The 69,865-nt window shown below is 34.6% G+C and overlaps 8 protein-coding genes across 13 annotated transcripts; 3 read left to right on the plus strand and 5 right to left on the minus strand.

Moving 5' to 3' along the window:
- The first annotated feature begins 3,614 nt into the window (after positions 1–3,614).
- LOC143468803 (ATP-dependent 6-phosphofructokinase, muscle type-like) lies at positions 3,615–12,321 on the plus strand. 3 transcript variants are annotated; one of them, XM_076966205.1, is made up of 20 exons: positions 3,615–3,843; positions 3,963–4,036; positions 4,162–4,239; positions 5,517–5,628; positions 5,878–6,011; positions 6,107–6,370; positions 6,568–6,709; positions 7,161–7,333; positions 7,434–7,498; positions 7,883–7,970; positions 8,153–8,188; positions 9,395–9,541; positions 9,782–9,852; positions 9,942–10,032; positions 10,234–10,386; positions 11,033–11,197; positions 11,361–11,534; positions 11,625–11,724; positions 11,878–11,983; positions 12,064–12,321. In XM_076966205.1, the coding sequence occupies exons 1-20, from the start codon at positions 3,744–3,746 to the stop codon at positions 12,170–12,172; spliced, it is 2,382 nt and encodes a 793-aa protein (XP_076822320.1). In that variant the 5' UTR covers positions 3,615–3,743; the 3' UTR covers positions 12,173–12,321. The 3 variants fall into 3 exon arrangements, with proteins under 3 accessions (XP_076822320.1, XP_076822319.1, XP_076822321.1); XM_076966204.1 differs by lacking the exon at positions 10,234–10,386 and adding an exon at positions 10,634–10,786; XM_076966206.1 differs by lacking the exons at positions 8,153–8,188; positions 10,234–10,386 and adding an exon at positions 10,634–10,786.
- Positions 12,322–12,355: 34 nt separating this feature from the next.
- On the minus strand, positions 12,356–13,539 carry LOC143468805 (uncharacterized). Its single transcript, XM_076966207.1, has 4 exons — positions 13,382–13,539; positions 13,154–13,301; positions 12,816–13,000; positions 12,356–12,675 (listed from the first exon to the last, which is right to left on the minus strand). Exons 1-4 carry the CDS (start codon positions 13,486–13,488, stop codon positions 12,459–12,461), a joined length of 657 nt encoding a protein of 218 aa, XP_076822322.1. The 5' UTR covers positions 13,489–13,539; the 3' UTR covers positions 12,356–12,458.
- Positions 13,540–16,650: 3,111 nt separating this feature from the next.
- Positions 16,651–20,705, minus strand: LOC143468913 (organic cation transporter protein-like). Of its 2 annotated transcripts, XM_076966395.1 has the most exons (14): positions 20,334–20,694; positions 19,988–20,104; positions 19,616–19,742; positions 19,439–19,542; positions 19,073–19,227; positions 18,851–18,975; positions 18,590–18,775; positions 18,393–18,496; positions 18,214–18,296; positions 17,879–18,028; positions 17,688–17,796; positions 17,485–17,603; positions 17,099–17,213; positions 16,651–16,920 (listed from the first exon to the last, which is right to left on the minus strand). In XM_076966395.1, exons 1-14 carry the CDS (start codon positions 20,477–20,479, stop codon positions 16,857–16,859), a joined length of 1,704 nt encoding a protein of 567 aa, XP_076822510.1. In that variant the 5' UTR covers positions 20,480–20,694; the 3' UTR covers positions 16,651–16,856. The 2 variants fall into 2 exon arrangements, with proteins under 2 accessions (XP_076822510.1, XP_076822511.1); XM_076966396.1 differs by lacking the exons at positions 18,851–18,975; positions 19,073–19,227; positions 19,439–19,542 and having other exon boundaries at positions 20,334–20,705.
- A 3,296-nt stretch (positions 20,706–24,001) lies between these two features.
- On the minus strand, positions 24,002–28,023 carry LOC143469045 (organic cation transporter protein-like). Its single transcript, XM_076966587.1, has 15 exons — positions 27,918–28,023; positions 27,629–27,826; positions 27,324–27,440; positions 26,961–27,087; positions 26,785–26,888; positions 26,407–26,558; positions 26,147–26,271; positions 25,887–26,072; positions 25,681–25,784; positions 25,505–25,587; positions 25,170–25,319; positions 24,979–25,087; positions 24,770–24,888; positions 24,427–24,541; positions 24,002–24,278 (listed from the first exon to the last, which is right to left on the minus strand). Exons 2-15 carry the CDS (start codon positions 27,772–27,774, stop codon positions 24,200–24,202), a joined length of 1,716 nt encoding a protein of 571 aa, XP_076822702.1. The 5' UTR covers positions 27,775–27,826; positions 27,918–28,023; the 3' UTR covers positions 24,002–24,199.
- Positions 28,024–31,973: 3,950 nt separating this feature from the next.
- Positions 31,974–41,000, plus strand: LOC143468716 (surfeit locus protein 4-like). Of its 2 annotated transcripts, XM_076966068.1 has the most exons (7): positions 31,975–32,184; positions 32,317–32,438; positions 33,184–33,280; positions 34,034–34,122; positions 34,214–34,400; positions 40,079–40,252; positions 40,368–41,000. In XM_076966068.1, exons 1-7 carry the CDS (start codon positions 32,134–32,136, stop codon positions 40,452–40,454), a joined length of 807 nt encoding a protein of 268 aa, XP_076822183.1. In that variant the 5' UTR covers positions 31,975–32,133; the 3' UTR covers positions 40,455–41,000. The 2 variants fall into 2 exon arrangements, with proteins under 2 accessions (XP_076822182.1, XP_076822183.1); XM_076966067.1 differs by lacking the exons at positions 40,079–40,252; positions 40,368–41,000 and adding an exon at positions 38,466–39,757 and having other exon boundaries at positions 31,974–32,184.
- Positions 41,001–50,340: 9,340 nt separating this feature from the next.
- LOC143469635 (syntaxin-binding protein 1-like) lies at positions 50,341–63,399 on the plus strand. 2 transcript variants are annotated; one of them, XM_076967393.1, is made up of 17 exons: positions 50,344–50,788; positions 50,980–51,029; positions 51,836–51,917; positions 52,892–53,041; positions 53,383–53,486; positions 53,604–53,752; positions 55,580–55,640; positions 56,185–56,339; positions 56,666–56,773; positions 57,230–57,353; positions 57,444–57,663; positions 57,780–57,892; positions 58,062–58,249; positions 58,476–58,639; positions 61,099–61,262; positions 61,485–61,690; positions 62,330–63,399. In XM_076967393.1, exons 1-15 carry the CDS (start codon positions 50,761–50,763, stop codon positions 61,179–61,181), a joined length of 1,779 nt encoding a protein of 592 aa, XP_076823508.1. In that variant the 5' UTR covers positions 50,344–50,760; the 3' UTR covers positions 61,182–61,262; positions 61,485–61,690; positions 62,330–63,399. The 2 variants fall into 2 exon arrangements, with proteins under 2 accessions (XP_076823509.1, XP_076823508.1); XM_076967394.1 differs by lacking the exons at positions 61,099–61,262; positions 61,485–61,690; positions 62,330–63,399 and adding an exon at positions 59,496–61,098 and having other exon boundaries at positions 50,341–50,788.
- A 632-nt stretch (positions 63,400–64,031) lies between these two features.
- LOC143469637 (NTF2-related export protein-like) lies at positions 64,032–66,535 on the minus strand. The gene is made up of 4 exons (XM_076967396.1): positions 66,405–66,535; positions 64,820–64,912; positions 64,573–64,662; positions 64,032–64,407 (listed from the first exon to the last, which is right to left on the minus strand). Exons 1-4 carry the CDS (start codon positions 66,420–66,422, stop codon positions 64,192–64,194), a joined length of 417 nt encoding a protein of 138 aa, XP_076823511.1. The 5' UTR covers positions 66,423–66,535; the 3' UTR covers positions 64,032–64,191.
- LOC143469636 (ras-related GTP-binding protein A-like) lies at positions 66,495–68,598 on the minus strand. Its single transcript, XM_076967395.1, has one exon. The coding sequence runs from the start codon at positions 68,462–68,464 to the stop codon at positions 67,529–67,531; it is 936 nt and encodes a 311-aa protein (XP_076823510.1). The 5' UTR covers positions 68,465–68,598; the 3' UTR covers positions 66,495–67,528.
- Positions 68,599–69,865: the final 1,267 nt, after the last annotated feature.

The following is a 69,865-nucleotide window of genomic DNA, read 5'->3' on the forward strand; positions in this document are numbered from 1 at the left end:
GACATCAACGAAGTTTCAATGCTTGATCACTTATATTTCAACAAAAATATCTACACAAAATTCAAAGTATTCTAATAAACAAAGTTTATATTGCGTAGCAATGGTACAGCGGTATGCTCACTTTGAATATTGTGATAGAATTCCTTTTAACGTCTATTTTGGACAACATTGATAACCTTATTTTGCTTTTACAATTCGATCAAACAGTGAACAACACCGTATCAGCAACTGTAGCGCTCGATTTGCTTTGTTGGAAATAGGCCTTTCGCTCGATTTGCTTTGTTGGAAATAGGCCTTTTTTACAAACTTTCTTTCGATGCTTGATAACCATAACGACAAGCAACCTGCCTTGTTTCACGATCAGCCAATTATGTTCTTAACTTAGGTAATTTTTTATTACAATGCTGTCCGAAACATTCATAGCATTGTATTTACTATAAAGTATATTGCAGTGGTTATTATAAGTTACAGTAGCAACATAGCCGATGAGGAACCGCAAGGGAAAAACAATGAACAAAACAAATGAAGACATAGAAACACCCAATAAATGGCTCCCCAAAATGGGTTTGTTATAGGGGCGCTATGCCCCTATGGGGATGATGGTGGTATGTTAGGAATTACTTTTAGGCTGGCCCAAGGCCAAGCCAAGTCTTTCTGTTTGACTCCGAGATAATTGTCTTTGACTCTGTTGCGTTTACTGTCTCAATAATGTTTCTTCAAATTAACACCAACTTCATAAAGTCTAATTGTTATATTGTCCGAATAAGTTGTCACAATGAAACCAATTAATCACCATTCCACATTTTGAATAGAACTATCACTTGAATTCAATACTGAATAAGCCAAAACGTAAAACAGATCCAAAACTAAAAACCGAGAGAAGTACTAGCAAGTCCTGAAGGGACAAGCCCTTGCAGAGACTAGCCAGCCTGCCAGAGCAGCCCGGACGATTTGAACCAAGCTTAACCTTTTATATCATACACGTCAGCCAATCAGCTAACGCCATGTTATTTTTATCATTGCTACGTATATATGCGTAATATCTATTATTCTACGAATCTACGTCATCCAAACATTTCATCAAGTACACTTCAAACTTTACGCCGTGAAAACAATGCTACTTGAAATACTTCAATCTGCGTCAAATATGTCGGTTTAGAATTCCTTGTTTGAATAACTGCTTAACGACGATAAATACGTCTGTTTAAACATTTAATTAATTCCAGCTGGAGAAACACACAAAAACCGCTTTTAAAGTGCCAATTTATCTAATTGTTATAATATTTTATCACGGTCGCCACACCCCAATGGCTTCCTCCCTAAATACGCTAATGTTAGCAAGCCTTTTATGAGTCGTCGATCGTGTGCAGCTGGTGTTAAATTAGTTTTAGTTAAATTAGTAAAAAATAACATTTTTCAGTGCAGTTTGAAACTATTAAAACGAAATAAACACGCAATGCAATTTAGAATTGGGAAGTTTAAAGGTTAAATTAATGAAAAACTTTAAATTTGGTGAATATTTTTGCGTTATACATTGGTGTAGTTTTGCTTATTTGTGGCGCAATGTATAGCTGGCCAAAATATTTGTGGGACGCCTGGGTCCCTTCGGCCCTCGCCTAAATCCGGCCCTGAGTCCCTTAACGCAATTCTAAGTACGCCCCTGGACACAAAGTTGATATATAGAACACAATACAATTGTATCAGCACTGGCATAAAGCAATTTAATTCGTACCATTTGAAAATATTCTTAGAACGCCCCTGAGTGTATCCGGTATTTGTATAGCAAAGAGTAAAACCGCTGGATAGAGCTCATCAAAAATGGTTAAATTGCTGAAAGTTACAAGCTGTGCAGCTTGTTGAAGTGAATGGTGTTTGATAACAACCGCGCTAAGCCGCAAGTATATGCTGATGAGCTGACTACAACTATTTGCACTTGTATTAAATATAGGTATAATTGAATGCTTTCTTTCGGTGAAAACAGCGACGTCAAATTCTCTGTTTGGGTTATTCTTTGATTGTAACATGTGAATACGATACAGCAATCAAGGTGGTGATTTTGCCGCAAGGAAGCTGAGCTGCAATCATAATGCAAGGCGGCTGTATATATACAACATTGCGCTGCAATTTATTGATTTCCCAGGTTTGGATTGCTGGCAGATGGTGTTGAACGGCTGATATGAACGACCTTCATGCTTGACCAATGACGTTCACTTCTCCAAGCCAGGGTTAAAAGAAAGTGGTTCACCGAATTTCGAAGATATTAACCAACACGCGCTAGCAGTCACGTACGCGTAGTCTGAAACAAATACCATGTAGTAGGAACAGGAAATGTCTACTCTATTTTTAAAAGCGTTCGCTGGTGAGCTACCTCAGTTTTCTTCTCCGGATTTTAAATTTTGCTTTTAATTCACATAATTAATAAATACGTTAGGGAGGGAAGGAATTATGAGGTAGATAATACAGAAAAAGTTATGGAGAAATAAACACTTCAATGACGATTAATTAATAATCGATTTTGATATGAGAGTGATAAAATAAAAGAAACCTTTGAAAGGCGAAAATACGCTTTTAATGTATAGGTAAGGAACCTTACAGCTCCATTTATACAATGACGCCTAGTATGATTCTTGAGTTTACACTTGACCGTATAATAAATGTTTGCATTGGGCCTGTAGCATAGGAAATGCTACTCATGGGCAAATGTTTTATGTGTTGAAGTGAGTGGTCTGATATTAGCTTACTACAGCAGGTAGGCCTACAGTATATGCATTCTTACACTAATTACTATATGTTCAAGTGCAGGTTTGTGAAGGCTATAGTTATAGTGGGCGGGCTTAATATTTCTGAAATTTGCAAAACGCTAGAGAAAAAAAAGGCTGTTATTATTTTACTAGATAAAGTGCTGTTTGTCGTGTTTGAAGGTATTTCTTCCAGCTGCCTGTTTAAAAACTTATTAAAATGGTAAAACATGCAGTATTTGCTGTCCTCCTGTTTGCTATAAATCTTACCGGTACAATACTTCAACTTAACCCTAAATAACCAAACTCAGCTTTTTACGTATTACTGTCTAATAGACTAAGCGCCTGGCTAGGTCTTCAATAAGAAGCGGCTTGACTTATTGCAACTTCCGGTGTAAACAGTCACTTCCTGTTTGTGAAAACAGAAAGCTACTAAAGAGCCCTAGTACTGGAAAGTTTGTAAAGCAAGCTGGATTTGTTCGGGACAGTAAGTTAGCAAATAACTAAAACAAACCAATTTATTGGCGCAAAATTGTAATGCCACATTGGCAGATTGGATTTGGCAATTGTAATGCCACATTGGCAGTGTTTATCTAGCGTACTGAAAGGAAATTTTCCAACAAGGCTTGGCTATAGAGTGGGTTTGGCGTACAAAAGTAGTGATAACATACTAAATGTATATTTTTTAGTATCATAATGTTAATCTGTAAAATATGTCAGTATGTGGACCTAAAAATTCACACTGCGTAATGTGCACAAGTGCACAACCACATTATACCACTCAGCTGGGCAATTGTTTCATAGATCCTTGTTACTGAGTTATCACAACTTATTATTACTTTGATATGGTAGTGCACTTAAAAACTGCACTAGACTTCAATATACATCTTGTTTTCTCAGCTTGTGATAATGACTTAGGACAATAAGACTGACGGATAGAAGTTTGTGAATTATCAAGTGGTGCTAATTTTTAGTACAACTGAGTGTAAAAAAATAGGTATAAAAATGGCAGCTCTTACCAGAAAGCTCAGAAAATCTACCTCAAGTCCTCTGATTGGTGTAGGAAAAACAATTGCTGTCTTCACAAGTGGCGGAGACTCCCAAGGTATATATGTATATACAAAAAAAAACAACACAGAAACGTCAGCATGTTATTTGAAATGTTCTTAATAACTTCATCGCTCATTCATCAATTGCTTGATTGCAATGCTTTCATTTTTTCAGGTATGAATGCAGCAGTTCGAGCTGTAATAAGAATGGCCATTACCTGTGGTTCAAAAGTGTATTTAATTCATGAGGTTAGTGGTCTTATTGTGGTTCAGATAATTATTACACAAGTTTTCACAAACTTGGAAGCCATAATATATATTCTGTGCTAATTTACTCATACTATGACAGAACAAAACTCATTATCACTTCACAGGGCTATCAAGGAATGGTTAACGGTGGAGAAAACATTGTTGAAGCATCATGGGATGATGTTTCTGGAATTTTACAAATGGTTAGTTATTATTTGGTCCAACACATTCACTATGTACTTACAGCTGCTAATTTTTTGTGATCATGACTGTATTGGTGTCCTGAACTATGTCATTACATAGCTACTACATGTATCATCTGTGTGGCAATATTGTACTTTCCAGTTACATATTATAGAACTGTTAGTTGTTTTGACTGTTTTACTTTCCACGTTTGAATTTTCCAATAATTTTCTAACTAGCTTTTTGTTTGTTGATGACTAGAGAGATTGCTTCCTGAGTTAGCAAACTATTCACCGATCTTACTTCCTTTGTTTGTTTGGTTGCGGTAAAAGTGCATTCTACATCAAATTGGTCCGGATGTTGTTTTCTCTAGTGAAAATAAATTTACTGTATATATCTAAAAAAGTGTAACCATGTGTTATGTCAGTGTAATACCTTTGGTATGAGTTATTCATGAGTTATTCGTTAGTGTTTTGTATATGCAACGTGGGTCTATAGTAAGGCAATTTGACTTCGGCTTAACATTGCAATTTGTACCTTTAAAGTATTCCGTTACACTCTCACGATACAGCTCATACAAATCATTTCAAATGACGAATGGTATTAAGTCAACCTTAGGTCTCAGTACTAGGTATCAAATTCTTTAATGAAGAGGAAGTGTATAAAGTTTTAACAACTGTTTTTCATGTTGTGGTTTGTTATACTTATGCCTTGAATTCGAACATTTGGTATTGATTTTGTTGAAACTGAAGCTGTCATGTGGCATTTAACTGTTATTATTGCTACTTTCTCCTCTTTTTAAGAGTTTTGTTTCTGCAAGGTTGCCCATTCATTTGTGCATCTTTGCAGTGGACACCTTTACTTATTCTAAGTTTAGTGATGTGCTGCCATCTGGAGGCTTTTGTCATTTCAGTCCAATATTTTTCTATACTTTTGCCGTATTGTATAGATTCCTCATATGACGAAAACTAGTATAATTCTTGTCTCATGTTGGTGATACCTACTTATGGTGAAATATATTATTTTTTCATAACAATCATTACTGTGCAGTTGTATATTATATATATACTATCGTTATTGGTAGGTATGATTAATAACTTTCATTTTCTTTCCTTTTTTTCTGATAAATATTGTGTTTCATGATGACCAATGACCAATGATCAATTCATGGAAATTGTAAAAAGAGTAAAAAACAACCCTTGTGACAATAAATCTGAATTCTGACTTTTAAGTTTTCCAAATATGATGACCAACGGGTGAAACTAAATTCTTATCAATCGGCATAATTTTGATAAAGGGTGGAACTGTAATTGGAAGTGCCCGATGTAAGGACTTTCGGGAAAGAGCTGGCCGATTGAAGGCTGCATACAATCTTGTCATGAGGGGAATTACTAATATCTGTGCCATAGGTATGTTGTTATGGGCTATATTTATTTTACTTGCTGTATTTTCTTACTATCACCTACCCAGTACCTACATTTTTTCACAAAAAAGTCCAAGGTAACATGTTTAGACTGCCTACATAGTATATGTACGATGCAAAATTGTGTCTTATTTAAATCTAACACATTAGATGCAAGTTACAATGTACTACTTTCTTTCACATAATGTTTTCCCTTAAACGGTTTCAGTCTTAAATTTTGTGTTTGCTTATGTAGGTGGAGATGGAAGCTTAACTGGTGCCAACTTGTTCCGTGAGGAATGGTCTGGTCTTCTTCAAGAGTTGTTTGAGCAAAATAAGATAACACAAGAACAAGTTGCAAAGTACAGCTATTTGAACATTGTGGGACTGGTATGCGAACCTTTATAATGCTATGCATGTGGAAACAAAAAAGTTCGTTTGGTTTAGTTTTCTAACTCTTCCTAAATTTCTTAATCATCCTTCAGGTCGGATCAATAGACAACGATTTCTGCGGAACTGACATGACAATCGGTGCAGACAGTGCTCTTCATAGAATTATTGAATGTGTAGATGCAATTACAACCACTGCCGTCAGTCATCAAAGAGCATTCGTGTTGGAGGTCATGGGAAGACACTGCGGTTATCTTGCCTTAGTTACAGGTCTCGCCTGCGGAGCTGACTGGATTTTTATTCCCGAACATCCTCCAGGAGATGGATGGGAGGAGAAAATGTGCTCTAAACTGAACAACGTAAGTAGGAAGAGCATACTTTTAGCAACAGGTTAAGTTACAGTTGCAAGTGTTACATCTGGTTAAATGTACTCACTAGCCTTCCATGCCATCTGTCATAAAATATCAATCATTAACTCGACAATTTTGTTTGAGTTTTGGTTGACCTGGCAAATTATTTTTGTTACCGGTTATGCCATATCACTTCACCTTTACAGGCACGACTCTGGGGTAACAGGTTGAATGTTGTCATTGTATCAGAGGGTGCTGTTGACTGTCACGGAACTCCAATTACATCCCAGCAAGTTAAAGAAGTGATTTGCAGAAACCTGGATTTAGATACAAGAATTACTGTGTTAGGTAAGTTTTTAAACAACTATTCCCGTAAAACACATACATTCACCTATACCAGAATAATCCCATTAAACAAGAAATAGCAACGCTGATATCTAATACTGTAATTACAATATTTTGGGAAATTTGGATTTGTTTTGAATGTAAATTCTGAATATGTGGTTTAGATTATGTCAGTGTGGATATTCACGTGACTCAATTGCAACACTTTGTATCTGGCATGTTTAACAAATAGTATTCACCATATTTAAATATAAATACAGTACAAGTCTTCAGCCAAAGGTTTTTCTTTTAACAGGGTGCACAGTTTACACAAATGCATGCTATACTTTATGCTTAAAACAAAGCGTTAATGCATAAGTTTTGCTATCCAGATTTCCAAATTGCAATCATATTTGTAATTGTATCATAATTGATAATCATATCATATTGTAACAAAATTTTTATTTTATGAAAGGTCACGTTCAACGTGGCGGATCTCCGAGTGCTTTTGATAGAATACTCGGAACAAGAATGGGGGCCGAGGCGGTGCTAACTCTGTTGGAAGCCACCCCTGACACACCAGCGTATGTTGTTTCACTTGACGGCAACCAGGCCGTGAGGGTTCCTTTGATGGAATGCGTAGAAAAGGTAATTTAGTTAATCTATAATTTATTATTAAATCTGCCTCATTTGCCATTGAGTATTAGATGAGGTCAATGCAGCCTTTTTAACTATTTACTTTTAACAGACCCAAGAAGTCCAAAAAGCGTTGGATATGCTTGAATTCGAAAAAGCAGCCAGTTTAAGAGGAAGGTAACTTATTTGGGTGTGTGACACATACGCAAACTATTTGCCCTTTTGGTTCTGTAATAATCATTGGCTAGCATAGCTTATGTATCAAGTTGACGTATGTCCAGACATCTTGTGCAATATGACTGAGACACCATTTGGTCGGTTACTGGAGTAAGCAATCAGTCTTATCTCTTGAGACTTGACAGATACTTGCTCTTTTAAGATATCACATAACACATGTAATGTAACTTTGCCACATAATTACGTAACTGAAATATTACATGACTGTAATATGACATATTACCATTGCACCTGTTGCTATGGTTCCTGTAAATAATTTCAAAACAGCTTTTAATATTAACATATTGGCATACTATATTAGCATGTATTTTTTGTTATTTGCAGAACATTTCAAGGAAACTTGGATATTTACAAGAAACTCGGTGCTATGTCTAAAGCAAAATCTCTCTTAAGTTCAGCTGTTTTAGTTGAGGTAAGTGTGCAACTATTCTTCAGTTTTACCACCAAAAAGTTAGCCACGTCAGATTAATGTTAAATTAACATTAAGTAAAAACGAAACAACGAACAAGAAAGAAATTCCATAAAAAAGTGAAAGCATTGCGCACCTGTTGTTATGAAAATGTGTTTAATCAGTCAAGGCATTCATACTTTCAGCTAACCCATGACGGAAATGAAGAAGTGTGTGCTGCAGTAAGTAGCGTGCTATATGTTGCTTTTGCAATAAACGCATGTCGCTTAATTTCCAGTGCACACATTTGTCCAATTGTTTACGTGTCAATTAGGTCAAGCGCTTTTTGTACTCTTCACTCTTTATTTTTACCAACATGGATTGCTGGAACAAATGTATACCCATGGTTGGATATAAGATCACTAACTTGTGATTTATTTCACATGATTAATTTACCTGTTATTGTCATTTTTATTTTGAGTTATTTATTGCTCTGTCTTTGTCATAATCTGTGTTTTAATGCTATACGGTGTAATCAAGAAATATGACCAAACTAAAAATTATTGCCATTTAAATTTGATATAACTTGGTCGCAAAGGAATTAACAAGTAAACCTTTCTCCAGTGCAAGTTGCAATTTGATGCTATTAGTCTTGAAGTGTCTTGATATTTTATAAATAATTCAGTTGTGATTACGTGCAATGCAGGCGTATGATGCACATTTTTATATTCGTATATGAGGAACATTTTTCCATGACACTTGGTACCTCAACCAACTTGGTCTCACTTACACTTAAAGTTGTTTCCAGTTTCAACATAATTTTTTTAATTTGTGGTTTCATACACAAGTCCATTATGTTTAGCAATCCTCAATTAGAAATCTTGATCTAATTTTTCTTGTGGTTGCTGTAGTTGCTTGTAGTCACACAGGTTTTAATACCATTGGTACAATCAGAATTTGATTATTATTGTTCAAAATTTTAAATTGAAGACACAGTAATTTTTTAAATACGAGTCTTCATGGTGTATGTGGTTATGATAGAGATGAAGCAATACAACAGTGATTTTTAATCCTTAATGCAAATTCTCTTGCTAATAAGCATTAACCGTCATCGATAAATGATTATAAAATAAATCTCGGTGTCATCACAAACTTAAATTGTATAGAAATCTTGCATGTTTGGGGTAGGCAGTAATTTATCTGTCTGTATAGTATAAACACTACACTGAAATTCCTAACTTTTTCTGTTCCAAATGTTTTATTACAGTCACTATTCATATCAAAGTAGACAGGCTAAAATTTTGCTACATCATTGAAGCATAAGTTACCAAAAGAATAATATGCAATTAGTGTAAGCTTAATGGTAAGTGTGCAAAGTGCTAATTCCCAAGCAATGGAAATATTTTGTAGCACTGTAGCAGGAATTTAACTTCAAGTTGTAAATGCAGAAACCATACAACGTCGCAGTGATGAATGTTGGGGCACCAGCTGCCGGAATGAATGCTGCTGTACGTTCTGCTGTGCGTACTTGCCTCTACAATGGTTACCGCTCATTAGCAGTACATAATGGATACGAAGGACTTGCAAATGACATGGTGCGAGAATGTTTGCTTGCTTTGTGAAATGTTGCCATGGTCTTTTTAATTGCTGTAAAATGTTCACAAATAAAATGTGTTTTTGATGATATTCAAGTTACAAAAATGGAAATGTGTTATCATATTTTTTGTTAATGTTACCGTGAATACTCTTTCCAACAACATTATCAACACAGTACTGTATACATAACAATAGATTTGAGTGGTCCTGTAGTGAAATCTAACTTGACAACTTTAAAGGTGGAAGAATTTACGTGGAACAATGTGTCAAACTGGGTCTCACTTGGTGGTTCCAAACTAGGCACCAAGAGGTCAGTGAAAATTTCAATGTATTTTCGACTAAATGGTTGTTGTTTAGCTCAGAAAACGGTTTAATGATTAGTTTGAATTTTTTCAACAGAACTCTTCCATCTCAATGTGGTTTGGACAAGATTGCATCGGTCATCAAGAAATGGGATATCCATGCGATTATTTGCATTGGAGGTTTTGAGGTAGCTTTTTAATGATACAATTAAGTGCATATTAAGCATGTATCAAAATATCTTTATTTTTATATATTTAAAACTTTTCTTTGTGAAAGATCCTGATTCTACTAAGTTGGGACAAGCTAATAAGAATTTACACACAACCTAACAGGATTGTAAACCAGATTCATAAAAACTGTTTCCTATTAACAGTGGTATCATTTTCAGTCTCTTAAAGGTGCTGTAGAATTTGATAAGGAACGTTGTAGATATCCAGAATTTGAGATCCCGCTTGTGTGCATTCCATGCACAGTCTCCAATAATCTGCCCGGGTCTGACCTCACAATTGGTGCCGATACATCCCTTAATATGATAGTTGAGGTTGGAAGAACTTGGTTAGGTCTCGCATGGCAAGTTTTATAAATGCACATTTGCACCTGAATGACTAATCAAACCCCGTGATAATTTTGTGGTTGCAATGTTTCAACATTATTGGAGGGGTAGACGCATCTGCGTGGGGTATATATAGGGGAACCATCAGCAAGAAAGAATGTTTTATTCATGCACTCAAATGCTCTCGGACCTTGAATGACTATTGAAAAGTTTTGCTGGTTTTTGTTGCATTCAGGGATATCATGGTGCTATTCAAATAGAAGAAGGTCGCAGTAAATATCCTGAACTTTGTCTTCCACTGGTGCTTGTGCCCGCCACTATTTCAAACAATGTCCCTGGCACTGACATTTGCATCGGTTGTGACACTGGCTTGAATGCCGTTTGCGAGGTGATATTGATATGAGAAATGGTTATCAGTATTTGCTGCCTTGTTAAACACACAGATAAAATTATAGTGTCTTGTGCTTGTTTGCGTGAATTGTTTGAAGTGAGTTAAAACGTTGAACGTTGTTGCTTGTAAAATGCCACTTCCAAATAACTACACTAACAATCACATAAACTTGCATGAAAAGAAAACTAGTTCCCTTCATCTGTAGCAATGTTATTAGTAATACATAAGACATTTTATTTTCAGACATGTGACCGTATAAAAATGTCGGCAAGTGGCACAAAACGACGAACTTTTGTTCTTGAAACAATGGGGGGTTATTGTGGCTACTTGGCAACCATGTCGGGTATGGCAGCGGGAGCAGATGCCGCTTACATCTTTGAAGAGGACTTTAGCATCAAAGAGTTGCAAGTGAGTGTATATGCGCTGTAATATGCAATAACAATCACATAATTGCCTCATATTACAATCTTGCTACACGTACAACAAATAACGCTCCACATTTCTGAAGCATATCATTTAGCAACTTACTTGCTGTAAATGCACGTGTTGAAAGTTGTTTGTTTGACCACAGCGAAACATTTATCACTTGCGGAACAAAATGAAGGGAAAGATCCAACGTGGATTGGTGCTTCGAAACGAGAATGCTAACTGCAACTTTAGCACTGACTTTATCTATAGACTCTATGCGGAAGAGGGAAAGAACGTGTTTGATTGCCGCATGAACGTTCTTGGTCATATGCAACAGGTTAATAAAGATTAATTTCAATCAACAAACTTAGTTTAAAAGATTGAGTCCTTATTGTATTTAGGTAATCTCATTTGTTTTAATTACTAGGGTGGAGTGCCTTCTCCTTTTGACAGGAACTATGCAACGAAATGTGCTGCAAAGGCTGCTTTTTGGACCATTAGTCAAATAGAAAAAAATTTTGTTGACGGTAATTGGGTGTTTTACAGAAATCTTTTATTTTGAAAGCAGAGTAAAATTTTTTGGTTACACAGTTAAGATCCAGGTAGTTCTCGAGAAAATTTGAGCAAATTAAATGCTTTTTTGTGTTGTATTAGTCATCAGTGATATCTTTTGTCCTCAGGAAAGATGAACTGTACAGGCCATGATTCAGTTTGTCTTCTTGGCATGAGGCGTCGTCAGATGTTGTTCCAACCAGTTGAAGAACTCAAAGAGGAAACAGACTTTAAGTAAGTCATAGACTACTCTGCTCAATATTCATATATGTCGGCCCAGCCCTGCTGTATGGATGGTTATTTTACTTTTACAGGCATCGTATCCCAAAACAGCAATGGTGGATGCAGATTCGTCCCTTACTCCGCATAATGGCTCATTATTCTGATGATTCAGCAGTTTATGAAACTGATGTCTCCCAATGATGGCTTAGTGTTGCACATTATCACTGTATTCTTATAAAACAAGTTTTAATCTTCTTTGGTTTGTTTTCTGCTTGATTTGATTTACATGAAATGCTTTATAAATGACTGTCAGTGTTGTGGAAAATATATTGGAATGAGTTAGCACTAAGCACCTGAGGCATAATTAAGCACACCCTTTAGAAATACAGCAATACAATATTTAAATGTAGTTAATATTCATCATGATCACACGCATTAGCACTTATAATATAAATAATTAATTGAACCGTTAATGACTGGGGGTTTGTCACTGATTGTTGTGGTGGTAGCCAAGATTTTCAGCTAATTTATAGGAATGAAATACAACCACCATATCATTGGAACCAGAGACATCTTCATCTTCCGGTGGGCGGCATGTCATTGCGCCAACTGTCACTGATCCAGTGGTAGGCATGTGCGCAATTCGTACAAATCCATAATCAACTCCATTTTCACTTGTTTCCACCACATAACTCTGACCTTGCCTGCAGCAAACAAATCATTGGTTGTTGGCTGTTTCATAGGTCATTCTATGCATACTACTAGTACTCTATTCACTAGCTTCTGATGTTTGCATGACTTGTGAACAGGCTCAAAGTAAGTTTCGTAGTACACATGCAATTACCGATACACTCTTATGTAAACGTCTTTGCCCTCTGGCCATGGAATGGACGCTTTAGACCAGTCAGAAAAATCTCCACGTGTCACAACCACGCTTTGCCAAGTTTTGCCTTCAGCAAACTCAACTCCTGCTTTTAACCAAGTTGTCTCATCTTGACCAACAAACAAACCAGCTTGGTCAAATTTTACCTGGAAAAATTTTTAGCTTGCTAGTTAAAGATTGTATTGTTTATTTTTATGCAACTAGCTGGATTACATGTACTAAAAATGCAAGTTAACAACCTGACAACTTGTTACGTAAACAAAAATATTCTGATAGCAACACTGACAAATGGAAAATACCTTGGGATTGAATGTAAAGTGGGCTTCAGCCATGAACATTTTCTCTATAATGTCACTTCCCAACACATGTCCATTATAAGCTTGCAATACAGGATCATAATATGTGTTTTTCCAAAAGTCGGTCTGAAAATTTGGTAAAACACCAAAACTGCAACAAGAAAACAGAAATCTCTGTCAAAAACCTTGGAGTTATGTAACAAAACTATACTAAATTTCTGGTAAACGTACCCATCTCCTTGAAGGGAGTATCTTTTTGGGGGTCCTCCAACCATCCATTTTAGCTGATGTGGGATTTCATTCACTTCATGAAAATTTGCATCAATCCATGATGACATTGTTATACTTAATTTTATGCTTACTAGTGCACAATTCAAAGTAGAAAAATAAAAATAGTCATACTTTCCAGGTAATGGTGATGTACTAATAGCCAAAAAATTATTTCATGGCGACTGCACAGAAGAAATTGATGTTTCACACTCAACAAAGTCTACAGTCTACACACACCCAACGTTGGGACTCAATTAATATCTGGGCTGTTAACACTTAAAAGGTTATGTACGATTGTAACCTACAGATGTAACATGTTTAACCATTCAGGGTTTTCATGTTACAAAGCTCATTGGTTAATCAGCACCAGCACAATAACTAACATTTTAAGGTATTCCTAATGGTTCCCAAAAAATTGCACCCATGCAAAATTGTCATCCGCAATAAGCTATGCCTATGCTAACTGCTGATAATAATGCACTTTGCTTTCTTCTATAAAAGTAAAACATACAGATATCTAAACCTTTAATGATGAGCAATATTGTATAGTTTATTTTTCACTATTGATTGTGTGGAGCAAAAAATACGACGCTAACCTTGCTGTAGCATAATATAACAAGAGATAAATTAACAAAAATTAATAAACAAAAAAGGCAGCAAAACCATAGAGCTTAAAATGTGAAAGGTGCTAACAAACCAAGATAAAAAGTGCGATTCCACATTTATACCTAGCTGCTATACTGTGGTTACCATAAGTCTGTGATAAATATATCAATTAATGTTATATAAAATTGTGTACGACATAGAATTCTCATCTATCGAATCAGTGAAGCATAACACTGCGTGACGTAATCGATTGCTTCCCTGTTACTGTGCGTGCATTACGAGTTATCACTTATCAGTCGTATGTTCAACGCCGCAACATGTCTGTATGCTGTTGCTGTCACAATGTTCTATCTTGATTTATTCGTTCAATGAAGCTTCAATATAATCAGAAAATAAAGTTGTCGAGGTGTACAATTAATTCTAAGATTAAGAAAAGCATACAACGACCTGAGACTCATTTACCATCGAGGACATTAAACAATTCAACAAACAAAATTGTAATTGAAGTGGTCGCCCTTACAGGATAAGGACCGACAAACAATCATTTCATTACAAGTCCATAATAGTGACACCATAGTAAATATTATAGCAAGATAATATTTTACGTTTTCACCTACTGACTTAAATATTTCAGCACAGTATCTTGCTTACGTTATTGTTAATGTAAGAAATTATAAATTATTAATTTAACTTTACCATAATACCACAACGTTTTCAATCTACGCAGTCCCCATTTCTGTAGCCCGCATTGTGTTGTTATCAAATTTTGCAATCTGTTATTTGCAAAAATAACAAAAATCACATCTGTTTCATAGCTGGGTATTCCCCAAGACCAACACCTATTCTGCAATGATCATAATTAAAAATTAGGGCAATTGCTTTTTGACCTTTTTCATGTAAAAAGTGAAATTTTTTGACAAATTTTAACCTAAAAGTCTTTTTCTTGTCAAATTGGCAGTTACTGGTTTACCGCTACACTCTTAGGCTAGGCCTAGCGCAGGCAACCACGAAAACTCAGTTAGAGTTAACATTATTTATGACGAACATTACGGCTCTTAAAAGATTTGCCTAATTTTGCCACTTAGTTTTGGCAACAACTCCCTAAAACCATTGCATTTTTGGATGTATTCCTAACTTTAAATATTTTTGTCAAATTTGGTCCTAAACATAATTTTTGACCAAAATTAATTGCCCTAATCATAATATTGTGATGTGTCATAGTTTACACCTGTGGTTGATTGGAATCATGCCTCATGCAATTCTGCAAGTTTTTGGTTGCAAAAATCGTTAGAGCAAATCATCTCACATGCTGGTAGTGATTGGTAACATAATGCAAAATTTGACCGAATCAAGCAATTATTATTATTAGACCCACTTTTTCCTTTTCGCTTAATAAGCAAGATATTACAAAATTTAGATTTTTGAGCCGTACGCTAATTGTAAATAATAAACTCAAGGCTGAAACTTGAGCGACTTTGATTCCAGTTAGACCTACATTCCACTTAGTCTTTGATCAAACTCGTTTCAGAAAAATTTTTCCATCGTTGTTAGCCTACTTGTTTGTGCCTGGTGGAAGGTCTGAGGAAAGAGAAGGAAGAAGTAGCACGGGTAGCCTACTTCATATTATGTCATGTTATAAAAACTAATTGCATTTAACAAAAGTTATTTAATTCCAGAATTCAAAAGTTTCATTTGGTGGCATAACTTTTTGTAGACTCAATAAAGCAACACATAAGCTAATAAAGCTATAAAAAATATAATAAAGCTATAATAAAAAAGTGAGCAGAACATTTTAATCTGTAGACACAAGTTCATTCGCAAAAGTTTGGTTTAGTTTGAAACAGCAAATGTTGTTGCTAACAGTTAGGTTATCTTATAAGTTACATGTATAATACGACATCATGGCTGAATTTAAAAGGGTGAATATTTATAGCGTAGTGGGAAAAAATTAACAAATTAGGCTACATAGTCGCTTATAAGTTGTAAATTTAGATAGTATTGCAACTGTAGGTAAAGGTGGTGGCACTTTGGTCATTTTTTGAATTTATAGCCTATTATAACTTAAATGCTATAAACTTTTTAAAATATTTTCCTCAATAAAGGAAGTTTTTTTCCAAAAACATTGCAATGTTAAGACAACAGAAAGCAAAAACGTCTGCAGAGAAACATGTTAGGAGTGATCTAAGTCCGTACTCTCGCCGGAAGTTGTGTGATTTCGGACAAAGTTAGGAGTAGACCTACTTCGAACGTCATGCTGTACTTAACCGGCGATTATAACGGCTAGCCTAATAACTTGGCAACTTATTTGGTAATGGAAATAATTTATTAAACATTGAGTAAGTATAGTAATATATTTAATATAGTAAATATATAGTAAATATTAATATAGGTGCGAGTCTATTTTGTTCATATGATCGTTATGTGCTGAAATGCGGCAATTATAAAACTTTTGAAACAACCATACCGGACCGGACCTGAAAAGCCTGGTCCGAGTTACAACTCTGTAGCAGAGTGACTTGCAAGAGCACTCAACTAAAAATGTGGATATATATTTTCGATGTCTGTTGCTGGAGAACGGAGTAAGCTGCAGAATAAATTTAAGATTTCGTTTGAAATAACGCCGATCAAGATTATCACATTGTTTTATTTGGAAGAAAACAACAAAGCATGTTCTAATTTTAGTGCATATATGTATTGCCTATATATCAATGAAGTTATAATCATTAATCAATAAAAAGACATGTTTGTATGATTAAAATGAATGGGCATATTGTTCAAATAGCCTAAACACATAATGATTGTCATTAGGCCTATATTTTACTAAGCATATTCAAATCTTGGTTGACATTTCTTCACATGTTGAATTTTCATAACCGGACAGGTCCAGTTCGCTTCTGTAAGGTAAAAATGAAAAAGTCAATTTAGTTAGTTAAGTTGTCATAAAAGTCAGTTAAGTTGTCAAAGAAGTAATTACATGAGGTGATCGATAACTACTGGCCTATCTAGTCATGCGCTTAAAAAGAACTTAATTCTAAATGGTCAGAGAAAAGTGTCAAAACAGAATGTGCTTACACTTGCTTATGCTTCTTCCAGTTCTTGTAAAACTCCTCTGCTTCCTCCGGTGTTTCCATCATGGGCACACCGTTTGTTTCAGGTAAAAACAAGGACAAAATACCAGCAGCAATTCCTAAACCGAAATATTATAAATAAACTTATATTTTTCAGACTTCATGATTATAACCGCTTTGTGACAAAATCAATCTTTAGTTGCTGTTGCTAATGCATCTTATAAAGTCATTTTTATACTTGCCAAAGGTATAGTTGCTGACACCGGCAGCGATTCTTATTTTTATTACAACCGAAATGAAACGGTGAGGCCTACGCTTTGAGTTTAATAATTTTTAAACTTTTGGTTCTTCTTCCGAAAAAGATTCTCACTCTAAAGTTTTAGCACTCACCAAATACACCAAATATGGTATTGGGAAGCCAACTGACATAATCTTGGAGTGAAATTATGTAAGGTGCCACTATTCCTCCTATTCTTGCCGCAAAAGAACCTACTCCTACTGCATTGCTTCTGAACAGATAAACAACAATTTATAAAAATAATATTACTAACATAAATTACTTTAAAAATATAAGTTACATTTTATTATGTCACCTCAACACAGTTGGAAAGAGTTCTGACGTAAAATTGTAAATGATCGCAAAAGATCCCGAAATTCCGACTTTACCAATAAAGGAGAAAACGACACCGAGCGTAATTAAAGCTGCAGAGAGACCAAATCACAAAAGTTAGCCAATAACATTAATTTAAAAGGTTTAATTCAAGAGTGTTGTTATTTGTCTTACATTCATTGTCGTCAGCATATACGTTGACGATCACACTTGCTAGAAGTCCTAAACCAGCCACCAACAAACTTGCACACAAAAGAATTCTTCTCCCAATTCTGTCCATGAAAATTATGCAGATGATGTAGGATGCAATTTCCATTACACCATCTACAAACAAAAACGTTTTATCATGGTATTCAATATGAAAATGTTAACAATACCATCTTGTAGGCCACTATTTAATAATTGCATTGCGGCTACATCATTCTATTGTAAATATTAATACTAACCTATGTACTGTATATAGCAATAATTATATAAAAGTTATACTGGTTGACACGAGTAAATCTCACTTAGCGTATTGTTGACGAACAGATCTCCAGCCAAAGCTCCGGCATTCAATGACACACCATAATAAACCAAGCTATTTACAAGCCTACAAAACAAATTTATTTAAATCGGTTATAAACCATACCAAGATTCAAAAATCTGACTTACGGTATTTCAATATTGATCAACGATTTTTACTAACCAGTTAAACATGACGTTTAGGGTCACCAATGTAGTGGCTTTCGTTTTGAACAAATCCAGTGATGTATATTTGACTGAAGTTGCATTGGAAGTGTCGGTTGAAATCTGTGAAGCAGTACAGTAGATTACAACGTGGAAACGGATGTGTCTCGGGAATGACATATTTGGCTTGTCTTGATTTATTGGAATTACTTTTACCTGTTTTTCTGCTTCTTTGGCACGTTCCCAAATCTCGTCAGTTAGTTCCACTTTGTTGATGCGGGCCAGGAGCTTTGAAACCTTTATACCTTGTTTATCTTTTTTCTTGATAAAAAGCCATCTTGGCGATTCTGGGATAATCAACGCGATTAAGAGGAAGGGAAGACTCAGAAGAGTAGAGACAAACTGAAACATAAAAGAGCGAAGTTATTTCCAAAAGCATTTTTACAAAGTGGTAAAGCTTACCCATTTTTAGCCTACAGTTATTTCATGCCAATCTCTCCAGTTGTAAGCAATTCCACCCATAATCATGTATCCAAGTGCAAAGAACGTTTGATAAAACATGCCAAAAAATGTTCTCCACTTCATTCCCACTATCTCCATGACTATATTATTAAAACAAAGACATTTTGACATACACACTTACAGCTCCTGCTGACGTTGAAAGTTTTACAAAGATATAACCTCAATAAATAATCTCACTGTAGACAAATGTCCCAATAGTAGTCCCATAACCGAACGCTGCTATGGCCGTTCTCAAAACAATGTAAAGTGCGACGGATCGGCTGAAAGCGAGCCCGAACATACAGCCCAGAAAACCAACGCAAGTGAGCAAACTGCACAATTTGCGTCCGAAACTATGAAAGAAACAACAGAACAATATTTCATCAATATATGTTATGCTCATTTGTGGTACTACCGAAAATATATCTCCACACGGAGTACAAGCCTACATTCAAAATACGTTTATTTTTGTAATCAGAAAATAAAGAAAATATAAAATAAAAGCTAGCCTATGAGTTAGAAAGTCTTCAATAGTTGAGAAATAGATGTTAAAAGTGAACTTACGCATCTGCAAAATTTCCGAAAACAATTGATCCTATTAGGAAACCAACGTAGTACATTGACGTTGCAACCGTGTTTAAATATTTGTCGCCGCAAATTAAGTTAAACTGAAACACAAAGCAAGCATCCTGCATTTTTGCAACCCTAAACAAATTAACCATTAACGCGTATAAAGGTTACCTCTGTTACCACAGTTTCCGTGAAGATTGATCTATCATAGTGGTATCCATTGTCACATTTAACTGTTGAAGCTGATTGATTCACGCAACTTAGTGTCCCATCACATGTGTTAAGGTCGTAATTGTATCTTGAAACAGAAGTCAAAGTTATCTGCATACTGCATCATATTGTATAATAGTTGTAAATAAATAATGTTCGAGAACAGGATTCATCAGGAAGAATTAAAGATATTCTAAATCTTTAGATTCAACTTTAATCTCGCATATACTGATATCTCCATGCAAAAATATCCTGCGTAAAGAATAAAAGCGCTTATGTGTAAAATTTTGAGGTCGAATAACTGTATAGTTATATACCAAGTTGTATCTTCACCTGTAACATCCGTTGTATTCATCACTAGCAGAATCGTAAGGCGTAGTAAAATTCAAGATATCCACTTCTGTTAGATTTGGATACACCGTACTATTGTCCAAGGGTGGTACATTACACCTAAGAATATAGTTTTAACCTGAAAGCAGAAACACTTTTTTACGCAAGTCTCCCATGGAAAATCGGTAATAGATGTTTTGGATTTGCGATATTACATACTCGCTAAATATATGTGTGTACATAAAGCTGCAACTCATTGACTCGTATAAGCTGTTTTCATCAAATTTGTTTTAAATCTCTTAACACCAGTTATGCATATTCAAATCTAACCTCGAATGAATCAACTTACCTTACGTCGGGAGTGTATGCTATAAATACGGTTGCTAAGCTATTAAAGCCGGCAATCAAGTTGAAGTAACTCCATAGAACACAAATGAGGATTTGCACTGGTCCTATCTGTCCCAAGGCTTCTAGAATAACTTCAAACTGGACCATTTCGACAGCTAAAATATAACCATAGCAGGAAGCAATGATACAGTTGCACCTAATAATAAATGTTCAATAAAATTTTACTTAGCTATCTTTTTTGCATCTACTTATAGCGAGTGTTTTAGCTTCACAAATTTTCTGCACTGAATTGTCTTTACACGAAGCGTTAGTTTTTCTTTGACAAACTACAACTATTCTTTAAAACTGCAGTGCCCTTGATAGTTAGGACAGAGCTATATAATGCAATACAGTCTGATGGCTGTTTTGTGTTGACCCTTTCCATAAAAACACATTCATCGCTTAATTGCTACGCAAACAGCTTTGAGTTTTTCAAATGTTTGCATAAACTTTCCAACAAAAGAAACCCAACACCTATAACCTAGTTGTAAAACGATTGTAAGCAATCAACATGGAAACCAATAAATGTACCATTGTCAGTATTACAGCAGCGTTTTTCACGTTTGAAGATGATCGTGGGCAGACATTTTGGAAGAACAGTGCGGATATAGTGTGGATAAAAATTACACTAAATGTAATTTAATATCTCGTTTTTTACAGGTTTTCATACTTGTAATTTTTTGAAGTTATTATTCATTTTGGTATATTTGTAAAATCAAGGCAATTTTTTCTAAAGAGCGAAAACAATAATAATATTTTGTTTACAAATACGGACAAAATTCTTGCTTTCTGCGCTCCACAAGTTCAAATATAGGTATTATATTGAACTTAAAAGTTTTTTATATTGTTGTAGAAAGAATGTCAAACAAACTGAATTGACAAACTATACAATTGTTTAACAAAACAAGACAAAAGATTTTGAGACATCGTCTTGCAAATATTGCTATAAATACTTAAGAGACGGTGAACTAGGAAGATCTCAAGACGAATTGGATTTGCACGCTCTCAAATATTTCTTTCACCTTTTGCTGCCAAATAAAAGTGGAGCAAGATCCTGAACAATTGATGAGTGCTGACTTGTGTTATTTAACGAAGTGCTCCTTAATCTTTTTCCGTTGCGACCTAAATTCTTGGCCTAAAAAACCTTGGTAACCCACTTCATCGTAACACTTGTTGGTCATTAGCGTTTTACATTTTTAAAGTAAGTTTAATGAATCTTACCACAGAGACACAGACTGCATGAAGATAAAAACTCGTTAGAAGTCCCCAACCATCTACCAACAATTAAACTTGCAGACAGAAAAATTCTTATCCCAATTCTGTCCATGAAAATTATGCAAATGATATATGATGCAATTTCCATTTCGCTGTCTACAAACTACGTACTATGTAGGCTACAATGGACGTATTTTCATGATATCCTACAAAAACTCATGTATAACAGTTGTCACGGAGTTTGTAAATGCTATAAAGCTAACTTGTTTTTGGAATAACACATTGGTTTACATAACGTTTCACTGTATTGGAAATGTGTTCACCTGTTTGTTTTCTTCTTTGGCATTTTCGCAAATCCATCCAGTTAGTTCCATTTTATTGATACTTTGTGGAGAGCTTTTGTAACCAGACTACCTACAACTAAGGCCGCACATTGCACATGCAGATAACACTGTTTGATTAAAAACGCGTCTTATATAACTGGTCAATCATTCATCACTTGGGAAATATTTAAAAACACTGTCCAATGTGACCACTACATTCGCCGAATAGCATTGCAACAGCAATTTTCCATTGATTTAATATGCGCTTGAAGTATGCTTGAACACCAACAACCCCCCGGTAATGTGGCATCCCCGCATAGTTTTTTGAAAACGGTTTTGCCAATTATTCGTTAACGAAAAAAGACAGACAATTTTGTTTACATTTTTCGGAATCAGCATGTTTTTGCCTTTTTTTTTAGAAAATTGGTTGACAATGACTTCAGTTCCCTTTACCGTTTCGTTGAGAAAACAAACAAACTAACAACAAACATTGACAGTTCGGTTCTGGTACTGTGATGCTCAGCTAGGCTATCAGGGTTTAATGAACGCGTTTATCAATGGAGTCAGACTAACAAACAATTGATCAAGCAATAATTAACAACAATCAACCCCAACAAGTACACGTTTAGTTAACACACTCTCATTGTTACACAATTAAGTGTGTTGTTTGTGATTGTGTCACAAAAAGAGCAGCTTTTTCCAACACTGTTGAAGTTGAAGCGACACGCTGAAAACTTGGTTAATGAAATACTTCCTTGTACAGTGAGCCGTCTCAGTTACAATGACATCACAAAATAATCTTTTGAGCAAAGTCGAAGATGTTGCAGACAATGCAAGTACATTCTTGCACTTTCAACAGCTATATTTGTTAGGAAATAAACTACTAGTTAAGTCTTCATACCAAACAAAAACTCAACGTATAAGAGTACAATTGGCATCATATATTTCAGTGTTCATATCCTTTTCCAGGTTCTCCAACACACCAAGTATGTACTTCCTCATTTAGGTCGATTTTACTTAATATCAACATTCATTGATTGAAAATGGCGTACGAATGTGGATGTAGTGGGAAGAACAACGAGGTTACATAGCTAAGTATTTAGAATTATATATAATATATTGCAATATATATATATACAATATATACAATATATACAATATATATACAATACAATATATTACAATATCTGCAGAGCAACATGTTAGGAGTGGTCTAAGTTCGTACTCTCATCGGAAGTAGTGTGACTTCGGACAAAGTTAGAGTCTATTTCTGACGTCATGCACAATATACTTAACAGGCAATTATAGCCTAATAAGTAATAACTTGGTAGTTGGTACTTTGAGTAAATATAGGTTACCAATATATGTGTAGGCCTATGCTTCATTCATAGTCATTGTGTTTAACTGCGGCAACGGTCGGTTGATCTTCTCCACTCGGTTGGGAGACAAAAGTACTGCTCCTAGGTTATAAGAAATTGCCTTTGGCTTGTTGTGTACGCGGACAAAAGATGCTCTAAGAGAAGATGCTACGAAATAAAGTGCGTAATATGCACCCTTTAAGACGTTTAAGTTATTTTTGGGTTGCATAACGGCATCGCTGAACTCTCACAAAAAGTGTCACAGTTTCACTCACGCATAGATGTTCTCTGACATAAGAACATATAACTTTTATAATGCTGTGACAAATTTTCACGCTTTTTTGCTCTAAATATAAAAATTTGAAATACGTATGAGAAGGTTTTTTCGTGATATCGTGTCATTTTGAAAGTTTGGATTAATCGGAATAAGACAAATTTTATGAACTTGATTTTCTGAAAGTTTATCTGTGATGCAAAAGTTGCTTAATTGTTTCTTTAACAAAGGTTAAATTAACCGGTGATGGTCCTGGACAATGGAAAATTGATTGGGACGTGATGTTGTAAATTAAAATCTGAATAGCCCAAGGCTATCTATTCAACCTAGTCTCATACAAAGCGTTAATTATGGCAGTTCACAAATAAAAATGTAAATATATTTCCCATCTATGTTGATTGAGAGCAAAGTTAGCTGCTAAAAAAATATAAGTTTCTGCTTGAAATAACGTGGACCAAGATATTCATATTGTTTTATTTAGACGTAAACCTTAAGATTTTAGTGTGTATTTTTGTTTATATATTATTTTAGTAAAGTTATAATCATTAATCAATAAAAAAGACAAATTTGTGCATAATTAAAATAAATGGACATATTGTTTAAATAGCCTATAAACAATTTCTACATTATAATTGTCATTGTTTTCTACTAAGAATGTTTAAATTTTGGTTGACGACATTTCTTCGCATGCCGAATTATCATAACTCTTCATTTCCCGCGACAGATCCAGTTCGCTTCTATAAAGTAAAAATGTAAGGTTAAGTTTTCAAAGAAGTAATCAAATGATGCTATTGATAACTGCACTATCTGGTCATGCTTAACAAAATTTAAATCGACATGATCAGAGAAAATTGTCAAAACACAAAATGAATCGTGTATGCTTACACTTGTTTATGCTTTTTCCGGTTCTTGTAAAACTCCTCTGCTTCCTGCGGTGTTTCCATCATGGGCACACCGTTTGTTTCAGGTAAAAACAAGGACAAAATACCAGCAGCGAGTCCTACACCGAAATATTATAAAGTATTTTTCATGCTTTAGAACCGCTTTTTTACAAATTCGATCTATAGTTGTTATTGCGGATGTTTCTCTGAGTTCTTCTTATAATCACTAGTAATGACTGTTATATCATTACCGAAATGAAATGGTGAGGCCTACGCTTTGATTTAAATGTTTTTAAACCCATGTTCTTCTTCCGAAAAAGACTTGAACTTTAAAATTTATCACTCACCAAGTATTGCAAATATGGTATTGGGAAGCCAACTGACATAATCTTGGAGTGAAATTACGTAAGGTGCCACTATTCCTCCTATTCTTGCCGCAAAAGAGCCTGCCCCTACTGCATTGCTTCTATTAAATAAATAAACAAATAAGTTATAAACTGATAATAATTTGCTGAGTAACTTATAGAAAAGTGTAAGGTTTATTTCATTGTATCACCTCAACACAGTTGGAAAGAGTTCTGTCGTGAAATTGTAGATGGTCGCAAAAGATCCCGAAATTCCGAATTTTCCAATAAAGGAGAAAACGACACCGAGCGTAATTAAAGCTGCAGAGAAACCAAATCACAAAAGTTAGCCGATAACATTAATTTAAAAGGTTTAATTCAAGAGTGTTGTTATTTGTCTTACATTCATTGTCGTCAGCATATACGTTGACGATTACACTTGCTAGAAGTCCTAAACCAGCCACCAACATATTTGCACACAAAAGAATTCTTCTCCCTATTCTGTCCATGAAAATTATGCAGATGATGTAGGATGCAATTTCCATTACACCATCTGCAAACAAAAACGTTTTATCATGGTATTCAAAATGAAAATGTTAACAGTACTATCTTGTAGGCCACTATTTAATAATTGCATTGCGGCTGCATCATTCTATTGTAAATATTAATACTAACCTATGCACTGTATATAGTAATAATAATATAAACGTTATACTGGTTGACGCGAGTAAATCTCACTTAGCGTATTGTTGACGAACAGATCTCCAGCCAGGGCCCCAGCATTCAATGACACACCATAATAAACCAAGCTATTTACAAGCCTAGAAAACAAATTCATTTAACTTGGTTAGCTTATAAATAAGAGCAAGATTCAAAAATCTGACTCACGATATTTCAATACGATTTTCACTAACCAATTAAACATGACGTTTAAGGTCACCAATGTAGAGGCTTTCGTTTTGAACAAATCCAGTGACGTATATTTGACTGAAGTTGCATTGGAAGTGTCGGTTGAAATCTGTGAAGCAATACAATTGATTACAACGTTGAAACATATGCGTCATAGAAACGACACATTTGACTAGTCTTCATTTTATCGGAAATTTGGAATTGCTTTTACCTGTTTGTCTGCTTCTTTGGCACGTTCCCAAATCTCGTCAGTTAGTTCCACTTTGTTAATGCGGGCCAGGAGCTTTGAAACCTTTATACCTTGTTTATCTTTTTTCTTGATAAAAAGCCATCTTGGCGACTCTGGGATAATCAACGCGAGAAACAGGAAGGGAACACCCAGAAGAGCTGTAACAAACTGAAAAATAAAAAACGGAGTTATTTCCAAAAGCATTTTTACAAAGTGGTAAAACTTGCCCATTTTTAGCCTACAGTTATTTCATGCCAATCTCTCCAGTTGTAAGCAATTCCACTCATAATCATGTATCCAAATACAAAGAACATTTGATACAATATGCCAAAAAATGTTCTCCACTTCTTTCCCACTATCTCCATGACTATATTAAAACAAAGACATTTGTAAAACACTTACAGCGCCAACTGACAGTGAAATTTCCAATACATTCTGTCGCAAAAGTTTTTTAAAGTAAATTGATTGAATTTTAACCACATAACCTGAATAACAATCTCACTGTAGACAAATGTCCCTATACATCCATAATCAAACATTGCTAAGGCCGTTCTCAGAACAATATAAAGTGCGACGGATCGGCTGAAAGCGAGCCCAAACATACAGCCCAGAACTCCAACACAAGTGAGCAAACTGCACGTTTTGCGTCCGTAACTGTAAAATCAATAGGACGAGGTTGCATCAATATATGTTATGTTCTTTTGTGCTAGCTGCGACGGAAAATATATCTCCACATGGTGCATACAGTATGTATTACATAGGCCTATATTCAAAATACGTTTATTTTTGTAATCAAAAAATAAAGAAAATATAAAATAAAAGCTGACCGAAGCTAGAAAGTTTTCAATAGTTGAGAAATATATATTAGAAGTGAACTTACGCATCTGCAAAATTTCCGAAAATAATTGATCCTATTAGGAAACCAACGTAGTACATTGACGTTGCAACCGTGTTTAAATATTTGTCGCCGCAAATTAAGTCAAACTGAAACACAAAGCAAACATCCTGCATTTTTGCAGCCTTAATCAAATTAACATTAACGCGTATAAAGGTTACCTCTGTTACTACAGTTTCCGTGAAGATTGATCTATCATAGTGGTATCCATTGTCACAGTTAATCGTTGAAGCTGATTGATTCACGCAACTTAGTGTCCCATCACATGTGTTAAGGTCGTAATTGTATCTTGCAACAGAAGTCAAAGTTATAAGCAATTTGGATCATATGGTTGTAAATAAATAATGCTTCGGAACAGCATTAATCAGGAAGAATTACTTAAAAACTTTAATTTGATTAAAGTTAGACCTTCATCTGTACATATAACTTAGTGGTATCTCCAAAATATCCTGCGTAAAGTGTAGAAGTGCAGTATTTTGGAAATTTGATGTCGAAAAGCTGCATATACCAAGTTGTATCTTCACCTGTAACATCCGTTGTATTCATCACTAGCAGAGTCGTAAGGTGTGGTAAAATTCAAGATATCCACTTCTGTTAGATTTGGATACACCGCACTATTGTCCAAGGGTGGTACATTACACCTAAGAATATAGTTTTAACCTGAAAGCAGAAACACGTTTTGCTGGTATGTCAAATGAAAAATCGGTAATAAATATTTTGAGCCTATGGTACAAGATATTGACTCGTAGAAGCCGTTTTCACCAAATTTTGATTTAATTTCTTAACACCAGTTATGAATGCAAATCTAATCTCGAATGATTCAACTTACCTTACGTCGGGAGTGTATGCTATAAATACGGTCGCTAAACCATTAAAGCCGCCGAGGAAGTTGTAGTAACTCCATAGAAGACAAATGATGATTTGCGCTGGTCCTATCTGTCCCAAGGCTTCTAGAATAACTTCGAACTGCACCATTTCGGTAGCTAACGTATCACCACAGCAGAAAACAATGGTAAAGTTGTACCTCCTAATAAATGTTCAAGAAAAACTTAATTATAATCATTTTTCTGTGCATCTTTTTATTGCGAGTGTTTTAGTTTTAGAAAATTGATACCCACTGAATTTCCTTTTCACTTGATTTTAATCTTTCCTTAGTAAATTGTAATTATTCTTTAAAAATGCTCTACCCTTGATAATTGGAAACGAGCAATGATGCAATAAAGTGTGTTGACTATTTTCTGTTGACCCATTTCATAACGACCCGTTCAAACTTAATTGCTAAGCAAACAGTTTTGCCTTTTTCAAACGTTTGCATGATCTTTCCAACAAAAGAAACACAGCACCAAACTTATAGCTCTGAATCAACTTGTAAGTATTCAACACGGAAACCAATAAATATACCATTAAAGTTAAAGTCTGAGTATGAGATTGGAGAAAGCTTACAGAAGTTTAAGGAAGATTGTGGAGCAAATTGGGACATCTGCGCCCGCGGGCGCAACAACATGGGTTTGATAAATTAGGTCAGCGTGGTCCAACTGCAGGCCCGCGGGCCAAAGTTGGCCCGCGAACTGATAGTAAGCTTTGATTCAATCTGGCAACATAACTTCAATTATTGTTTCTTTGTTATTGTGTAATATAATATTGTGTAATAATATTGTTATTGACAAAAACTTTGTGAATGATCCTTTGTAATGCGTAACAATACCACTTTGTCCAAAAAGTTCTCTTAGGTTTTAGTTACACGCCTTGTTGTCCTAGCCCAGCGTGGTCCAACTACAGGCCCGCGGGCCGCAAGTTTGTCTCAAAGGAGAGGTTTCCCCTTTTAAAAGATGCTGCTATGAAGCTGTATTCTATGTTTGGAAGTAGGTACGTTTTCAGCAATGAACAATATTAAAACAAAAAATCGAAATCAACTTGGAAACGAGGCTCTTCAGGCTTGCCTTCGCATGGCCACAACTACGATTCCCATGGATACCAACGCTATTGTCGAGGAAGAACCTCGACCGCAGATGTCACATAGATCAGCATTTAATAGCTAACTTTTGAACTGTTCTAATTTCAGTTTTAATAAAAAAAGAGAACTTTTTTCAGTTCTAATATCAATGTCACATTTTTCTTCAGTTCTAATTTAAAAACATTGGCCCGCAAGATAAAAACATTTTCTGATTTTGGCCCGCGATGAAAGGAAGTTGGACCACGCTGAATTAGGTCATACTTTTTGTAATTGATCTTCAGGATAAGACTAGTAGATTGCGTATAATGTTGCTCGCAATAATGCAATAAGAGGGGCATCAATGGGCCATAACCTTTTACAAACATAAATTTGGGGGCTATTGACGTTTTCACTGCTATTTATTTTTCGTTCGTCGCATTATGTTGTGTGCGATTACTTATCGGCTGCATGGTCTACGAAAATACATTTAGCCGATGGGTTAACAGGAACAAACGGCATCAAAATCGTAGTATACGGCGTTTCCATACTGTATAGGCTACCATAAATTGTCAGCTACTATTGTATTTATCAATATTGGAATGCATTTAATTTAAAACAATTTTTGAGCGTTTCGCGCATTTTGGTCGGGCTAATCAAGCGCGGAAATTAATCAATTTCCATTATATTTCGCTTTTTCGGTGTTCGTTTTCTTATTTATCTTGATAAGTGAGGGAGAAAATACTACCTCTGTCCCCGGGCACTAAAAACTCTAAACACGCTTCTGATTCCTTATGAGAACAGTTCCTTGTGGATGCACTCTCGTCGGAGCTTGTCTCTTGTCAAAACTTGCCCCTATAATAGTTACAGTAAGAGCTTTTTAGCTTTTCGGAAGAAAGCTTGTAGACATGCAGTTTCATATAAAAAATTACTAGGCTACTCCTATACGCTACTCGCAATTGTAGTGTTTTCAATATCAAGATACAGTATTATGAAGTTTAAGCTTTATCGCAGATGTGCAATACCTAACAATTAGATCGCCATGACGTCGTGGATCAACGATCGCCAACGCTTCGGAAATTCCTGTGGCAAATGGCAACATGTTTTCTTATCAACAAACTGTGTAGGAAAACTGTTATCAGCATTAGAGTTTGACGTGATGAAGCTGTTGTAAGTCACGATGGTCGATGGTTTGTTCCGCTATAGTTTGATGATCACATGCATGTAGTTGTTATAAACAATTAACTTAGGCCTACCTGAGAATGTATGTGGAAAGTAGCTGAAATATTTTGTTAAGAAATAGAGTTCCTCAGTATCCAGTGTTGTCCTGACTGTCTGAATCGCATTCTCAAATAACGTTCCTAACGTGAAGTTGTGGCAAATGCAAACCTAAACATATTCTTCGTTAAGTGAAGCGTGACAGTGCATGAAGTGCCCTGACGTTATCTAGGGATCAGGGTGTGGCGTATGTGATTATGGGGGTTAGAGTGGCAGGACGCCAACCGCCACACTGGTATAAAGCAACGGAAGACATAACATTATATATCTGTTGTTGAGCTGTTCTAACTTGATGCAAATAGCATGTGCCGTAGCACAGGCATAACTTGACGCAAAAAGACGTGTCAAAAGTGCGTCTATGTGCCCCCTTGTCTTAAAGACGACTGACAATTGACAAAATACAAACAGTGAATAAAGAAAAAAAAACTAAACAAAAAAAGTTTTTCGGCAAATAGCGTTGTGTATTGGCGCTACCTGGCGGACAGGGTAGCGAACGTCATAAGAGTGCTTCACGCTACGAATTAATCCGTTTGATTTGAATCAAGTCACACTTTAGATACATTTGACCCCAGCCAAAAAAAGACTGGCTTCGTTACAACGCTGCTATTTTGTTTGTGGTGTTAAATTGAACTTCATACAGCGTGCTTAACTTGAAACCACCTAGTGCTGGCAATTTCTGTACGTGGCGAAGAGATGCATTGTGGGTGTAAAAGGGATTTCCCGGTTTGTGATCTTCCAGATGTTGCTAATGGTATTTATGTTTGTTATTTGTCTGGATCTCGGTTGTCATTGTTTTAAGATAATGTAAGCTACCTTTCTACGAAAACTTGCTAAAAATAAGATAAATTGTATAAAGGATGATGAATTTATGACTTGCCCTCTGTTACGTGCTAAATTGTTGTTCTGTAACAGAATTTCCTAAACTATTTTATAGGCTATCTTATATGCTTTTGTAATGCGGTTTGACTTCGCTCGCCCTGCGTCTCCACACATTTGACGTTGCCGTACGACATTATAGCGTGCCTACCTCAGCTACATTTTGGCATTGCTGTCATTAACTAGGAAGGCCGGCATTCTTCGAGTGTAATAAGGGCTAAATGTTGTAGTTTTATCAGTAATTAAATTAGTACCTGAGTAATATCGATTTCAAAACTAAGTACCGAATTGGATTCGGTTATTAAGGACTCGATATTCTAAAATACATATCCATAGTTGTAAGTTATAAAAGTTCTTACAACCACTGATTTAAGCAGTTAAAAGTTACCAGTGTTATGAACAAGTTATGTCCTGGGTGCAGTAGTAGTCTATATGGTCAACATTGAAGAGCATTTGTTGAAATGAAATGTGAAAAGTCACATGTTTGAGCTAACCTGACTTAAGTAAAAGAAATTTCAAAATTACTCAAATCTTTTGTTTTCAAGAAATAAGTCGGCTCGGCATATTTTTTTATCATCTCATGTAGACTACCTACATTAACATGGTGTTTACTTATTTTAGCAAAATCAGAACTTTTAATTGCTTCTGATGCTATGAAAGCACACCACTTACTTAATTTTACTCCAGTGGATGTTGTAGACGGATTTCTATGGTGTACTTAAAACTTTCATCATTGTACATTTACAGCAATTCCATAGTTATGCAAGAAATGACTTGATTGAACTTGATCAGTTTAATAACCAACTCGACTTGAGTTGCTTTGATTGAATGGTTCAAGTTTGACTCATTACAGCACTAGCTGGTTGTTGATACCATATCAAAAATCCATGAGGCATTCAATACATTAAAAGATCTAAGATGTCAAACTTAGAACTTATACGCCAAATTATAACTTCAATGTCAATGATCCCAATCCTATCAAAACACACTCAGAAGCTGTACATATGTGCACATTACACTGTGTTTCAAAGTTGGTATTTATATTTTTCACTGTAGGAAACATTTATGCTTATACTCTAAAATATATTTAAAAATGCTCTCATTATTGTCCAGGTGTGTTGTGTGTGATTGTGTCACAAAAAGAGCAGTTTTTTCCAACACTACCTTAAGTTGTTACAAGAAATTAAAGTGGCATTCTGAAAACTTGGTTAATTAAATACTTAATTGAACAGTCAGCAGTCTCAGTTACAATGACATCACAAAATAATCTTATGAGCAAAGCAGAAGATGTTGCAGACAATGTAAGTACATTCCTGCAGTTTCAACAACCTTTTTAGGGAATAAAATACTAGTTAAATCTTGATACCAAACAAAAACACAATGTATTGGAGTTATTTACTGTCATTTATTTCAGTGTTCATATATTTTTGCAGGTGCTTCGACACACCAAGTATGTACTTCCTCATTTAGGTCGATTCTGCCTAATATCAACATTCATTGAAGATGGCGTAAGAATGTGGATGCAGTGGGGAGAACAACGAGATTACATAGCTAGGTATTTAGTATTATATATAATTCATATATTGCATAAAATGATGTTGTTGGTATACTTTTTTTGTTTGGCAGTTTTATGTTACTTTGGAACAGGTCGCTGCTAAGTATATATGATACATGTGTAAGTCAGGCTATTTGTATTCATTTTCTGTGTATATTTCCTTTTCAGATAGCTGATTTGCCCACACAGAAATGTTTTAAATATTTAATGTTTTCCATAGTATATATAGATATATGCAATAAAAACGATATGTGTAATTAGTTATCAAAAATGCTTTTCTGTTTGTGCTTTGATGTTTGCTGGGTACCAGAAAAAGATTTAACTATACAATTACCAAATACATTAGCAAAAAATATATGAACAGCGGTCAAAAACTTTCTACGCAATTTTCTTAACAGATCTTAGCATGAGCTGTCTTTCATAGTTGGTTTATTCATTAGTGATATCTTAAAGATTTTCCATTTTTATTACATCAAAGATGCTTAAGTGCCAAAAAATGTTCAATTTCAGTCGAAAAATTTTTTGAACTCTAATGACATTGAAAACAAAAAAAACAGTGTGATTAGTACTGGTATCTTTAGAATACCTTAAAAAATTCAGTTTATAGTATAACAAAGTTCTTAATATTTAGCATGATTTGTAAATCACTGTTGCAAAGACAAAATGAAAAGAAAAAGAAAGCATAACAATAATTGTAATGGAAAAAGTACTAAAATGATTTATGAAGCAATGCTGTTTTTTCTAGTACATGGAGCTGTGGACAATTTTTAGCATCTATATTTGTGCTATTAAACATGGTTGGACAAATTGGAGCATGTACAGGAATTTTGTTACGCAAACAGGTATTGAACATTTAACCATTGTAACAATTTCGAAAATGTAGTTTAAATAATTCAATATCGTCAAGCAAGTTACTGTACTGTGAATCCTTTTATAATTTGAGTCGTACTACTGACAGCTAATTATAATTTGCATGGCCGTGGTTGTGTTGTTTCCAGAACTTTTTAAATTTCACATTTCTAGTCGAGCCCAGGTGTTTCGAAAAAAGGGTCAATTTCTTTGTGTAGTAAAGTGACCGACAATGCAATTACTCTAAAACTGCTCCATGGAGATTTTTGAAATTTTCAATGTGAACTAGGCTTGCCTGATACTACCTCATATTAGAATTTCTCAAATGACATATCTTTGCGTCTCGTTACATAGGCCCAAAGTTAAAAATGGATTATTGGGCTTAAAAACACATATATCCTACTTTTTCATGCTTTTTTGTATCCAAGCTTCCCATGCAACCTGGAACTTTAAAACATGCCAACTGGTAGGGGATTTCCCTGGCTAAAAACAACACCAACCATGCTACCCTCTGAATGGTTTAAACCGGTTTTTAAAGCCCTATGTAAGAATCTAACAAAACCAGAGAAATCTTATTTTCTTAGGCATACGCCTCCTTAATATAACACTTATTAAAATTACACTCTAGTCAGAATAATTATCATATAACCATTTTGCTTTTATAAATTAACATAAAATAGAAAGAGACGAGATATACAAAATCTCCAATAGATAAATTATGTATCATATACCATCCTTCTTCCCAGGTTCCAATAATGTGTGGTGTGCTCTTCTTTATTATTGGATTGCAAACAGTTGCATACAGCATTTTATGGGACATTAAATTTCTTGCAAGGTAATTAATTTACTTGCGACCAAACAAGTCTTTAAGTTTTATACAATTACACACATAACACATAGTTAACCACTGTTTTGAATTTGTATAGAAACATGGCCCTTGTGGGTGCAGTTTTGTTGCTTCTGGCAGAAAGTAAATCTGAGGCAAAGTCATTGTTTGCTGGTGTTCCGACACTGGATCGCAACACACCAAAATCCTACATGCAACTCAGTGGCCGTGTTTTGTTAGTTCTTATGTTCATGACTCTACTGCACTTCACCCTTAACCCTATTGATGTAAGTATTTCTTTCAGTGACTATGTATGATACGTAACAAATTGACAGTATTCATAAAATCAAAACAATGAGCCATTTGTTAGTGTACTCAATATTATGGTATTTTCATTGTTTGTGTGCAAATATGTCATTGTTTTCTACAAATAGGTATATTTTTGCTCTGGCATGAAAAAGTCTTTTTTCTTACTGCAAGAAAAGTTTCACAGATTCTCCAGAATTTCCACCATTTTCTTCAGGTTACGCATTATGTGTCCTGATGGAACAACTTTCTCATCCAACCCCAGTCGGTAGCAATTATAGTTATTGCGGTAGAATTCTCTTAATGAATCTACAGACAATAAAATAAGCCCTGAGTTAATTAATCTAGACTCAGCTTTAAAACTCCACTTACAATTCTCATCAGCAATTTTTAGTTATAGGAAACTCTTGCATCAACAGATATGACTCACTGGTCACAGAAGCGATATTTATCATGAGCATAACCATAAACCAGTGAATACCCTTAACTGTTTTTAATCAACCATGCAGTTTTTATAGGTCTAAAATTTCATAAAATCTCTAATTTTATTTTCTCCTTGATGGTCTGGTCACAGTTTCCAGAGTCATTTCCTGCAAGTACATCTCTTAATGCAATCTCTTTATACTGTGCGCACAACATAGTCTGGCACAGATTAAGTCTAAAACAATGGCATTGTCCAGACATCAGTCTCATGGGCAACCCCATTGTGCAGTGAAGACCAGTCTATCTAAGTCTGTATCTAGTCTACCAGTTTGTCTATTTAAGTATCTATTCAGCTCAATGTTGGATTCCCAATTCAAAATTTATTTGCCATGGCACCGAGACCCTACTAGAATTCGACCCTGATAAGTTCAGATGAACATTTCAACATGTTAGGTCACAACTTTAAAGACTTACTCATCACAGTATTATGAACATTAATTTTTAACAACCATCTTGACCGAAGAATTGAGAAACAGTGGACTATTCAACTTTTTAATTGTACTGTTGACAGCCTTACCAAAGATGTATACAACGATTTTTAATTTTTAACACTGTTCAAAAGTACTCAAGTATGAAGTAGAAAGCAGCGCATTTTAAACTAATCATCGAATTTTTGATCTAAAATATGAGGTCGTGAAAGCACAAATTATCATGAGCTTGCTTAAAGCGATGCAACTGCAAGGAAATGCATAATTTTATAAAGATAAATAGTTTCAGACTTAATTTTGTCGTTTGTCAGAGAGTTGTAAGGTGAAATACATGAACGTCAAGTTGTATACGGTATATAAATGCTTTGTGCAGACGTGATTGCAAACGAAAATTACTGAAAATTATCTTTGAACTAAAACACTGAATACTTTCTACTTCAAGCATTAACCTACCCAAGCTTATACATTACTTTGGACTAAAAACTGCTTAAGTAAAACCAGAAATAAATGAACAAAGCTACTTAGTAAGTAGCCAAAGTGGAAGGAAATTATTTAAGTAGACTGCTCAAGTAAAACTACTTCGTTACTGACCATCACTGCTTATTAATTATAAAGTCATTCGGGTCCAAGGTGGATTTACAAAGCAGATTATATTGGTAAATATTTTTGTGACATTAAAAATATTTAAGCGACAACGAAAAAGAAACAGTTACACATCTACTGCATGCTACATTGTAGTAAAGTATTGAATCCTTCACCACAGTATTCCTTCGCTACTAGGGATGTGCCGCGAGGAAGATTATTCGGATTATCCGAATATTATGAAGGTTGCCACAAACGAATCCCGAATCTATTCGTGTTGGAACCAAACAATAAAATTTCCTCCAAATGTTGTCAAGTCTTGCTTCTAAAATGACGTAATCGATAAACAAATTGCTTTCTTTCGAAAAATAGTGTTTAAAAAACGATCGAAAAAGCAAAATCGTTAGCAAAACGACCTTCATTGTAAGTACTGCTGACTCTAGTTTAGCTTTATCGGGAAACTAGATCATCATTTTTTACGAAATTCAGTAAATTTATAAGTGATATTGTATTCGTGTTCGCCCGAATCTTTCATAAAGGCGATATTCGGCCAATCTATTCAGAATCTATCTATTCCCATCCGTATTCGCTACCAGTATGGTATGTCGTTGTTCAATTATAGTTGAACGAAATATTAAGACACTCAATTACGCATCAGTCATATATATATACTTGTTTTCTCTAAGAAGAGTTAGACTTATAGTGAATGTTTCAGCACTATGGATGTAATTTTTAGTAGGTGGAAACTAATTTTTATCCAAGTAATTCTTAGAAACAACTAACTGTTTTTTAGGCTATTCTTTTTATCAAATGGTTTTTGAAATGCTAATGTTCAAGACAAAAAGTCTGATTTAAAAGCATAACATTTTTCTTTTAAAATAAGCTTTTTGTTGCTCTTGCCTTTGCATACAATCTATAATTTGCACTTTATAGCATGTAGTGTGCATAGTGTAGAATGCCAGTCTTCATTCAATCAAGAACCCTTGCAGTTTTATTGAAGAAAGCTCTAGTGACTTTTTTCGTACCCATTCCGTTTAAATCAACATACAAGTTGAGTATTAAGTGATATTTGTGTTAAGTGTCTAATTACATGATCAAGCAAGTCTGACCTTCATGGAAGCCAGTAGAATTAGATTGGTGATCAACAAGTAGTAGGTTCATTGTAGCTGTTGAGGTGTGTCTATAATCTAGTACAAATTGTCTGCATAGCACATGAAAATGTAGTTGCTGTCATGTTGTGCACTCATCGAGTAGAAGTTCTGTGTATGATGTTGTATAATACAAAAAGGTGAGTGCGGCTTATTTGTTGTAGTGAAATAATTGTATAAACTGCAAGGGTTTCTTGAAGTGTTAAAACTTCTAAGTACAGTAATCTCCCGGTTAAATACTCAAATCCGAGTGACCAGCGCAATTTTAAAAAAGATTGTTTAAACTGTTGTATTTCGTAGTGAAATTAAATCTCTTGAAAAAGCAAGTTTTGTTTTATTGCTGTATTTGGTCGTGTAAACAGAATCGGGCTACAGATAACAAAGATTCTGTAGTAGAGTGCATACTTAACTACACATTTGTTGCTTAAATCATGTCAAGCAAAGGTGGTTTTGCAACCTTTGTTATTATCATTTTAATATGTGATGATCCTCACAACTAATAAAGCGCTGATAATCTTAAATCCACATTTGTGACAATCACTGATCTAAAATGCAGCGTTAAACTGGTTCGTCTTAATGGGAGGTTACTGTATATGCAACTATATGTTGCAACTAATTGTTGGAATAATAGGCCTACTCGCCGTAGACCTTACAGATGGAACAATTTGTTTATCTGTTTACATAACAGAAATATTTATATTTTTAAGTTATCAGCATAGTTTGTAGACAATTTATTTATGGTAGTGTCATATGTGCTGTAATTTTATGCAGGCATTTGTTTGCAAAATTGCTGACATTGGTGTTGGTTTCTCTTGTGCATGTGCAGTAGAATTTGCCTACCGGTATATTGGCACCTTCAGGGTTATTAGCAATGGTGCTGATATACACAAACTGCTGTTAAAGGTCTGATTACACAATCAACATACAAAAAAACTATCAAAATTTTTGATTTAATTAAATGTTAAACTGCAAGACTGCTAATAAGTATCCAAGCAAGTCGTTAAGTGCTGCTGGCCTTGCAAGTAAATTCATGCCATATGTTTTAGAAATATATAAAAGGTTTCTTAGCTTGCTTGACTTGTCCATTTTAAAGATTCATTTTGCTTGTGTACTGCACTAAGATAACTGTAGTGATGACAACGCTTGCAACCAGTTTTACAGTAAATTTTGATAAATAAAATGTGCAACTTTAATTGTTTAGCCACAAAAGTGATTATGAATTGAAAGGTATCCATCTTTTGTATATACACAAATGTTCGTAAACGATGAGAATATGGGAAACAAAAACAATACCAATATAAGCACATTGCCGTTATAGGCAAGCTCTACTGTAATTCAAACAATTGCTTTGATAGTGCTGTGATTTTGTTGATAAAATAATTGCTATGTTTGTTTGTAATTTCAGATTATTCAGAATATAATTGGTTCTGCTTTGATGGTTCTTGTCTCCATCGGACACAAAACAAAATTATGTGCGATGGTTCTTGTCCTTTGGCTATTTGTTCTGAACCTCTATCAAAATCAGTTCTGGAGATACGCAACAACACGCGCAATGCATGATTTCCTCAAATATGATTTCTTCCAAACTATGTCGGTTATTGGTGGCTTGCTCATGGTTGTTGCTTTGGGACCTGGTGGTGTTAGTGTGGATGAGAGGAAGAAACTATACTGAAAAGATATTTCAGAATGCCCATAATTCATGACTTTCTTTTATTAACATACATTTAGATAGTGGAATTTTAAATTGTTTGTATTTCACAAATTACTGTCCTCTGCATTTCCACATAATTAAAATTCCTAAATGTGCCCTAAATTTTGCTACAATTGTATAATTTTGATACAAGAAGTGCCATTTAACGATTTTTTATAGTGTTTAAAAATTGCTTAAAACAGTCCATATTCTTATGATTAGCTATGTGAAGCAATGCCATTGCCGAAGCCACATATGTGTACTGGACAGTAACCCAGCATTGTGTACTATTTGAGCTTATCATGTACGTCCTACCTGTCAAAGTATTATAACTATTAATATACTTGCACTGCATATGTAGTGTTCAAATACTGGTCTTGTGCTGTGTGACACTAGCACAACGGTTATTTTTTATGATTAGTGGCGTTTATACAGTCCTTAAGTTAATGATGTTTCGGCTGCAGACAGAGCAATCATAATGTTTTTCTTGTCTAGTTTATAATTTGCTGACCTGTTGGAAAGATTTTTTTTTAAAGTACATTGTTTGTAAAGAAAATTTATGTGTGTTTTTCAATCGGTTGTTGAATGTTACCGTTATTTTATTCTGTTTCATTTCGTTACTTTTTTGCCCAAAACTAAAATTTTATTATTAAAATCAAGTTTACTAGCTTCAAAATACATATATAGGAATTCTGTGGTAACTATTAATGTTTCATGTGAAAGCATGTGTAATATTTTAGCGCTTCCCCATATTTGTTGTTGTAGAACAGTTACAATATGTTATAATGCTTATATTGTACCAGGCATTGTAAAATGGCAAGTGTCAGAGTTTTGTTTTACTTTGCTGTAAGTATTTGTTGTAATAGTGGTAAAATTATCTGATATACTAAGGTGCTTTGGGTGTATATAAGCATATGGTGTGGTTTCAAGCAAATAGTGCTGCTGCAATATTAGCCAAGTTGACCTTCTATTAGCTATAAGCAAAATAAACCATTGACTAAACAGTGTGGACGAGTTTTAAAGTGAGTTTTTCAAGAGTCTAACCATGCAGTCTGGATGAGTTTCACTCTTCATGTAACGTTCATCAGCTGGGGCAAGAAAATGTTAGCTTCAGGAATAACTAGCATTTTGCACTGCCATTTGATTGCTTTGAGCTTTTGTTCAGTTGGAAAGAGATTGGAGACTTTCCACAAAACTGGAATTAACTTATTTTTTGTTTGCGTTCTTTCCGAATTTGTTTTGTTTTTTATATTTTTCTGCATCACTTCTTTTATTACTGGTTGTCAGATCTTTGCAAAACTTTAACCAAAAATATTTTTTGATTACAGATTATCATGAACCTTATTGGATTGGCTTGTATAGTTTGCATAGCAATTGGATTCAGAGCTCGTCTATGTGCAATGTTCCTAGTAATTGGATTGCTGATACTTAACTTCAGCGTCAACAATTTCTGGGCCTATTCCAGCATCATGAATGACTTTTTAAAATATGACTTCTTCCAGGTACCAAAAACAAAGCTGCGGATTTCTCCACCACTCAATTGCACATAGTATCTTGGTTTTTTTGCACCTAAGTGTCTTTTGTGTGTGTAGTTTATACCATTTTCATTTTCTGCAGGTAATGTCTGTAATTGGTGGTCTACTCCTAATGATTGAAAAAGGACCAGGAGACCTCAGTTATGATGAGTACAAGAAGACAATGTAATTTGTAATAGGTGTTGCTGGTTGTATGTCCATGACAGAAGTTTGGCCCAAAGACTGCATTAAAGTGACTTTTGACTTGTTTTTAAAATTCCTCTTCCCAGTTTGGGGTATTTGCAAAAACTGCCAATTGAATTTAAAGAATCTATTATCTTATAGCGAAGTATATTAAAGCTAGAAGCAAACAACATTTTTTTACCAATTTAGTAGAAGCAAGAACTATTTTTTGAGCAAAAGGAAATCTAATCGTGCTGTACATTGTCGTGTTTCTGAAATACTCGTATTTGCTTTGCCAATTACGTTAACCACCTTACCTATATGTTACACATGAACTAAGCTCTTCAAGTTGGTTTATGCATTGACATTTAAGTAAACTTGCTTAGATCTAATCATTGCAATAATAATCGATATACTTTGACGAGAATTTGAGCTTATTTGTGATTCTTTTTTGCAATACACTTGCTGCTTTATTCACTTTGCAGCACTTTACTAGCTATAAAACACTGCATTTCATCAAACAAAGTTTGAAATAAATCAATTTACATGTTAATTGTCATAATTGAATGGCCTTTTTAGAAGCTACATACTTTGACTTATTTGCTATTAGTATTACCAACTTTTACCCTTCATCAGACTATATAATTGTCAATGTTGCGGGCAACTCGATTATTTTGGTTTAAGATCGATTTTTTAACATTTGCTTCAGATGAAAACAAATTAAATTTTCTGAATTATTAAATTTATTAAAAATTAACTATTAAATTTGTGCAGCACTGTTTGTGTACCAACTCATCTATTACTCAGTTGGTTTGCTTGATGTTTGTGAAGCTAGCATACATTTTGTTTTAAAGTATCGTAGAAATTGCAAAACCTTGTGATGTATCACTTTTTTTTCCAAGCAATTTAACTCTGCACGACTTAAGCTTTAGAAAAGCTATTTGACCGTAAGTACAGTAGGTCACGCAAATTTAGATCGGAAGGAAGATTTAAGTTAGATTCTTGCCTAAACATAACCTGAATAAGGTTATTTTAAGGAACCGTCAAAGACTTAAAACTAAGATCTCTATGAATTTGTTGGATGTCCTACGTAGGGCTTTAAAATATGCTTAGACAAATCAGAAGGCAGCATGGTTGGTGTTGTTTTTTAGCCTGGGAATTACTCTAGCAGTTGGCGTGCTTCAATGTCCCAGGTCGCGTGCAGAATTATGCTAAAAATTAGCATGAAAGTAGCTAAAATTGAGTTTTTAGGCCAAACATTCTAGTGTTTATTTTGGGCCTCTGTTAAAAAAGTTTGAATCATGTTTTTTTGATGGCATATTATGGAATGGTAGTTCATGAGCATACTAAATTGACATGCAAAATTTCAGAGAGCCCCATGGAAGATTTTTCGAGCAAACAGTCTTTTAGTAAATTTACTGTATAATAAAACAAAGAAAGATTTTATGGAATTTTTTGGTATTTGACGCCTCCTTAAGCGGTATGCACACACGTTTGCGTCAGCGATCGCAAAACCCACGACAACCTGGCGTCACGTATCACACATGTTCTGCAGCAGCAAAATGCATACATCAAAACGCAATTGTGTGGCCAGTACCTCACGTGCACATTGTTGCAAGACGCAGTGTAGCCTATTTAGGATCATGCCTGCTGCTTTAGGCGTTTATATTGCAGAGAATTACTTTTCTTCGTAAATTGACAAAGATTTTTATACTTCGATATTTTATTGAAAAATTAAATGAAACGGCGAACAAAAAAGAAATCCTGAGGTATTTGAAACTACCAAGAAAATTAAGCATAAAATACAGGAAATGACTTCACACGAACATCAAAAATGCACATTCCATGAATATGCAAAGCAATCAGAACACTGCATTTGGAATGAATACAAAAATAATTACCAATTCCTTTGTAAAAATGTACAGAAAAAATTGAAAAAATGTTGCTTAACTGCATATATGACCATACCATGATTACACGAAATACGAAATGGCAAATGAACTGATTTGTTTTTACAGGAACTATGCAAAAGTATCCGTGTCTATAGTATTTGTTTTGCGTCTATATAAAAAATTTAAAAACAAAATCGGGCTGATTTCCTTCATACAATTAACGACCAATTTTTCTGGCTCTGTACGAAGTCACACGTCTGCTAAACTGATCAAACAATCCAGTGTTGGTTGTTGGACTTCATCTGATCGCTTTTTTAGAAACTTTAACAATCCAGAACTGTTCTTTCCAGAACAATTAAAATAACTTTTTCCTCTGCGATAGTAGTTTTTAACATATCTGAAACCATCGAGCACATACACTTGAGAATTCTTTCTTTGGCCTTCAACCACAGTAGAATTTGCTGTCGTTCTGTTACACTTTATAAGCTTGAACTATATATTTGAAAAGTTTGGGACCTATGAGTGCAAAATAAGAATTATAGGTAACATATTTTCAATTTTTTATCGCATAAAAGAATTCATATAACTCACTTGAGTGAAATCTTCACAATCCAATGCCCCAGACTAGAAAGTGCGGCAGTTTTCGACGAGAAATCGTGCGTGCAAATACACAACCTTGGCGGTTGGCCTGATGACATACACCAAAGCTTCAATTCTTTATTTGCTTGTTATAAATTGGCATTCAAATATCCTGTTTTTCTTTGTTTGTTTATTATAAAACGGCGTGAAGATAAATAATTAATCAGCGAGCAAGTTGAGGAATCTCGTGCGCATAGCTGCGACACAATGTTTGTCGTTTGTAAACTAGAGCCTTAGTGCATGCGAAATTTTGCGTTTATGAACACACGATTCTTCGACAAAACCTGCCGTACTTTCCGGTCCGGCTGACGAACCACATATATCACCAATGGCTATACTTGGGGTCCCAGGCTTAAGCGGTTGGCATTAAGCCTACTTGGTAATTGGTTATAACCAAATAACATTTTAAAAGATGCGTTTATCTTTTCTTTTACTCTAAATTTCCCCACCACGCTAATATTGTTACAAATTTAATGACTACGTAATCTTCCAAGAAATCTCTTTTTATTGCGTATTCAAAGTCAAAGTCAGACTTCATTGAATAAATTTAGCTAATGTGGACTGTGGACCTCATGGCCAGGTTGCCAAGTTTATTTACGACAAAAAGCGAAAATAATTGCCGCAGAAAAGCGCACATACTGTATTGTTTGTGGAAGCAATCCATTTTTTAAACATAAAATTGTACTTTTTCAATTAAAAAAAAATTGACTTTAATCTCATAAAACTAAACATTACGTAAACTATTGCAATAAGTTATTAAAAATGCTGTTTAAAGCGATATTAAAAAGAATAAAGAAATTTACGAATTGACAACATTGAAAAAAAAGAAATTGCCGACACTGCTTCTTGGTGATGATGAATCAAGCATTCAAGGTCATCAAGCATGGCACCAGCTGCCGACACAGTTCCATGATGAGTGATTACAGGTTAAATTACAAAATACGGATTAAATTAAATTAAAAATTACAAAATACAGATTACAAAATACGCTAATATTCAGGCAAAATATGACACTACTGTATTCAGAATATTACCTTGTTCAGGCGAAATACGATATTATTCAGGGGAAATATAATCTTGTTCAAGCGAAATAAGATCTTGTTCAGGCAAAATATGATCTTGTTCAGGCTAAATATGACCTTGTTCAGTCGAAATATGATATTATTCAGGCGAAATATGATCTTATTAAGACAAAGTATGAAGTAGGATATTATTCAGGCGATGAAATTGTTGCAAGTGATGATGTGACAACCAAACCACGTGACTCTGTGTCACGTCATAGCATACGTGCAGAAAAACATCTGCATCAGAAATGATAATATGATGACCTTGATTGAACTGGTTGGAAATTGAAAAACAAATACGTCAGAGGTCAAACTTGGCCAGGCTGATGCAACGTTTGAAGAGAACAACGAACGAAAAAAGGATTTATGCTAAAAAAAAGCGGATGGTTTGGTTGCGAATCTGGGAGAGTGGATGGAGAGACAGTAAAAAAAACGAGTGCATAAAAAAACGTGATTACCAAAATTTGAGTTGTTGGGCGACTGAAGAAGAATAAAAAAAAAAGTGTTTTCTGTTGCTGCCGGAGTATTCTATTTGAATAAGGCGATTTATCAATAGTTAGAAGTGACGAAACGTCATAAGTTAAACGTCATAATGAAATGAAATGAAGTGATGAAGTTGTTGCAAAGGATTTGGTAATAATCAGTGTAATATATTACTCTGCTGATGTTATACTGGCGTAGTTATATCTTTTCAGTTGATGATATACATCAGGCTGTTTTGATCTTGTTGTAGATATGATATTAACCAGTTGATGATATTATTACCCGCGTCCAAAAAAGTGAGGCAGTTCATTGTGTGGTTTCTGATTGATTTGTCTAGGTAACCAATTTGGGCTCGAAGTACGTATGTGACGACCAAATTATCTTACTCTAATTTAAAAATAAGAAATGCAAACTTCGCATTGCGAAGGCGTGTTCTTTTCAATGAACACTGCAGTACTTCGATCCCTTAGCTACTAAATATGATTAAGCAATAAAAATTACTCGCGTCAGTGCGTGTATTGTACAACGCGTATAATATTGCCATGGATGGACGAGAAAAATGTTTCACTGGTAAAATGGTATTTAGCAGCAAAAATTCGTTCAGGGCTAAATTCGATTGTTTGAGTTTTCTATTTCTGTCTGCAGCGCGACGTGCGGCGTTTCATTTTTGTGATATCGTAATTGGCTTTGTGCTCTGTTAGCATAGGTGGGCAGTACTGCGGTACTATAGTACCAAATTACTGCACCGAAGTCCTTTTTCAGTACCGGTACCGTCGGTACTTTTGAAAAAGTACCGAATCTCTGTACCGAATTACTTTTTTCAAACAATTTCCGTCGGTCTCGGTATTTATCACGTGATAGGTTCAAAATTTTACCAAATATGTTTTCAAAAATACATGTTAATTAATCCTTAACCCTTAACTACTCGCGTCTGTCTTATAGTCATAACTACTCGCGCGGTGTACTTTAAACACCGTGTTATAAGATAACATTTATTTTGTGAAGCATTTTATTGACATTGACAAAGAAATTGAAATGAAACGAAACTACATTCAAAAACAAACCAAATCAAATTTCATCACTAGCATGTGCACAGGTCTCACACTTAACATCCGTTTTTGAATGTTCTTTGCAGACAAAATCATTGCAAAGAAGTCATTGCAGTCATTGCATTGCATCAATATAGTAACAATAGCATTCAGATCAAGAACCCTATTCGATTGAGCCATTTTATGGTAAGACATTCCTATACAAGAAACAGAGTATACCCACAAGAAAACAGACCAAAATAACAGTTCGAACTGCAGGTCTAAGCCGCCACGTGCTTTCTAAAACGAAGCCAATGTGTCAAAGTCTGCGTATGGAGTTGATCCGAGGATAAATGGCGCTAGCTGCCCAAATTATTTCGCAAGCAGACAGGGGAGCAAAACTGGTATGAATGGTATACGTAGTACACCAGAGCGAGTAGTTAAGGGTTAATACCAATTTTAGCATCTGTTGATATTTTTTAATCTAGAGTTATCAAGTAAAATTTCAAGCGATTAACGTCACATATGTTTTGACTTTACCGAGGGCACGGCAAACATTGCATTTGCAGCAGCATCTTTTACACAAAAAGTACCGGTACCGAGTACCGATAAAGAACCAAACTACTTTTTAAAAATAGTATCGAATACCGGAACCGTCGGTACATTTTTCGCCAAGTACCGGTACCGACGGGACTTTGAAAGTACCGATTGCCCACCTCTGTCTGTTAGTGGCAGGACGCCAACCGCCACATCATAAAGACTAACAACGGAACAATTTTACCAACAATGAACGTTGCAAATTCATTCGCATACATCTAAACGTGGACAGCAACGTTTAAGCAATCTCATTCAAGATTGGCAGCACTTAGTCACTTACGGAGTCGGAGTGACAGACCGCAGAGAATTATTTTGCAACCAAAGAAAGCTGCAAACTGAAGATGAGTTTGCCATTCATACATGACAAAAATGACATCACAATTGAGTTTCCGTTCCATTGGTTTAATCTTTTTTGGTTTGCTTTAGGCAAAAGTAAGACGTTAGCAATATTGAAAGCCACCCATGAAAATATGCTGCGTAAAATGCACCGTACAATTTCGATTGCATTTGTTTGCGGAAACACAGTATTCTTTATTAAGTGCAGTAAAACAAAAAAGCAATTTTTCGGTTCTAAAAATAGAACTTTACTTTGGGTTAAAGGTCAAAGAATGTTTCTCAAAAACATACGTTCATCATTCCTTTCAGTTTTCGAAGGGGCTAGGCTGTTTCGCTGATGGTACTTTATGTATAGGCTAAGTGACGCAGCCTGGTGTTAAGGATAGGCGGTTAGGTTTGGAGAATGGGTATGCAAAAGTTGATTTTAGCTATTTAAGGTTTTATTGGAGTTAAATTTAAGTTAGAAGGTAGATTTAGTTTAGGTTACTATATCCAGCTGTTATAACATTTAAGTTAGGTTGGAAACAAGAAACTGTGCACAATAGCTTCAAACGCACTATTTTTCCGTCGAAATAGGGCTAGTGGCAGTCTTCAGTTTTGCTACAACCTAAGCAGTCAATCTATTTACAATCTATCCTATGCTTACGATGTACGTTGTTATGACTTAGTATAATAATTTAACCTTCATCCTCGGACTGAGGAAAGTCTGTGTACGACTTAAACCTGTAAATAACATTTTGAACTGTGTTAGTAGATTATTATATTATATTGAAGGAGAAGGTAACCGCTGCTTAGTTTTATTTGGTAACTTAGCCGTAGCTTATAACAGGAGTAGATTTAGGCCTGTGATAATTAAGCGATATTATAGTATACAAATCGAATAGAATATAGAACTCTTATTTTCAGACGTCTGCTTTACGAAACATTACGTCAATGATGAATATGAATAACTTTCAATGAATAACTTTCTGTTTTCCGTTTTAAGTTGTGACATAAATACCGCGCCTGCCTATCTTGCGCGAGTAATGCACAGCTGTTCAATGCATTCATTCTACTTAGATCAACACTGTAACCTGGACGTCTTTATTCTGTTGCTGTGCCAATGTTTTGTCTAAATGTAATTGTTCAAAGAAACTTCAATATTATCAGTATATACAGTTGTCATTACTATGTAACCATTGTTGAATTTTATTTGAATAAGTTCAGTGTTAAGATAGACAGCTTTATCTTCACAAGGTGACAAGGACATTGGTCATATAATATAGCAGTGGAAAACAAATCATTATAATATTGATCACTGCTAATTGAAGCTAGTCATCAGACAATAAGCCGTCAAGGTGAACAATTAAATCTGTGGGTGAGAAAAGCAGACAACGACCTCATGAGACTCATATATTATCACCCGCAATAAACATTTCAACAAGTACTTATTGTAGTGAAGTGGGTCAACCACTCAAGTTCAGAGGTGCCATATATATACCCATTTTCCATTACAGACCTAGCCTCGTCTTTCACTGGGTGCCAGTAGCGTAACAGTGCATCGTGCTCTCAATAAGTCATTGCCTAATGTTCATTGTTCTATATTCAGTTGTGATAGGGTGTATTGACGGTATTGCGGCCACATTTTTTCTTTGCGATTTAAAGCTCATGTTAAATACGTTTTCCTGGGGCTAGAGAAAAAAATTTTCACCACATTGTGCAGAATTTAATTTTAATTTTTTTACTATAATGTTATATTAATTTCAACTGATGCAAAAACGGAGCCAAACAATTTTTTCCAAGACTACCTTTTTCCGAATTATTTTGGACACTCCTTTCAAATGCGGCCACACATCCCTATATATGCATCCGCATGTCCCTGCTTTTGTGGACGTATTGTTACGAAGAATTTAACCTTTTACAGTATTGCCGTTTGTTTTGTGCCAGACTGAAGAAGAACACTGGAGTTAAGAGCAATGCAAGATAAATTGTTTTTATTCATTGATTTGCGAATAATTGTTTAATAAGGGATGTATAAATATTGTAATAATAAGGGAAAAGAATATTTAGGTAACTTCGTTTTTGTAAAACGATGCCCAACCACTACTATTCGTTTTTTACTTTTGCATTTATACAATGGACGCACTAAGTTTTAAAACGTTTTTAGCATACCTCGCATATCCCATAGTGTATAACTTAACCGTAATGATTATCGTATTTTTACAGTGTAATGCAAAACTAAAAGTGAGTCATTACGCTTTGAGTATTGAAAGCCACTGAGGCCCTTCGAATGGACATTTCGTCATCTTTAATAGCTGAAAGAGCTGGGTATAGCGTTACTTGATCGTAAGACTTCCTTGATTTCTTTCTTGGTAACTCCATATTGCTCAAATAGACCGAAGTAAGCAAATAATCACGTGCAAACAACGCATTTGATAAATGAGAATGACCACGTTTTGCTGAACGCATTTTGGGGGTTGTTTTGTAATTGTGATGCCACACAGAAAAATGAAAACAAAGCATTGAAAAAATACAAATACACATCTAAAATTTTGTACATATACAGAAAAAGAATACAGTTACTCGTGTGCGAAAAAAGAATGAAAAAAGAGCAACAGTTGCTGGAGAAACAGCAGTTTAGTTTACAGAGTGATTTTACATAGTTTACAAAATTTTTTGCTGTTTTTCATATCGTTCTGGTTTTTGTTTGAGATAGCCACGTTCTGAGGGTAATAACAAAGGTTTTACTTGGAGTAGCTCCCTGAAATTTGCTAGAGTTGTTTTTAAGGAATATTAGACGAGGTCAATTAAAAAAAATTTTTTTTCATTTTAAATTTTTTTTGGTAATTTTAGAGAAAATTTTGCCGGCCATAAAAGCGCCGTCGCCGCATTAGCGCTGATTTACCCTAGACCTAGCCTATCCTTCAACATTGTTATCAGTTTTTGCCATTCTGCCATTAGAGTGACATGCACGAAAACAATGCCAATTGCTATTAACAAACGTAATAGGCCTATGCCTTGAACGAGATATATTGCGGTAGAGTATTAAACATCATTGTCCCTGTTCTAGACTGGATTCTAGGGCCTTTTTGCCAAAGATCTTAAAAGGTGTGTCGCAAAACCAATTGCAATTTTCTAGGAAATCAACCCTTTTTCAATTATGACGGCCGTCTTGTTTTGAATGGCAAGGTTTTTTTTAGATTACCTTACATTCCCAGTAACGATAAAAACTGTCAATCACCTTTTATTTGCAAGCATTCTGTGCATCAGATTTCGATTGAAAAAAGACTACTTTTGAAGTTTTTATTTTACAGTGCTGAGAAACCTACGTGTTGGTTTTGTTTGATACGATGTCACGTTACTTGGTCATTCATAGATATAGGGGGTTAGGTCAGTAGGTGAGGGAAGTGGACATGCTAAAAGTTGATTTTAGTCATTTAGGATTTAATTAAACTGAGTTTTAGATTGCTGAGTTTTGAGTTTTAGTTTTAGATTGGTAGATTTAGGTTTTTGTATTACAACGTTTACGTTAGGATAACGTTAGGCGGTAATATTTCCTTCTCTGTACGACTTGATTTGATTTGCATTATGTTTTAGCATGACTTGACTTGACTAAATTAGTAATTTGACTCGACTTGACTTGAGCAAATTAGTAATTTGACTCGACTTGACTTAAGTCAACTTCCCAAATGACTTGACTTGACTGGAGTCTTAAAAAAATGACTTGGTTACAGCATTGTGAGGAACCATAGTGGAAAGTGTGGCAGCTGAACGCATCAGATTCATCAACTTGCACACCAAAATGATTTATAATAAACAATCAAATACTTGAGACTTCGGTGTCTTTGCACGCACAATTTCTTGTCGAAAACTGCCATACTTTCCAGTCTGGATGAGGATAGATTGTTTCCCATGCATTTTGCAAAGTTGGCAGTCTGAGAATTTTCCAGATCCAGACTTTTTGTGTTTTGATGGTGGATGTTTTAGATTACTATGCTAGATTAATTTTGGATATGTTTTGGATTACTACTTTGGCTTTAAATTAATGATTATAAATTGTTGCTTTGACAACAATGCGTTGACTCTACTTCACTACTTTTCTACTGTAAATAAAGTACGATTTTATTTTAAATACAACGTAGATTTTTTAGAGCAGCGTAAACAATTAAGCATGTCATAAGGCTTGATTTATCTGTGTAAGTAAAGTTAGATAGAGCTGATTTCAGTTACTAGATATCAACTTGATCGCATTCACTTTATAAGCGTGTCAAAAAATTGTAAAGATCATAAAAACAATGGCTTTGAAGGCATTAATTGGAGAAAGTAAGTCCATATACAGCTATTATAGAATATTGGTATTAACTTTAGTTTACTGGTACATTAATCTATTGAAATGAGCTTTTATAAGCTTCACGTTTGTATTCAGCACCAATCTTTTCACATATTTAATTTTGGGAACATTACTTTGCATTTTGCGAATAATTGGCTACTGTTGCATTTCATTGTTTTTACAGGAATCATGGAAGATGTGATTAGGCAAGTTAAGACCAAATCACAATGGAAGGTATGCTTATCATTTTACCTAGTGTTTGGTGACTTTGTTTTTATGTAAATATAAAATGTGTACTGTATTTGATATAATTATCTATAAAGCAAAATTTCAGAAAGTGTTAGTAGTTCGAAGTAGCTGGTGACGGTGCAAACATATTAGCTGCAGACATTCTAACTTTTTATCTTAACTTTGAAAACTTGTTTTCAGTGCAAATACAGCTGACTATATCACATTGAAGAAACACAGAAAAATGTCAGGACTAGGCTTAGAAAATGAAATTAAAACATACATACAATTCAATTAAATAATGGTGTGACATCACAATTCATGGACCTTGTCACGCTTGATTAACCCAACTGTAAATTCCAGCCGGGTCATCTCATCTATGGTTAAACAAAACAACAAACTAAGCATAAAGAAAAGCATTCAGATCTACAAGTTTCCGGTTACACTCAATGTCAAAGTCCAATGACTATAGTATATACCCTTGTTTTTGTTCAGTACCTTATATAGTAATCCCATATCTCCCTTGCACAATCTCAACCATACCTACACTCTTGAAATCTCTATCGCTCAAGATATTCAAAACCCCTGCCGTTATAATGTTTGCATCAACTCGGTAGCTCTTGTCTTTGTGCTTGCCTGTTATCTTAAGTCAAATGTAATGCTAAAGTATAACTACAATATTTTAGAATAACTAAAAACCAGATATTTTCAAATTTGATATACTGATGTACTTCTTAATAAAATTCATTTAGTTATGGTGTTAAATCTTTAGCTTATTGCAGAGAGCACAAGTGTTTTTAATCTTATTTCAGATTCTTATTTTGGATGAGCTTAGTGTTAGGATCATATCTTCTTGCTGTAAAATGAAAGATATTATTGACGAAGGGGTGACACGTAAGTGACATGTTAGTGTCAGTCTTGCAATTTTGACTTGAAACAGATTTCATGAAAGCAACACATGTGACATGTAGCCTATTATAATTATTGTGCATGTATTATACAAATCAATATTTAACTGCTAAAAATAAAATAGTAACTATTTCATAATGCTTATTGCTTCATAGTCCTTATACACAATGGAGGCAGTGATTAACGTTTTCTTTGCATGTGATAGTCAATAAATAGTATAGGGTACATTTGGTGTATACAGTGAGACCTCGTTAATCTGAACAACCGGAATCCCCGTTATCTGACACAAAACTGCCGGGAACGGATTTCTTCCTATGCATTTTACCCCTTTAATCCGGAAACCCCGCTGTCCGACTCCAACACAAAAGTTTTAGAACAAATGTGCTAAATTAATACCAATAAAATCTGATAAACTGGATTATTAAGAGTGAAGCAAAAATGGTTCATGATTGTCCTAGATACAGTAGTTAGTTGACGAAAACAGTAGCCGATTATCTACACATAATAATGTTGCAGTTTCACTCTTTAAACTACGCATACTTTGAATTAGAGTAAGGTGCATACTGCTTTTTGAACACGGTACTGCATTTGCAAGATGAATTCATTTTTCGCTTTCCGATAATCCGGATACCCTGCTAAACCGACATTTTATGACGAAACAATGTGGTCCGGATTAACGAGGTCTGACTGTAATTACTTTGAACTGTATTATACACACAACTTAAATACCAAGGAACACTTGTTCATCTTAATGATTATACTAGCATGCTTTGCATTTGTAAGATTGCATACTTAAGCAAGATGTTATCGCACCTTCAATTGCTGGAAGATATATTGTTTCATTTTTAATCACAGTTTCAACAATTCAAATTTACTTTGACCAGCAAGGTTTAGCCAAATTGCAAGCTGATGCTGTTAATAACGGGTTGTGTTCAATTTCTTTTTATAAATGTCCTCAGTGGTTGAAGATTTGAAGAAAAATAGACAGCCCATGCCAGCATTTGAAGCTATGTACTTTATAACGCCAACCAAAGAGTCCGTTGATCGTTTGGTCGACGACTTTCTTGATACAAGAAGATACAAATATGCCCACATATTTTTTACTGACTGTAAGTTTTCTGGGTCCTACATTTTTCATTGTAAATCTTTAAATTTTCGGTTGGCTAATTGATTGCATGGTTGTTACTGTGGTTTTTTTCTGTTTATAATACTTATTCTCATAAAATACCTGATGAAGTAAGCTGATACTTTCTAAAGCGTGTATCAAGCAAAGAAAAGTTAACCCTTAAAGTGCTGCCATATATTCTGTCTTTTTTTAATTTTGTTGTACTACTTACGCAATTTTTTAATTTATCATAATAAAACTATAAGTAATTTATGTTAATATAAACTTTGTTTATTAGTGCCCAAATATATTATTATTGTAACATTATTTACAATTATTCCGTAGCTTGTTCAGACCACTTACTTAAATCAATCAGTCAAAGCAACGTCGCAAAGTGCATAAGGACATTGAAAGAAGTTAATATCGCATTTCTTCCTTATGAATCCCAGGTAAATAAATGAACCACCTGTTTTGTTTGTTTGTCATGGACTATGGATAAAATGGAAGAAATTTAAATTTTTAAGTTATTATCACATGGCACATATATGTTGGTTGGATTTTTTAAGGTTTTTACCTTGGATTGCCAAGATTCCTTTGACGCCATTTACAACCCTCTCCATGCAAGCAAGAAAGACAAGGTGTTGGAAAGAGTAGCAGAACAACTTTCCACGCTTTGCGCTGTTCTCGGAGAATACCCATCAATCAGATACAGGCAGTAAGTGTTAGCTTGTTTGCTGCATAGATATCTTTTATATATATATATATATATATGTATGTATGTATACTGAATCAAATACTACATAACTAACTGAGTCCGGTGTCTCACTTTTGCTAGTGAAGCCAGCATGGGTTCATTGAATGGCCCAAAAGAGCATTGTGGTTTTTTAAATTTTAAATATTTGAATTTTTGATTGAAATAAATTTTAAAAATCCGAATAACAGCTTGCCAAAAATCTATAAAACAACTTTTTAATTAAGGTATATATAACATATAGAACTTGGTCAAATATGTAACAAAGGTTTTGTCACTTAACAATTTTATTTAGACCCTTTTGTACGATGAGTTGATTATTATAGCTGTTCTAAACTGTCATTGTTGTAAGTTTAGCATTTGAGTGAATATGTTTTGTTTAATATTTTAGCGATGTTTATGACATTGCTTGTGAAAATGTTTTTTTTTGTGGACCAAGAAATCTACTTTATAGGCTTGGTTGAGGGTTTTCTTGGACAAATAAAAAAAAACAACAACAAGATCTTCATGAAAAATTAAATTTGTTTATTAAATAAACAACAAAATATATTAAGTGTATTTGAAACTGTACTTTCAACTTGAGTGATTGCTCCCTCTGTTAGGTAACATCTATGAGCAAAGTCATTTGGGCATAAAAGCAATATACTCCAAATCCTCCATAGTTTCCTTAATTTCTGCTTCAACCCCCACAAGATTTAAATTTCCTTCGTGAGTCATGGTGCTCTCTTTTAGAATCACTGGGCTAAATTAATCATGTTGTCACTTGGCTGAGTGCAATGTTCTTATAATTTAATGAACTCGCTTATTGGAAATCATGTGATTTTGTTTCATGCCTATTTATGTTGAGCCTCATCCTCTTGGCGATGAGGTTGTTGTCAAATATGCTTTGACTATGACATGGATATGCCTCAAGTTAAACATCTGTAGCCTGTATTTAAATTTGGTATTGAAATTCCTTTAATGCGGTTTAAAAAAGATTAAAAAGTGCTAGTGGTGCTTGCTGGTTTGTAATAAAATGGTATCGTGTTTATCTTAACTATGTATCAAGTTGACTGAAATTAATATGTTCATTAAAAATATGATACAATATTATGAAGTTTAGAATACGTTATGATGCACTAATTTTTTCATAAACATATTTTGTTTTAGGAATTAGTGGTTATTATATTCACATACTTGGTTAAAATATTCATGTAAGGATAATTTTGTGGTGTTGGTAATTATTGCTGATACACATCAACAATTAGTATGCGTTTTAAAAATAATAAGAGTAACTTTTTGTAACTTGGTTTATTTATATAAGCCTTGTCAAGGAAAATACTTATAGTATGGAAGATATTTGCAATGAAGCTTCAAATGAACAACCAATCTCTGATCCTGTGCCATTCTCACAACCTGGTCTTTAATTAGTCGTTAGTCGTTTACAGCCATTAACTGATAAAACTTTAAATGAAATTCTAACTTAAATTTGCCCAAAAGACCAACCGAAATAAAAACGAACTAAAACTCAATTGAACTTAAAAGCAAAAATCTGCATAACCTACAGTGTAGCCAATGCATTTTGGGCTAGTAACCCTTTTTTCATGCTTGCTTCACTTTGCGTAAGGGAGATGAATTTGTACAGTACAGTAAAGTACATTCAGTACATATTTATACATAATATCTATGGTTTGCAGTTAATGTCCATGATCTCTTTGCAAATTTTTGTAAAGTGATCATGGACTTCCCACTATTCCTAGGTGACATTAGTTAGTGCTGCATAACATAATTTTGAATTTTTGTTTGTTTCAGGGAAGGAGACCTTTCAATGCTTCTCGCACAATTGCTTCAAAGCAAGCTTGATGCATTTAAGGTTAGACCAAAGTGATGCAGAAACTTGCGTTGTTTGTGAATATCTAGTGCTCGGTGTTTTATTATATGTCACGTTGCTGTTTACAAGAAATGCATTTTGCTTTAAGAGGAAGTAACTCATGTACGTATATAATAGTAGATTTAACAGCTGATAACAATGGACGCCACACTCATATGGTGCTAAACAAGCCCTTTATTGAAAACAAAACTATCGAAAAGATAATAAAAGCTTTTTTAATGCATTTCCTCAATACCCCTGCCTAGAGTTAATGAATTATGTAGCAAAGTTAAGTTTTCCTGATTAAAGCAGGTAGAGTTATAATAAACATTTGTTAGCAAATAGAAACTTAAACACAAATAGTTTTAGACATGGCATTAGTCTTCCTTCTCAGCTAACTTAAGATGGATGCCAGTTAACACAACAAATCATTTGACAATAATAGAAAAAAACTTTAGACGTTCTGCTTTCATTATTACAATCACAACTACATAAATTCCACTGAACTGTAGATTCAGGTTAATCCACATAAGATATTCATCAACAGGCTGATAATCCAACAATGGGCGATGGACCGGACAAGTCTCGATCTCAGCTTATTATCCTTGACCGAGGCTTTGACCCTGTCTCAGTGCTGTTGCATGAGTTGACCTATCAAGCTATGGTTCAGGATTTATTGCCTATTGAAAATGATGTATACAGGTGACTTTGCTATAATATAATGGTTCTAGATACATTCATTGTGTATGTTCATTACAAAGTAAATATGTACAGTTCTGTAAAACTCTTCTTTTTCAATCTAAAATTCAAAATCATCAATGTGCTGCCGTTAATCATCAAGTGTTAAAGTCATGCTGTAGACCTTTCCGGCACACTTTAGCAAAAATTATTGTTACTGTAAAACGCCCAGGGTTTAAGTAACAGAAAATACTAATCCTAAAATGAAATAATGTTCAAGCAAGTGCATTAAGAAGGCTTTTAGCAGTAGTGTGAGTGTTTGTCTTTCATGTTGTTCTTTCCACACCCAGGTACATAAACCAACAGCAGGAAGATAAACCTGTGAAGCAGGTTTTGCTCGATGAAGATGATGATCTGTGGGTGACCATGAGGCATGAACATATTGCTGTCGTTTCACAGTGAGTTATTTTGAAGTGTTATTCATTAGTTTCTTAGTGTTAATTTTTAAGGAAATACAGAGCTGGCAACTGCTCTTTTAAAGAAAGCATCGCTCAAGCTTTCGCCCTTCTATAAAAAAGGAGCATGCTTATTTTGCTGCTCTCATGGTGATCTTGCTCCTAGTTTGAAAAAAAGGCCATTGCTTTCGAGAATACTACAAGAAAAGGATTGTGCTCATTCGTGTCCAGCTCTGAGTGTACATGAAAATGGTGTATAACTGTTTATTGTGTAATCTTTGGCGCTGTGTATTTAAATGCTGTAGGCCAGTAAAATAATATCACTTCAACAGGCCACATTCAAGCATGCTCCGTAGGCTAAATTAATTAAAGACTAATTTCTTGTGCTATTAACTCCACCTGGTTTGCAAACCTCTTGTTTCAAATTCTTTTATCAAATAAACAAACATCAATTGTTAGAAAAGTGACATCTCACTTGAAAAACTTTGCAAAAGAAAAAAGAATGGACACAGAAAAAACAACAATGAGGGATTTATCGCACATGGTACAGAAAATGCCGCAATATCAGAAGGAGTTAAGCAAGGTAATCACATTTTCTTTAAAAAGACAACAAGCAGGCTGTCAGTGCGATTTTGTAGCATAGTCACACATGGTCATATACACAAATGTTTAGTACTCTACCCATCTTCGTATGGCTGAAGACTGCATGAAACAGTACACTGATCGTGTTGATAAACTCTGCAAAGTGGAGCAGGATCTTGCCATGGGAATGGATGCGACAGGACACCACATTAAGGAGCCAATGAAGAGTGTTGTTCACATCCTCCTGGATCAGAGCGTCGATCCTTTGGATAAGATCAGGATCATCTTGCTGTATATTGTTCTTAAAAATGGTAGGTTAATGTTTGTTTATTTGCTTTCGAACATGGGATTATAACTTGTAATCGCTAAATAATATGGGATTGTGGCTTGAAGTAAAAATCGATGTATTTTTACTTCTCTGCCAAAGGAATTCCTGAAGACAATCTGAAAAAACTGATCCACCATGCTCAAGTGTCAGAAGCAGACGAGGCATCGATCCGTAACATGGCCCATCTCGGGGTTACAGTTGTTAACAATGAGGTGATGAGAATTGGAGGCTAACCTGACCTGTTCTTTCGAGAACTTACTTCGGACCCAATCTGTTTTTTGTGTACTTTGTGTATCCATCCTACCTATGTAGCATATTTTGATAAAATTACGATAAATTTCATATTTTCAGTCAAAGATATTTTTTATCATCATTAATCAGGGTAGAGCTGGAAAACGCGGTGGTCTGAAATTTGAACGTCGTGAACATGATGCCAAATATCAACTTTCTAGATGGACTCCAATGATCAAAGATGTGATGGAAACAGCAATAGAAGATAAACTGGATCAACGGCTTTTTCCTTTCTTGTCAGGTCGTGGGACAGGTTCAAGCAGTACTGGTGTCAGAAGGTTAGTTTCATTATCGTGATTCTCATCTCAGTAATTCTCTTTCAGTAATTTAATAGATAATAATTAATGAATAACAATGGTTTTATATTTGCTGCAAATTAATTGCCGTACCAGTAAAATTTGAAAATACTTATGCTGATTGGTTGTATTGGTTGCTTACTACTACAATACCTGCTTAAGCAAGGAAATGTTCAGCTTAGGTACAATGTGTGTTTGTCGTGTGTAGTGCGCGATATCACTGGCACAAGGACAAAGGTCCTTCGGATTATAAATCAGGACCTCGACTTATTGTATTTGTGATTGGTGGAATGTCATACTCAGAAATGAGAGCTGCTTATGAGGTAACCAATCAGTTCCGAGAAAAAGGTGAAAAATGGGAAGTGCTTATAGGTAAGATATGCTAACTTGTATAGATCTTTTCTTTTCTGCGAAGCTTTTTTATGCACACAAGATAGATTGGAACAGTAGCACTAAATTGTCTGTATTTTAACCATCATACTCTAAGCTAGCTTTTGTGGGCCTGGTTTAGTTCAAATGTGTGCTCTGTTTGCTCACAAGCCGCCCATTATTACTTCTCTCTGAGTTAATGCCCATGAAATTAGCTGAATAGCCAAATGTAAATATTACGTAATGCAAATAATGACTTGGCCAATAACTAACTAGAACGATAATGTACAGGTGAAGAATATACCAACTGTTTAAGTAATTGTTTAAAACTGGGATGTACAAAGAGCATTGTTTTTGAACATATTGTTTATAATTAATGAAATCTGACGTCTGAGCCTTGAATGTATTTGGTATGAGATCATTATTCACTTTGTCAGTATTCCACAAACCGAATAATATGACTTTATGATATAAAAGAGCCATATGACATATATTATAGTTAGTAGTTATACTCATCGTACAACGGATTAAACTTTGCAATATTTTAAATCGCTGTTAGATTGGTTGTAAATTATTTAACTGCAATGGACTACATACTTACTTTGTACATCCCTGGTGTTTTTGGTAATTCAATATATTTGCATATAATAATTCAAATTTTTAATTGTTTTACATTGCTACAACTCAAAAAACTTCTGGACCTACGTAAATATCAATATATCTTGATGTGGTTTTGTCTTGTGTTGTCATTTAATGTTACGCATCACAAACACTCTCACAATCACTATGTGCATGTTTTTCACTGTTTGAATTTCACCATTCCCTGATCACACTGTGCTGCCATAAATTTTGTTGTTAGGCTCAAATTCAGTTGCAAAACCCGTCAGGTTTTTGGATGATGTCAGTCGTTTAAATAGAACGGTTGTTTTCGAAGCGGATTAATTATTTATAAACATCTTTGTTTTGTTGGGAAATGTCTTTCATTGTTAATGAATTTATTTTATCATCAAATTGTGTGCGTGGCAGAAATATACTGTTGAGGTTTCATTTACTCGAGTTTTTTGATGATGACTTATAATGCGTGGTGTTTGTATTGCAATATATAGGCCTGTGCTTAACGAGAGTATAAAATTAACGAATCATGTATAAAATGTCTAAATTCTAATGTATAGAGGTGTTCTTAAGGCAATATGTATTTTTGTGTTGTAATTGATCTTCGGTTAAAGAGAGAAGTTTCTTATTAAAAGTTGTTTTTTTTGCATAATTTATACACTTTGGTCTTGATGGTTGCGGTAGATGCATAATCAATTTGTTTTTTAACTAAACTTGCTGTTATCAATTTTCTCAACTGTCCATTATTGGTATAATGGTATAAAGGTTCACAACATGGGAAAGTTATTTTCTTTAAAAGCCAACTTTATTGCAATTAACTTATTGAAAACAATTATATTGATCAAAGATTAAATTGAAAAAGTCAACATCCGTTTTAATTGCACCACTTGTGCAAATTATACCCAATTTTTCATTGTTTTAAAAATCTGTGCATGTTTTTCGCAGTGTTGAAAGAGCATATATTTGCATGCTAATTGTTTTCCATTAAGCTGTCAATGTGTTTAAACATATGCTTCTTGGTTGATGTAGAAAAAGCATGTTATGTTATTTAGACTGGCAATAACACAGGTGGATATACATTGTAGAAATATGCTTGTTGAAATTGCTCAGATTTTATGTTAATTTATTTTAAAGAGTTTTTGCTTAGTGTGTTCAAAAATCCAACTTTATTATCATCTGTAGTTTCGCACAAGTAAAACCACTTTTAATTTTGTTCCTTAGATAAAAAACCTTAACCACATTCCTAATTTTCTTAATGAGGCATTGGCATTTTACTTAACCACTGACAGCAAATTATTGATTTCTCTTATTTGGGAATCAGGATGCATTATCTTAATTGAGCTACCAAGATTAAAATTGCTTTCATTGCTTTGCTCTGGGACCCTACGTTGGCAATAAACCTTCAGTTTTGCAATGTTATGTCTTGCGTGATGTCTTAGGTGTATAGTTTATTGATTAACAGACATACTGGAAAATAATAAATTTAATCCAAATTTACTATGGTACATCCAGGTTGTACTACTGGGACAAAAGAAACATATATCTAATGAACATTTACTATGATAATTATAAACATTCAAAAATGTTTTAAAAGTATCATCATGACACTGTTGCCACAGCCATTGCAAGACAAATGGTTTCGGTCTTTGGATGCACATCATTTGTATATATTGTTTAGTTTAGACTTTAGACTGTTGTGTGACTATGTTTAATGTAATTTATCTGTATCAAGCTTTATGACTTATTATTGTTAACAAGGAAACATAGTTCTGCAAAGTGTTTGCGGTGGTAGAGATTTAAAACTGATAATTATACTGTTTTAAAGCTCAGTCTTAATCGTTGTATTCAAGGTGCACCAAACATCTGGCAACCAAATTTATTTTTGGATCATGTCACAAAATTGACTGCATCGCCAGATGCAGATGAACAATGACAATCAACTCCACTGAAATCGGGGATACCGGCCACATTACGGAGGAGCCTAAGGAGACTGTCAATGTCAAAGAAAAAGAAGGTGATTCATCATGTATTTCTGGGATATGGAAATCAGATTATTTTCATATCATGAATGAAATCTGGAGTGGGAATATAGTATTTGCTGTGTTAACCACGTTGGCGTTCAGCAACATTACATTTAACAACTCAAACACTTTAAATTATCATTTTGAAATGTCATGTGTTTATTCGATATTTTTCATGTCGAAACTTGTGCTTAAGATAAACTTTAAAATTTCAGGTTGTTGCAGCAGAGCAGTCATCATCGGCCAATTCAAATCAAAATAATAACAACCAAGCCCAGTCTAGACTTCGCCAAGATTCCGCAAGTTACGGGTCGACTAGCACTGCAGTAAATCAAGTCTTAACACCCGACTCTGTTGGCATCAGTATGACTCGCTCAACCTCTGCGTCTCCGAGGAACTCCAGAAGAAGGTCACCACATGGGTAATTTTATTGGATAAATATTCTATTATATTACTTTGCTGTCGACCTAAATGCCAGAACATTGTGTTGGGTAATGCTAGGGGTACATTTTAACGTCAAAGTTTATTGTAGGATAAAATTTTGTTTACCAATATCCTAGATTTCCAGTTTAGGTTAGGAATTTGCAAGTACAAGGTCTACAGTGTAATTGGATGGGGGTGCAAATTAATGCTAAAACCTTCTAAAATCGAAATGGTTTAAATAATTTCATCAATTAATTGTCTTACTGTTGGGCTATGTTGTATCTAGCTTAGAATACTCATGGTCTTATTTTAGTATTTGCAATTTTTTCTTGCAAAGAATTTACTTTCCTGGTAAAGCTATGAATATACAGTTGATGCATGCTATAGTTGTAATAGGTATATAAGAAAAATACCTTGTATTGAGTACTTACTTACTATACAGTACTTAATAATGAAAACTTCTTTTAGTTTATGAACCAAAGTTTAGTTTTACAATTATTAAAAGCTATAAAAAGGGCTAACGTATAGTGTATATACCATAGTAGCTGTATATGAAATAATATGCAACATTTACTGAAAACTACAATGTAGTTTCACATTAAATTTAGCGAATTGTTATATCTTATATGTGTGTCAGACGATCCAGATCGAAGTCTCCAGCACATGTCAGGAGATCGTCAAAATCACGAAAATCCTCAAGAGACCGCAGCCGGTTGCTGCAGGATCGAAATGGCTCCTCCCATGCAAACGGACATGAAAATCCCGCTTTCAGTGGAAAGAAATAGGGTGGAATCTTCCACCAGCTTGATTGATTGTTTTTATTCTATAATATTTATGCACTTTAATGTAATATACGGGCATTGCAATTTGTACAAGTGGCCTGCTTTCAGGCTTAAGTTATGTTTTGTGTAGACCTCAAAAGTCATCATTTGGTAACGTTTGAAAAAGACCTATAGATCTTGCATGATTTCGTTTAATGCTGTTCTGTTTCAAATTCAGTGTTATTCAGTTACAACTACGAGTACATTCCAGGTAAATTTTTGCCTTGTTTGACATAGGTTGTAGAAAGTAAATTTTTGGATTATAGCTTTACCCAATTTTTTGTAGTTGTTTTCCTATCTGATTATCACAAATAATTTTTGTAGACGGTATGTAATTATTTGCTTTCTTGAATTGTTCTTGTTATTGTGACTTGTATTCTGAAATGAGCAGAAAATCTGTATCGTTTACATGTGAAACGTTTTATAGCATTTCAAATTTTATGTTATTGTACAGCAAACTGCATACATTTTCTGTTTTTATCGACTTATTTCTTCAAAACTTAATTGTTAAAAAAATTTTCAAAAGTAATTATTCACTAATGCGTTGTTCTGACAATCAACTCCTACTTCCTAGCACACTTTGAATTTGTGTGAAAGTGTTGTCATACGTGATCAGTTCCGTGATTATTTTCTAGCACAAGCAATGTTTTCGTAATAAATCCAAGTCGATCTGTTTAGTATAAATATAGCAACTTCATGGTGAAAGCTATTTTCTCTTATTTATGTCTGTGATGTGATTTATGATTCCTAAATTTCTTTGTACCCTTATGAAGCGTTTTATACGTGGAAGATATTACTTCGAAATAATTGTATATAATAGTGATTGAATACGCGATTGTACGTGTAATATATGTTGTTACTGACACAATAAAGTCAACAATCTTCATTGTAATTTCACAAGATGCAGCAGGGCCGGCCAACATTTTTGATAACACAGTATTTTTTCGCACAGATCCGCTTTCAAATACCAAGCAAAAACACATTGGCGGGATGTCTACAGAACCAACTTTTATTCGTCCTATTTTTAACATTCTGATGGTAACATACACTTCCCATACGAGAAAGTTTCTTTGTGTATGGATCTTCTTCTTCTTTGTGTATTTGGATAAATCTTCCAAAATAAATTGTTAGTTTTTATTCATTCATATACAAATGCGGAAAAGTCCTTTTTAGTCCTTTCTACTGAAGATGCAGCAGGTGTCCTTATAACAGTGATGGCCAAAATTGTCCCCAGGAACTTTAGCAGAAAAAATTCAGAGACCTGCTTTTACAATAGTTCAAACATTTCAGTGGTGATGTTGAGCTCTGCATAGTACCTAGATTAGTAAAAAGTTGCAGTTGTTGTTTTACTGAAGAAAATCACAACTTGCAAATTGTAAAAATAACACACTGTCGGTGGTAGACTGTGCACTTGTTCCTACAGCAATTTCAGAAATGGGACGAAGATATGTGCTTTTAAGTTATGTATAAAACCAGAACAGTAGTGAAAAGCATCGCAGCTACAAAACACTAAATTACTCAGCGAAACATATTCTTGTATTACAAGAATCATCCATTTACACGAGAATCACATATTGTGCAAGATGTCCCGCTGTTCTACACCGCAGTCAGATATTCAATGAATTCTTGTTTCAGCTTGAAGCAATTGAAGAGCAAAATTCAAATTTCCTGCAAAATTTTAAGGTGGCCGCAACCTCAAAGCATCACTGACAATTTTCCACACTCCTTCAACATTGGTCAAAGTAAAATTTTGGACAAAAGCTTTGAGTGTATGATTGTCAAATTTCACTGTTCCGCCTACTGCAACTAAAATTGATTCATTTCCGTTGGTAAATTGCGGCAATATCGGCTGACAGTCAAACCAGTCAACAATGTGAAAGCAGCCAGGCAAATCCTAAATACAAGCAAATCATAGATTACAAGCAACCAAACTTAAATGTATAAGTTCACAAACAAATTTTTAAAAAGTGTTCATAAAAGCTAACTTAAATTTTGTGAAAAGTTCAATTTCAGGATGTGAGAAGTAATTTTCTATTCATGAAGATTGAAAGGTCTTTACCTGTAAATATTTTTCAATGCTTTCCTTTCCCTGAACTCCATTGCCTTCCCAGACTAGCTGAGCCGCCTCATGGTACATCTTGCCGATTTTCTTAGAATTAAAAAAGCAAACGTAAATCTAAAATTTTGTACCCGGTACGTTTTTAATGCATACTTTATGACACACAAGTAAGAAGAAATTTACTCAATTAAAGATCAGCAAATGGTTTGTGCCAAATAAGTCACAAAAGTTGAATCTTGTCTCATACATGTCTTGTCTTGTCATAGGTTTCGTAAAACAGTGAACAGAACTTGGTGCCGGCCTCAATCGACTGCTCTATTTGGAACTTGAGGGTGGGCGGCTGCAATTTAAAATTTATGTTGTTAATGGTGAGCTTTCTACTTCAAAAAGTTCCATCTAATTGTTAGAGATATTGTAAATGATGCAAAACGTATGCACAGTATTCCTTTTTCACAGGGATGACAAACCTATGGTGCATGCATCAAATATGGTGCTTTGCTTTTCTGTAAACCTTGTTTTCAGTAGTTTCATTATATTGTGCAGAACTTTTAGCCAAATTTGTGTTCACTTTTTCCTGGATTTAGTTAAAATGCACATTATGTGTATAATAAATGAGATTAATTATGAAATTAATAACTTGCAGCATGTTTTAGACAAACCAGTCTAATTGTAATGTGCCGCCCTTGACAGAACGTGAGGCACAAAATGAAACAATGCTGTTTGAGTTGTGTTGATACAAAAATGCTCCGGTGTAAGTAGATGGAGTTGCCAATCATGTAAAAACCTATCCTGCATTTAACTTGTGTTGTTATAATCATGAGTAAGGGACCTAACACGTCAGTCATCTCATAACATGTTTGTGTAACCATGTAATGTTCTAACAGTGTATCAAGCAAAACACTTTTCCCCACACCTATCCAAATGTTCTACGATTCGATATCTAGTTGTGTTATATCAGTTATGTTATATCTGTTCTTGCGTTGGATTTTGTCTTCTATAATAGGATTGTTACCAACAAACATCTTAACATATTAATGTCAAATGCAAGATAACTTGAAAAGACTCATAAAGTGATATTTATCCTCTTTATTGTTTTATATTTAATAACTTTAGAAAATTGTTTTTAAATTGGAAATGATGTCAAGTCAATTTCAAGTAGTACATATTGGTATAGTCAATGAAGTATGAAGCTATGTGCTGCACAATCTGAAATTACGTATTAAAATATTGGTACATAGCATAAAAAAGTTGGCCAACCCTGTTGTATAGATTGCAAAAAACATATATTTCATGCAATAGAATTTGCCTATATCGACACTTTTTCATTGGCCCCGGCGAAATTCCTATCTTTTACGTACATTCGAGTTCACCCATATCGACACCTTTTTTGATCTCCCAGAGCATTTTGTTTTATCATTTCATTATCATTTCGTATATAATGACAGTTGTAGCTTTTCTTATCACTCTCGACTTTATGACATTATCGTATGACGGTTTAGGTTGCCTAGTCTTACAGTGCTTACTGCACTGTACCTTACTGTAGTAACGCCATTTTGCTCCGCATCAGTACCTTCTGCGTGCGTATTACAAGTAAATACAACTACCATTATTTTCACGATCTTGTTTGGGTTGGTCTTTGCTGTAGTATACGCAAAAACATAAAATTAAGCGGCAGTGCTTATTAGAGTACACATTTAACCCATACCAGGCCTTTACATTGAACTAAAACGGGAATTTAGGAACAATTTATATTGATTCGTCTATATCGACACTTTTTCTTCATCCCCTTGAGGTGTCGATATAAGCAAATTCTACTGTATCAAAATTAATACCGATCGATCCAATGTCATTGTGTTAAGTCTTGATAATTGTAGAAATAACAGCCTAGAAACTTAACAGATATCATCTACTTTAACATCCTGCTGCAACAATCAAAACACAGATTAAAATGAATAAATAAAACATGAAAAATACATAACAAAAATACATTTGTACAGGAAATAACTAATAAAAGAAGGAAAACACGAGTGAAAAAATTACTTTCGACTGCTGTCGATTTGTAATAATCACTTATCTTTGTAATGACATTTATAACAGTATTCTGACGTTTTCAGAATATTAGCAAGTATCAAAAATCACAAACATAATGATATATATGTTTTATATACAACACAACCAAAAACTAAGAATATACATGACACATGTTGGTTGCCTTGTAACACTTATTTGATCAAACTTGCTGAGAAATTAATTTGTCTTATAAAGGCTTCAAATGTTATTTGTTAGGCAAATCACATAGAGCTGACAATGCAATCTAAAGCAAACACTGGCTTTACAAAAACCAATAAATTTCAATAAAGTACTCTTAATACGATAGAGGCAGGACTAAAATGGGCTGTATCCGGATGTGGATAATAGAATATAATATATGCAAGGTTTAAATCAATTGGAAAATACTGATGCACATGAGGCATTTCAGCCATAAACTGTATTCAATAACAACAATTGCAGACTCAGCAAATTTTTGTTGTGAAAGATAACTGGTACAATTCATCAGGAAAATATCCAATCAGGAAAAATATATCACTAACTTACAATCAACTACTGGTTGCAAAGACTTGTAACATGTTTGGAAATTACTTGTAACTATAAAAAGCCACTGTTATGAATAAACTTTGTACACTGTATATTTATAGATATGTTTATATATAATATAACTCTTTTAGTTTATTAAAGTACCAGTAACAAAAGTAACTTCATGATGCGATAACTACAAGGCTCCACAAGGCAAATTTTACTTCAATAAAATTTAAATGCAATGAAAAGCCTATTTCATTTTAAAGAATTGCATAATCAGTACAGTACATAAGCATAACACACAAAGTTGAATATAAACTCACTGATGTGGTCCCCACTATGGTATCACTGAATCTAAAACAATATTATATGACAATATTTAAACTCTCCATTGACGTCCAGCATTCAATCTATTTTTGTCCAGTTTTTCGAGTTTTTCAAAATGTTTCCGGGCATTTCTTATGTTGATTAGTGTGAGCTCAGAAGGTATGGATGTATCTGACATTATCACCATGACATATGTATTGGATGTGAAGACTTCAATGAAAGCAGCAAAGCAGTTGTTTCGGACCTCCATGCTCTGAAAGGAGGCGGCAACCTTGCTGCAACTTAGCTTGAACTGCTTTATGATGTTGCTGATCTTTTCGAATCTGTGAATATCCTTGTGCTTTCTTCGTTCATTGTGAGATATCACCAGGAATGTGGCCTTTTCAAACAGGAGAACTTCATCAGCGTTGATAATCTCAGCAAATCTAGCTAGATTGGTCTCCAACTCCTGAACGTTTGGGATAAGCTGGTACATAATACTCGACCATGCCTTGTACAGGGTTTCATCCCAAATAGAGGTTTTAAAGCAGGCACACTGAAGTGGCTTGGATAACCGTACAAGATCATCTTCCCTGTCCCTAAACACAATATCGCGTTGGTCTTCTTGAACAAGATCCATTTTGTGAATGAGACAAAATATTTTTGCGCTGGGTGAATTCTGCAAAATTGCCTCCAAACACGTTTGATAGTAGTGCATATCTTTTTCTAACTCCCGACTTTCCACATCAAAAACATAAATCAGCACTTCAACATTGCGGAAAATGTTGTCTCGTTGGCTAGCAAAGTAATTTTCCATGAATGCTTCTTGGCCTCCGCAATCCCACAAATTTAAAACAAGATTACCTAAAAATCGTACATGAGAATGTTCCACGTCAATAGTTGCACCAAGTCGTCTGGTGTCTCTTGCGATGTAATTTGCAAAGATAATAGATCTCATGCTGGTCTTTCCAGAGCCAGATTTACCCATCAACAGCACCTTTTTCTTCATTTTGTTTGCAATTAGAGAAATCTTTAACAAAACATAGGCTGAAATCCAGTGCTTCAATAACCTTCAACAAGAACATGTCATGACAATAATTAATTGACAAATAAAATATTTCTTTTGATGAGGAAAGTAACATGCACCTCTGTAGAAATACATCTGTCTATCCATTGGGGTAAGAAGAGTGTTGATCTAATTTTTGCAACTGCTCCTTCAAAACTACTAAAACTAATCACATTATAGTTAACGCACTTCAATTTGATTAAAAGAAACTTGGAGTAACTTGTTCAACGTGCTTTTCAAAACTGTCTACAGCAAAATCATGAGACCATAATCATTTCCAAAACAAGACGTAAGAGCATGGAGCAAAATTGCTGTTAAATGGATTGTTAAAGTGTGCATTGTGCAATAAAGTGTTTGAAAGCAATTGTTCAAAAATGGTGCAAAAATGAAGACAATTATATACTTGAAGGTGTCTCTTTACTGCCAGACATACAAGATAAATCTGTGTTAAATTGAGCAATATAATGTTCGAATGCAAATGTTTAAAAAGTTTGTGATGATTAGGAAAATTAGACCTACTTATAAAATACTGAAATTGAAAGAAAGATTGAATTGAAAGAAATTTAGCTTTTTTTTTAGTACGGTGTGTTTGTCTTGATAAAAAAGAAGGATAATTTGTAGGTAGAAACTTGAAAATTAAAAGTTAACAGGGAAGGGTTTTAAAATGTAGCACACAAAATTTCATTTAAAAGTATTCAAAAAACTAAAAAAATGATTAGCAATTTTTGGCAAAATTTCGCTTACTGGGTATTTTTGCATATTGGCTAGCCTACCCTTTAGTTGCTATGTTTCCAATAGCCCTATGGCTCCCAAGGATGTACGAGAAACCACAAGATATCATTCACATTACTGAAAGAACCCAAATTGCAGGAGCGCAGAATAGTCTATACGCTACCATAGCTGTTCTCAGCAAGTTCAGCAACATTACCTAACAACTAAAAAAGACAAGTGTGGGTGCGCAAAAAAGCTGGGACGAACTTAAAGTGCGCACTTATAGGCCTACCTACTGTAGCAACACAGTACAGAAGTACCAGCAATATGCATGGTTTGACTGATTCAATCTTTAAATGAATTGAAAATCGAAGTGATTATTTCACCGGCGTCCGTTTACGAAAGTTACTGAATCATAATATGGTGGCTGGCAGATTTTCGCTAATTGGTTTATCACCCTTGTTTTAGATGGTGAGAAGAAAGCAATGCAGTGAGGTACTGGTTAGCAAATTGGATTTTCCAAATTCGGTAACCGGCAGCCGATGAAATATAGACGCTGCCAAAGCCTGCCATTAAAGTCTGAGCACACAACACTTACCGTATGCTTATTGCTTAACCCCACTGTTTTGCCAA

This window comes from Clavelina lepadiformis, chromosome 8 (assembly GCF_947623445.1).
Source record: "Clavelina lepadiformis chromosome 8, kaClaLepa1.1, whole genome shotgun sequence".
Classification (NCBI taxonomy): Eukaryota; Metazoa; Chordata; class Ascidiacea; order Aplousobranchia; family Clavelinidae; genus Clavelina; species Clavelina lepadiformis.

Excerpts from the sequence above, each read along its gene's own strand:
- LOC143468803 (XM_076966205.1), top strand. The coding sequence starts at position 3,744 with ATGGCAGCTCTTACCAGAAAGCTCAGAAAATCTACCTCAAGTCCTCTG. Across the intron at positions 7,499-7,882 it reads GCAGCCAGTTTAAGAGGAAG|AACATTTCAAGGAAACTTGG; the intron begins GTAACTTATTTG and ends TGTTATTTGCAG. Across the intron at positions 10,387-11,032 it reads CCCTTAATATGATAGTTGAG|ACATGTGACCGTATAAAAAT; the intron begins GTTGGAAGAACT and ends TTTTATTTTCAG.
- LOC143468805 (XM_076966207.1), bottom strand. The coding sequence starts at position 13,488 with ATGTCATCATGGATTGATGCAAATTTTCATGAAGTGAATGAAATCCCA. Across the intron at positions 13,001-13,153 it reads ACTTTACATTCAATCCCAAG|GTAAAATTTGACCAAGCTGG; the intron begins GTATTTTCCATT and ends AAATTTTTCCAG. Across the intron at positions 12,676-12,815 it reads GTTTACATAAGAGTGTATCG|GCAAGGTCAGAGTTATGTGG; the intron begins GTAATTGCATGT and ends TGTTTGCTGCAG.
- LOC143468913 (XM_076966395.1), bottom strand. The coding sequence starts at position 20,479 with ATGGTCCAGTTTGAAGTTATTCTAGAAGCCTTGGGACAGATAGGACCA. Across the intron at positions 19,743-19,987 it reads GAATACAACGGATGTTACAG|ATACAATTACGACCTTAACA; the intron begins GTGAAGATACAA and ends TTCTGTTTCAAG. Across the intron at positions 18,029-18,213 it reads GTTCGTCAACAATACGCTAA|ATGGTGTAATGGAAATTGCA; the intron begins GTGAGATTTACT and ends TTTTGTTTGTAG.
- LOC143469045 (XM_076966587.1), bottom strand. The coding sequence starts at position 27,774 with ATGGTGCAGTTCGAAGTTATTCTAGAAGCCTTGGGACAGATAGGACCA. Across the intron at positions 26,272-26,406 it reads TATAGGGACATTTGTCTACA|TCATGGAGATAGTGGGAAAG; the intron begins GTGAGATTGTTA and ends GTTTTAATATAG. Across the intron at positions 26,073-26,146 it reads GAGATTGGCATGAAATAACT|TTTGTTACAGCTCTTCTGGG; the intron begins GTAGGCTAAAAA and ends TTTATTTTTCAG.
- LOC143468716 (XM_076966067.1), top strand. The coding sequence starts at position 32,134 with ATGACATCACAAAATAATCTTATGAGCAAAGCAGAAGATGTTGCAGAC. Across the intron at positions 32,185-32,316 it reads CAGAAGATGTTGCAGACAAT|GTGCTTCGACACACCAAGTA; the intron begins GTAAGTACATTC and ends ATATTTTTGCAG. Across the intron at positions 32,439-33,183 it reads CAACGAGATTACATAGCTAG|TACATGGAGCTGTGGACAAT; the intron begins GTATTTAGTATT and ends TGTTTTTTCTAG.
- LOC143469635 (XM_076967394.1), top strand. The coding sequence starts at position 50,761 with ATGGCTTTGAAGGCATTAATTGGAGAAA. Across the intron at positions 53,042-53,382 it reads CCACATATTTTTTACTGACT|CTTGTTCAGACCACTTACTT; the intron begins GTAAGTTTTCTG and ends ATTATTCCGTAG. Across the intron at positions 53,487-53,603 it reads TTCTTCCTTATGAATCCCAG|GTTTTTACCTTGGATTGCCA; the intron begins GTAAATAAATGA and ends GGATTTTTTAAG.
- LOC143469637 (XM_076967396.1), bottom strand. Across the intron at positions 64,663-64,819 it reads CCTATGACAAGACAAGACAT|AAAATCGGCAAGATGTACCA; the intron begins GTATGAGACAAG and ends TTTAATTCTAAG. Across the intron at positions 64,408-64,572 it reads GCATTGAAAAATATTTACAG|GATTTGCCTGGCTGCTTTCA; the intron begins GTAAAGACCTTT and ends GCTTGTATTTAG.
- LOC143469636 (XM_076967395.1), bottom strand. The coding sequence starts at position 68,464 with ATGAAGAAAAAGGTGCTGTTGATGGGTAAATCTGGCTCTGGAAAGACC.